The sequence below is a fragment of the Glycine soja genome, chromosome 9 (genome assembly GCF_004193775.1).
Source record: "Glycine soja cultivar W05 chromosome 9, ASM419377v2, whole genome shotgun sequence".
Lineage (NCBI taxonomy): Eukaryota > Viridiplantae > Streptophyta > Magnoliopsida > Fabales > Fabaceae > Glycine > Glycine soja.
The window spans coordinates 20121186-20193274 of record NC_041010.1 but is presented as its reverse complement, the minus strand read 5'-3'; the positions used below and the strand labels follow the sequence as shown (position 1 = coordinate 20193274).

Sequence of the window (72089 nt, the reverse complement as noted above, 5' to 3'; positions counted from 1 at the left end):
TAAAAGGAAAAAGATATCATAATAAAATTATTGCTAGACATAGAATGATTGCATTATACCCATACATCATAGCACACATCTAGAATTAAAGCTTCATGTATTTTATCTGTTGAATCTTTGCAAATGTATTTGGGAGATAGATAGGTAAAATAGGCTTGTCATCGTGAGACATCAGGGACAAGTAATCTAATAGATGTGGGTAGGATAAATTTACCTAATTGATAAAGAAAAATCCAAAAATCATACATCTTAGGCAAACAAGGCATGCTAGGTGCTAGCATTCTCATTTTATTGGATTCTCTACTTGATTATTTTGCTTCCTATTATTTTCTTTTCTATAATTATCTGTTATTATTTACTGTTCTCTTTATCTTCTACCTCTCTCTATTTCTTCCCTTATAAATTGAAAATCATACAATACAAGTAGAAAACAAAATTCCTGTGAAAATCGACACTCAAACTTTCAAATTTTTACTACTTGAATATTTGGTACACTTAACAAACCGTTAATAGGATAGGAAATAATTATCATGTTTACTCATATGTAATAAGTTTTGTTTCACTTAATAATACTCATTAGTATATTAACAATTTATATCTTTATAATCATCAAAATCATAGACAAGGATGTATCCAGTTGTGATAATGGACCATCAAGACTTAACACTTTAATTTGTAGATGTCTAGTCTAGGTGTTATGTCTTATGTTATGTTTCCTTGTCATTTACTTCTTTATGAATTTGGTATGGAGTTTGTTTAGTTATTGACTTACTTTACTTATCCAGTTATGCAACTTATGGTTATGAATTTGATTATGGAATTAAGCTTATTTAAGTATTTGATGTATGGTATACGCAATTTTTTTTTATCATAGTTTTACTATGTTAGATGCAAATATAAAAATATATTTAACTTTGTACGGTAGAATCTGCATGTCGAGTTACTATTTTACGTTTTACGATTCTATGACTCCTTTTTGAGTTAGGATAGAATCTCGAATTTGACTACAATGTTTACATTTTTAGCCCTGTCAAATTTTAAGTGAGTAAATTTAAGTCAATTGCATTTAATGGCAATAGATTTGAATGGATAAAATTAGATATTTTGGACGCGCGAAAAAATAGATTTTCAAAACTGGTTGTAACAATGTTTTTTTTTTTTTTTTACAGATAAATCTTCTCAACGCTTAAGCATTTTCTTATTTGATATACATATGATTAAATATATCTATTTTGAAATTAAATGAAGTTTTTTAGTTTAAAATGGTATATTGACATTAACATAAACACATGTTAGTCATAGGTGAGGGAGATAAAAAAATACACAATAACCAAAGATGGATACACGAGGACAGCTAAGGGTTTTAGCCCCCAAATTGCTTTTAATTAGTTTTATATATATATATATATATATAATGATTAATAATATACACTAATTAATAATAAGAAATATAAATAATATATTACTAGTTAGTATATAATAATATGTACCAATTTAATAATATATATACTACTTTCAATAAAAATATAATAAATCTGATATATGTTACCACTGATTATATACTAATTTTTTTAATAATATATAATTCTACTAACTATAATCTATATCAAATATAATAATAATAATAATAATAATAATAATAATAATAATAATAATAATAATAATAATGGCATTTTTATATGACTTTTCATCAATTGTTATTATTTAGGCTAATTATGTTTTGCGTATTATTATAAGTCTTATTTATCTATTTATATATTTAACTATTAATATTTATTATTGATAATTGTGAAATTTAAGTTAAATTGATAATCAATTTTGTCTAATAATGATTGCAATTTTTTCACTTTACTGTTGTTTTTAATGAAATAATGAAGAAATTAACATTTTTATAATTTTTTGATAAGCAGAAGTCAAAAGAAGAAGATTTCAAGTCCTTTAGAGGAAAATTGATGTAAAAACTGGAAGAAAAAACCTTGAAGAAAAGTTGAAAGAATTAGATAGTTCGCTTAGCGCCCAATCCAGGCTTTGCGCGAAGAAAGCCTATGAAGAAGTCCAAAGGTGCACTTAACGCGAAAGCTCACACTAAGTGTGAAAGTCAGTGTGAAAAGTAAGCTACATTGGGCCTATATAAGGAGGAGGAAGCAGAAGGAAAGGACATACCAAGTCTCAGAGCTCTCTATTGAAGATATCCAAAGCCTGAGCCTATTCCTTAGGGGAAACCCTCTTTCTCTAGCCATTCCCCCCTTATTTTCTTCTAGTCATCCAACCCCTTCTTTCATCCACATTAGCCCCTGAAGTATAAAGCCTCTTATGGCTATGAGAGGCTAAACCCCCTTCTGTTGGGAGCCTAGTAGTCAACACCCTTGTAATGTAATTGCTCTTATTATCTATTAAATGCAATTTCTATTTCTATTGTTTCTTTTCTGCTCTTCTTCTTTATTGTATGGTCTGATAATCCATGCATTAGTTTTAAGGGTTATACATTGGGAAATGGTAATTTCTAAAGAAGTGGGAAAGAGCATCTAAACAATTCATTGCTAGGGATAGAGTGACTTTGTTTTGCCTTTGCATACATCTCCATGCTTCATGCAATTTACTATTCAATCTTTGCAAAGAGATTTGGGAGAGAGAATAGATAAATTATGTTCTTCATCATGAGGGATCATGGTTGAGTGTCTTAGTAGATATGGGTGGAAATTGAGAAAACATATAATAGTGAAAAACATTAATATTACACAAGGGTAGTTAGGCATGCTAGGCCCCAACTTATTTAAATACTGAAATTATCTTTTGCATTAACTCTTTGTTATTATTCTTGTCTTTTTAATTTCAATTTTCTCTATTTCTTCTCATCTCTATTACAATTCCTTATTTCTTGTTTGCAAATTGGGTATACATCAACTCCAGTACAAACAAAGACCCCGTGGACTCGACACTTGGACTTCCATTTTAACTTTACTACTTGCCAACGAGTTAACAAGTTTTTGACACCGTTGCCGAGGACTTTGTCCTTCGTACTTGGTTGTTCACATATCTTAATCTATAAGCAATTTTCTTTATTCTTTTATTCTTTATTTAATTTTTGTTTTAATTCTTTTACCTTGATAACCTACATAGTAGTGTTTCTCTTTCTTGTATGCGAGGTACATCTGCAGGTGGAAATCTCCTGCAGTTCCTCCTCCATCCCTCCCAAAGAAGTCGAGTAGCTCACTCAACAAATCAGGGATCAGTTGGAGGAGTCGATCACCGAAAAAGTGACTCGGCAGCTGATGGCATCCTTCAGCCAGATGCAGTCCCAGCTTCAATCACAGATGCAATCACAGGAACTTGCACTGCCTCCAGAGCCTGAGGTTGGTCCCTCAGCTGCTCGTGTTAGCACAAAGAGGAGTTGTGTTGATCCCTCACCGGCCGATCCAGAGATGGGTGACTCAGACAAATGCAGGTTGTACATCAAAGAAAATCCTTCCCACTTGGTTGCCCTAGGAAGATTTTATGAGGGATCCACAGTTGTTCACAACATCCCTTTGTTGCATGGCCAGGTAAAGGTTGGTGTTGAGGAGGTTAGAGATGCAGAGGCTCCCGTTCCTGTACCCACTAACGAGGTTCAACTAGTGGGGCAGGCACTGAACACCTTCCTTGCTTGGCAGACACATCTCGTGAAGCGTGTATCAGAACATGTATTTTACTCTGATTATATGCTTCTGTTTTTCAATTGATTTGTTCACTGTAATTAAATCATGTTATTTCACTATGTTTGATTATTGTTAATTACCTAAGTTTTTGTTTTAAATTCATACATAATTAACTTTGTCTTAACAACAACAGGCATCTGATTGAGAGAAGTATGCGAGCGGGGAATTTCGATGTGTATGGATTCCTCGAGCCACAGTCCATTCAGAGATCTGGGCAATCGCAGTTTGAATCGGAAAGTTACATCAAGAGTTGGATGCAGAGTTCAAAACACGATGTCTACCTTGGAGCCTACCTGAATGGGTAAGTCAAACAAAACAACTAAATTTAAATAATGTATAATACTACAATAATCCATATTCATCTCCACTGCAGCGGCCATTGGAAAATGGTCGTCATTCTGCCTAAGGAAAACCTTGTTGTCTAGTTTTGTTCCTTGCATAACAGGCCAAACAACTACCTTAAGGGAATAATTAACAGGTCAATGTTGTTTTCAATACATTTGCATTAGCATAACTGAACAACATCAATATTTTAATGTTCCTTATATTCAACAGTGCTTTGAAAGGACTTGATGATACTCCACTGCCTAAATCCAAGGCTGGTGCTAGGTGGATTGTTGTTAAGGTACATGATTTAAATAAAACATCCACTTATATATACTGCTTATATGTGTGTACACTAATTGTAGTTAACGTTTAATTAATATTCAAATTTCATTATGTATTTAGTGTAATAGACAAAAAGGAAGCACTGAGTGTGGCTATTACGTCATACACTGGATGTCCACGATAATCTTAGGAACTTTTAAGAATAATTGAGAAACAGTAATTGTTTATTTCAAACAAAGTTTATTTTCTTTTCATTGGTATTACATTATTAACTTATGTTTTATTTGATCATGCAGTATTTTAATGATGTTAGACCATTGAAACCAGAGAGATTGAAGGCGCTTCATATTCAGTGGGCATAATTTTATCCTAAAGTTAGAAATCAAAGTTAGGATGTTAGGGAACTATTTCATTTTAGGTTACTAGCTTAATTAGTTTACTACCTTGTTTTACATTTTTTCCAATTGCTATGTCATTTGAACATTGAATATTCTTTATTGATTAATAAATCATTTATTCATAGTTATCAATTGATACTTTAATATAGCTTTTTGCTAAAAACTGTTTGAAAGTAGAATACAAATGATATATATGTTGTGATCTGTGGTTTGATTTCAATTTTACAGGTTAAATTTTGGGTTTTTTGTAAAAATAGAAAGTTTATTTAAAAAAAACTAAAAACATCGGTTTTTTATGAAAACCATTGTTAAATTACATAAACAACATCGGTTTTTCACAAAAACCAATGTTAACATACAACTTAACATCGACTCCTAAAAAAACCAATGTTGTTTATGTAACTTAACATTGGTTTTTGTAGAAAATCGATGTTAATATTCAAAACATTAACATCGGTTTTTTTATAAAAACCAATGTTAACGGAAGCCTTTCGATTCACTCCCCATTCTCTCTTAAATAAAGCTCGCCCTCGAGCCCTGGGCAGGTCGGCCGGGTCTTTCCCTGTTGTTTTGTTCCCGCCATGAGAAAGACGCACAAAAGAGGTATGTGATGCAATCCTACCCTCCAAGGGCATTGGATAGAAGACTCCAAGAAGATTGGACCAAAGATGCAAGAGAAGGCCTTAGGATTCTCATGAGCCTTAGGGTAGATTTCGGGCCCATGGGCTAAGTATGAGCCCACTTATCTTTGTACATATTAGATTAAGGTTTCATTAATTTTGGGACTTGTATTTAGGGCTCCATAATGTAGGTAGGGTACCCTAGAAATGTAGGATTTTCCAGTCCTTGTATTTTAGGGCACATAGACTAGTTTTTGTATTAGGGGTAGTTTTGTAATTTCACATGTATTAAGTGAATATTTGATGTGTGAGTTGAGAAATAAATTTAATTGGATTAGGCTTCTCCCAATTCAATTAAGTGGGCTCATACTTAGCCCATGGGCCCGAAATCTACCATAAGGCTTATGAGAACCCTAGGACCTTCTCTTGCATCTTTGGCCCAATCTTCTTGTAGTCTTCTATCCAATGCCCTTGGGGGGGTAGGATTGCATCATTCCCCCCCCTGAAAAGGATTTGACCTCAAATATAGAGGTTCTTGAAACTCATGGATTCTTTCCTCTACACATGTAAAAAGAATAAAAACATATGTATTAGTGATGTTGGGTATGTTAGAGTACGGTAAGGACTGAACCTTTAGTAAAAGTTTGTTAAGATATTGAAGCCCCAAATTTCCCTTATACTTGGTGGAGTAGGCCACTCAGGAATGACCTTTATTCTCTTAGGGTCCATGGGAAGCCCTTGATCACTATTTAAAAAGTTAAGGAAAGTAATGGAATAAAACATACATTTTTCTTTATTTTCATGTTGATTATTCCTACAAAAAATTACGACAAACCTAAGGTGTCCCACATGAGCACCTAGGTTTGCATTGAAACAAAAAATAAGAACAAACCTACCTAATGAGTCCCTATGTACACAAATCATGAAGATTTTGGGTGCATGAGTGATTTTACAAAAGTGTTGCACCACTCAACACATTCATCATACCACCTATCATAGGGATATGGTGCCTAATAATACATATTTTAGGCACCAACAAAGCACAAGGATTTAAGCTCTTGCGAACCAAATCCTCATCTAACAACTCCTTTACTTGAGGAATAACCTCAAGCTCAAGAGGTATGGCGGTGCTAAGGGATGTTTCCCTTGATAGAAGAAGGTAGAAAGATTGTTTAAGAAGGAGTGCCCTTTTTAATATCACCTTTTGTTGCAAAATGATTTTCCTTCTTAACCATCTTCTTGGAGGAATCCTTTTCCTCCTTTTCCTTCCCCTTGTCCTTTGAAGACAAGGCCTTACTATCCTTCTTTTTCTTTTGTTTTTCTAGTTTTTCTTCCTCATCCCTCATATCTTTCATAGTTAGTTGATCTTTGCCCACCTGTGAAGGTGTTTGAGGATGCAAGAAAAATTTAGTGCCTTCCTAAAAGAATATGTCCTGCCTCCATGGGAACTATATCACAATTAACTTCATCCTTATATGTCCCAATGGAGAAAGGTACCTTCACTTGTTGGTTAACTATCATTTCCCTTTGCTCATTGAGCCATTGAAGTTTATAAGGTTTTGGGAGGGGAATGATAGTGAGGTTCAACTTGGAAACTGATCTTGTGCTACAACAATTGCAACAAGATCCACTATCCACAATGAGAGAACAAGTTTTATCTAAAATTTTGCATCTTGTATGAAAGATATTCTCTCTTTGGGATTGAGATAGATCACAAGATTGACCTACAAGGAGCCTTCTAACCATTAAGAGGCCACTTTCTTCATGGGGGTAGACTTCCTCACTAGAATCTTCACCCCTTAATTCATCTTCGCTTCCACTAGAGGAAGGGCAAGAAGTAGTCTGCTCTTGACTACTATAAATGTCTTGACCCCTCATGATCATGGTTTTCTTTGTGGGGCATTGAGAGGCAATGTGACCTCTCCCAAGACATTTGAAGCATTTAATGTTGCTAGTCCTTTCTTGGGAACTAGTCTTAGGGGTGTATTTCTCTATGGTCTTATCCTTATCTTCCTTGGGTTTTGACGGTGCAACACCCAAAATTCCATAGGCTTGGTTCTTCCTTGGATAAGAATGAGAGCCATAAGATTTTGAAGAAGGCTTTCTTTTAAGTTGTTGCTCCACTCTTATACAAAGTTGGACTAGCTCATCTAGGTCTATATAGAAGGAGTTCAACCTTGTCCCTCACTTCCATATTAAGCCCACTAAGGAACCTAGCTATGCTTGTTCTTTCCTCCTCCCTAAGTCCTGCTCTTAAAAGGAGTAGTTCCATTTGTTGTCTATATTATTTAACACTCATACTCCCTTGTCTAAGCCTTTGGAGCTTGTCCATAAGCTCCCTTTCATAGTAGGAGGGAATGTGCCTCTTCCTAAGGGCACTCTTAAGATCATTCCAATACTCTACTGGAGGATCCCCATGAATCATTTGTTCCCTAACAAGCGAAGTCCACTAATAGAGGGCGTACCCTTGAAAGCTAAGAGTAGCCAATGGAACTTTTCTCTCTTCGCTAATATGATGGAAAGCAAAGAGTTGTTCAACCTTCATTTCTCAATCTAAGTAGGCCTCAACATTATCTTTTCCATGGAAATATGAGAGGTTAATGTTAACCTCTTGAGGCCTTCTATCCTTTTCTCTTCTTTGGGAATGATGTTTAGTATGTGAACTATGGCACCCTCTATAATAGTCGCTAAGTTCTTCACTTAAACATAGTATGGGAACTATGTTTAGGAGGCATGTTTTTCTCTTTTCATTTCTTTCATTATTTTTCTTCTTTCTTCCTCTCTTATTTTCTCTCTTTCATCTTGACTTATTTCTTCCACTCTTTTTTTTCCTTTTTCTTTTCTCTCTTGTTTTTCTTTCCATAACATTAGGGATCTCAACTCATCTAATATCTTATACAAGGGGTCCTTAGGAGTAGAACCCTCACCATTAACACTAGATGAAGAATGAAGACTCATGTTGGTTCCTAAGTTATGGTTCTTTCTTGTTGGGGGTTTGAAAACAAAAGGTAAAAGAAACTATGGTTGAAACTAACCAAAATAAAGACTAAAAGAGGTGTGAAAGATAAGATAAAAACTAATTGGTAAAAGGCAAGCTATCTAGGCGGTTTAACAATGGAAGGTAAAGGAAATAAGTTATGAAAGTAAGCAAGAAATGCAAATTAGGTGGATCCTAAGAGTGTTTGGATGACCTTATTTAAGGTTCCCAACAAAACACTCACTATCCTAATGGAAAATTGCCTAAAATTATTACACACAAATAGAAGTAGGGTGACCTATTGGAGGCTCCCAACTTACTTCGAATGAAACGCTTTTTTGTTGCAAAATTTGAAAGCAAAACAAATTGCCAATTACAAAATTACAAAAAAATAAAAGTCCTCAATTGTGGTGGCCATTCTCTCTTTGGTGTTTCACTCAATTTGGAGTGCTTCTTAGTCCAATAACTCTTAAGGTGGTTGGCTCCTTGCTTCTTGACTCAAATTCTTCAAGGTATGACACCAATCCTCCTTTCCAATTTCCTATATGACAACTCACAAGTAAGGAAACAAAGAGACAAGCAATAACCAAAGACAAAAAAAAATGAAATGAAAGCTAAACCAATAGATTTTTAACAAGACAAATTTTGAAGGATTATTCAACAATTAAAGCAATGAAAAACATACAAAAGCAAGCTAGGACTCAAAGAGAAATCTAGAATTGCTCTAGAGTAGAGTAGAAAAAACTAAAAAAAAAAGACTCAAGAGACCTCTAGTTTTGGCACTTGTTTTCACAATAATTTTCAATTTAAATTTCAGAACTAGGATTGGTATAAAAAAGGCACCAATCATAGAACAAATTTTGAGCCAAAACAACAAGCACACTTCCCTTTCACTTTTTTTTTCCTGGACAATGATTATTCATCCAAATTGTGTAATTTTTCTTATTTTTTCCTTTAATCCAAATCATTTGGTTCCTTTTTGATAATTTTGTTCCAGATGTCTAGAAAATTCAGTAAAAATTTCAGCTCAAAAAACGTAGTGACCAATTCCCAGTAATTTATACAAGTTCGTATGTTTAAGCTGCCAGCACCAGCGATTTCAACCTAGAAATCAAGAGTAGTGTTTATATTGCTTAAGGCTTGGATAGTTACAATTTGTGTTTGATTATGCTCAATTACCTTGAATAACACAATTCAAGAGAGCTTAAGACTTATTTTGATTCACAAATCCAGCCACAACTCAACTTCATCGTAGGCATCATGTAGGAAACTTAGAAAACAAAAAAAAGAGTTCAACAAGACTACTTCTAGGAATTGATTTAGAATATGTTATGAACTAAATAACATGCATGAATTAGACTCAAAATTCAAAAGATAGGCTAATAATGACAAGAATACATGAACAAATGTATCTAGAATTCAATAAACAAAATAAAAATTCAACACAAACTTAGAACATAATGTGACAATTACTATGACTAAACATGACTCTAAGACAACATGGATTAAGTGATTTACACTTAGATTTTTGTGTTTTTTTTTCTAACCAATATTTTGGAAGAAAATTTAGATAAAGTTTGAGCACAATAATATTATGAATGAAAAATGAGAGAACCTGAAATCAACACAAAAACATGATTCAAGAGTAGATCTACAAAATTTGAACCATAGAAATGCAAGAACAAGTGTAGATATAAGATTTAATCGGTTTATTTTTTTGAATCTACTCTAAACAGAACCAAACCAAAAGACAATGGAGGATATACATGGAGAATAAGATGAAGAACAAGGAATTAAAGAGAATTCACCGAACAAAAAGATAGAGGAAGCAAAAGAACATCACCTAGATGAAGATGCTCTTGATACCACATGATGTAAGCTCTATTGGAGCTTGTAGGCCTAAGATCTTCTTCATCAATGGATTCCTTTACTTATTGGAAGATGAATGGCAGCATAATGGAGAAGGAAGAGTGAGAGGAGACGCCACTTCAAGGAGAAGATGAGTCTAGAAGAAGCTCACCACCATAGGAGGCCATGGATAAGAGCTTGGAGGAAGAAGGAGATGAGTGAAGGGAGAGGAACAAGAGAACACGTAATTTTGTGCTCTAAAAGAGCTCTGAAATTTGAAGTTTAATTTTCAAATGTTCAAAGTTGGAAAAATAAACACACATAGCCTCTATTTATAGCCTAAGTGTCACACAAAATTGGATGGAAATTTGAATTTCTATTCAAATTTCACTTGAATTTGAAATTGAATTTGTGGAGCCAAATTTTGGAGCCAAAATTTCATTAATTATGATTAGTGAATTTCAGATATGGTTCAACCCACTAATCCAAGATCAAGTCCAAGATTCTTCACTAAGTGTGCTTAGGTGCCATGAGGCATGTAAAGCATGAAGGACATGCACAAAGTGTGACTATATGATGTGGCAATGGGATGTAGCAAGCAAATGCTCACCTCCCCCTCTAAAATTTAATTGGATTGGACTTCTCCCAATTCAATTAAATTTATTTCTCAACACACACATCAAATATTCACTTAATGCCTGTAAAATTACAAAACTACCCCTAATACAAAAACTAGTCTATGTGCCCTAAAATACAAGGGCTGGAAAATCCTACATTTCTAGGGTACCCTACCTACATTATGGAGCCCTAAATACAAGGCCCAAAATTAATGAAACCTTAATCTAATATGTACAAAGATAAGTGGGCTCATACTTAGCCCATGGGCCCGAAATCTACCCTAAGGCTCATGAGAACCCTAGGGTCTTCTCTTGCATCTTTGGCCAAATCTTCTTGGAGTCTTCTATCTAATGCCCTTGGGGGGTAAGATTGCATCAGTATGCCTAGTGCGCGGAGGATTCGTTGAGAGTGTCTGTTGTCTCGATAGGGAACTTTACGATCTTTTCCCCTATTGTATTGAATCAATAAAAAAAAAACTGATGTTAACCTATAAATATTTAACATCGGTTTTTTATATAAAAACCGATGTTAACGTATAGATTAACATCGGTTTTGTGGAAAAACCGATGTCAACTATCAACATTCATACACTTTTTTTTGGTGTAATTCTTATTATATAACATCGGTTATTTAAATAATCGATGTTGTCAATTTTACTTTAACATCGGTTTTGTAAAACCGATGTTAACGATAATACTTTCAACATCGGTTTTTAACCGATGTAGAAAGTCCTAAATAACTGATGTAGAAGGTGTATTTTCTAATAGTGGTGGCTAGATGAAACAACCTTGTGTGACATGGAATGTTTGGACAATGATTTGATTTACCTTTTTATTTTGAGCCCTTGTCTACTAAAAATTGCTTGTACGTGTTGAACTAATCTATTCTTATTCAAGCATTTCAATTGAAAGTGGTCATTACAAAATGAGTTCTTATCTTTATTTGACAAAGCAAAATCTAAACTTCTGATTTGCGAACTTCTTCTATACTTGATGGATCAATGAGAGTATATAATAATATTTGCTAGCTGATGTACATGTACAAGTGGAGAAAAGCATTTACATATGTTACTCCATGCTACTATATAAAGATGCATGCTCTTGCTACTATTTTCACGTTAGGTCACTATTAGAAAATACACTTTCAACATCGGTTATTTAGAACATTATACATCGGTATCGGTTCTAAAACCGATGTTGAAAGTGCCGATGTTGAATGTATGAATGTATATGACAACATCGGTTCTCTAAATACCCGATGTTAAACACAATGAACAATAACAAAAAAAGTGTACGCATGATGAACGCTGACATCGGTTTTCCAGTAAAACCGATGTTAATATGTTAGTTTAACATCGGTTTTTTTAGAAAAACCGATGTTAATATATGCCCTTAACATCGATTTTGCTAGAAAACCGATGTCAACGTTGATGATGCATACACTTATTTGGTGTAGTTCTTTGTGTATAACATCGGTTATGTGTAAATAACTGATGTTAATATTCAAATGTTCACATCGGTTATTTATAATTAACCGATGTTAATGTACAAGAGTTGATATCAGTTATATACAGATAACCGATGTTAAAATACAAACGCTGACATCGGTTATACACAAATAACCGATGTTAATATACAAACGTTAACATCGGTTTTCTATTACAACCGATGTTAAGGTTCATATCGATATCAGTTTTTGTAAATAACAGATGTTGGTTATGATATTAACATCAGTTTTTGTTAATAACCGATGTTGTTTTCAAGTATTTTATATATATATATATACTTTCTGTTTTTACAGTAAACCCAAAATTGTACCTGTCAAATGCAATTTCAGGAGGCCCAATTCACAACAAATAAACATTTTATTCTACTTTCAAGTAGTTTTAATGATAATAAACATCAAATAATTGATTTATTATAAAGAACAATCATCAAATGAATTCAATGTTCATGTTACATAGAAAATGTAAAAAATGTTAAACCAAAGTAAAAACTAAAGCTAAAGATAATGTCCCTAAATCCTAGGCCTGATCTCTTACTCGGAGATAAAACTGTGCCCACTGGATCCGCAATACTTTTAATCTCTCTGGCTCCAATGGTCTAGGATCGTTAAAATACTGCATGATGAAATAAATCATAATAAGTTAATAATATAATACAAATTATAAATAAATCGATTTTGTTTGAAATAAACTTACCGCTTCCCAATTATTTCTAAAAGTTCCTAAAATGATGGTGGACATCCAGTGCATCACATAGTAGCCGCACTCAGTACTTCCTTTTTGTCTATTACACTAAATACATAATGAAATTTGGATATTAATTAAACAACTAGTGTACAAACACATAAAGAAATATATATAAGTGGAAGTTTTATGTAAATGATGTACCTTGACGACAATCCACCTAGCAGAAGCCTTTGATTTAGGCTGTGGAGCATCATCAAGACCCTTGATAGCACTGTTCCATATGAGTAACAATTAAAAACTGGTGTTGTACATTGAGGTATTACAATGCAAATGTATTGAAAAGAACACTAACCTATTAATAATCCCCTTAAGGTAGTTGTCTGGCCTGTTATGCAATAACAAAACCAGACAAGTAGGTGTTCCTTGGGTAGGATGACCACCATCTGCCAGTGTCCACTGCAGTGGAACCTAAAATGGGTTAGTACATTAGTAAATATTAATTAAATTTAGTTATTTTGTGACTTATCGATTTAGGTAGGCTCCAAGATAGACATTGCGTTGTGAACTCTGCATCCAACTCTTTATGTAACTTTCAGATTCAAACTGTGATTGCCTAGACCTCTGAATGGACTGTGGCTCGAGGAATCCATAGATATCAGAGTTCCCCACTCGCATACATGTTTCAGTGAGATGCCTGTTTATGTTAAGTCAAAGTTAAATATTTATGAATTGAAAGCCATAACTTAGGTAATTAAAAGCTTTTTATATAAAGACTTACAGAATCCACAATTGTAACAATGATATGCTGAGACATTGACCACCGTGTGCGATTTCGGAGAGGTCTTCGTGCTTTATGTACAGGGGGAAATCTGGATTAACGACCCCGAACACGGTGGCATCCCATCTAACCTGATAAGGCCTCAAGAAAAGCTCTGGGATGGTCAATGTCATCAGATAAAGCGGATCATCGACCTCCGGATCGGGCTTTGGAGGTGGTTTTGGCGGAGACACAACTACCTGTTCATGAAACAAAGTTAAAAAGCTCTGGGGCAGTATTCTGCTTCTGGATGGCCTGTGCCTTCATGCGCACATCCTGAAAAAATTAAACAATAATGTTTGAAATGGGTAGAATGAAGTATAACAACATCATGTTTAATATGAAAAACAACTTAAATGGCAAGGAACATACCTCCAAAGAAGGGTCTCTGCGAGTCTGGCAAAACTGGGCCCACTTTTCCTTGCTGATGCCGTATTTGTCACAGACAGTGTCCTCGACCCCGTCCTGATCGGCTGCGAGGGCCCATTTCCTCGTGAGGTTTGATTTAAACTGCCTCCATCTCTCCCCCACGGTCTGTAGTAACTTCCTTTTCGTCTTACTGTCAGAAGCCTCTGGGATATCAAATTCCGCCTGACAGCATCAAACAAAGTTTATTTGTTACAATAATGTATTTTTTGGCTATTAATTAAACAAAATCAAATAAGTAAAGAGAAATACCTGAATATCCTCCCAAATCAGGTCCTTCTGAGCAGTAGGGACCTCCTTCCAGTTCTCGTAGGTGATGTCCACCTAATCACGTGCCACAGTCCCCAAATATGTTCTTAATTTCTTCCTGTGGGGACCGTCGGCCTTCCCGGTAGCAGGATCAACATGCACCACTGGTCTCTCAACACCAGGTGGTCTAGTTGACAACGATCGTAGACGTGAGGCTTTGCGTGTCCGCTTCACGGCAGACGGCGAAGCCGATGCGTCCGAAGTAGGAGGAGGAGGAGGAGGAGGAGGAGAAGGAGTGGAGGCAGATGGAGAACCCATGATCTTTTATACAATAATATACAAAATAGGATTAATGAAAAGAGGATCAGTCATAAGTTTTTTTTGGAAGGCAAAAGTATAATATTATTAAAGAAAACCCCACCACATAAGGAGACAAGACAAATTAACCAAAGGACTCTGAAAGATTGGTAGTTGTGCTTTTTAATTGTGATTTGGGGCAACCATGTTATAAAAAGTCTATTACATGTAATCAACAATCAATGTATGCTTGATGGAATATAAATACTATATCTTCAGAAATACACATGTACATGGCATCCTTAGGACTTCATCCATGTTTTCTTTGATATTGATTTTCTTTTTTGCAGAAAAGAAAGAGGGGAATGAGCAACAATTTGAAGGTTGTACATTCAGGAACTAAAGAATTCAAAATAGCTAGTAATAAGAGGGATTTGTTTTTGAGATTTTCTGAGCACCAAGAGCGGCTACGCAAGAAGCTTGCACTTGAGGAGGGAAGGATATTTGTAGCTAATGAACAACTTTCTTAACTATTTGTCCTTCAGATTTTTTTTTTCTAATATGTAAATATAAATAATATAAGGCTATGGCTTATGGACATGGTCATTTTTACCCTTAACAATCTTAGAAGTAAATATAGACCATGTTTTACGCGATACCCTTATACCATTTATATTTACATATTAGCAAAAAGAAACAGTAAAATCTTAAGGACAAATAGTTAAGAAAGTTGTTCATTAACTGCAAATATCCTTCCCTCCTCAAGTGCAAGTTTTTTGCGTAGCCGCTCTTGCTGCTCAGAAAATCCCAAAAACAAATCCCTCTTATTACTAGCTATTTTGAATTCTTTAGTTCCTGAATGTACAACCTTCAAATTGTTGCTCGTTCCCCTCTTTGAGAATGAGGAGGATCTTCATAGGACTTCATCCAGCTAATGTTTGTCGCCAGTTTGATCATCCACCACCCTTTTCTTCTGTGCCTTCTCACGTTTGTTGTTGTTAAACCCATATTTATGCCTTCTTCCCTTCATGTCTTATTTTATCACAACTTTAGCTGAATCTCCTATCTTCAGCATAGTTGAATCTCCTGTCTTATTCTCCAATGACACACTTTGATGGCCTGCATCTCTTTTCTTCGTATGTTCTAATGGTTTAGCTTCAGAATGCATAGAGCAATCAGAATTTTCCAGTAATCACCAAAGGCTTCTGCATCAGCGTTGACACTCTCTACCTTCTTTGGTTTATGCTTTTGTGTTGCATTTTGTGCTTCCTCCTTATAATTCTCAGATTTATTGGAGGTCTCACTAGAAGGATCAACACCAATCCGTGCCTGTTCCTCCTGTACCAGCTCAATATCTTTCGTTTCACCTTTGCTTTTGTAAACTACACTGTAATTTACAAAACAAAAGTTGAAAGGAAAGATATTGAGCTGGTAGACGAGGAAGAAGCACAAATTGGTGCTGATCGCTCTACTGCAACCTCGAATAAAGCTGAGATTTATAACGAGGAAGCACGAAAGAAAACACAGAAGCATAAACAAAAGAGGGTGGAGAGTGTCAATGCTGATGTAGAAGCCTTTGGTGATCACTGGAAAATTCTGATTGCTTTATGCATTCTGAAGCTGAAGCACTAGAACATACAAAGAAAAGAGATACAGGCCATCAAAGTGTGTCATTGGAGAATAAGACAGGAGATTCAACTATGCTGAAGATAGGAGATTCAGCTAAAGTTGTGATAAAACAAGACATGAAGGGAAGAAAGCATAAATATGGGTTTAACAATAATAAACGTGAGAAGACAGAGAAGAAAAGGGTGGTGGATGATGAAACTGGCGACAAACATCAGCTGGATGAAGTCCTAAGGATACCATTTAAAACAAAAAACCGATGACTCAATCAGAGAAAAATGTAGCTGTCACTTACTTGCTTTGGTGACCTCTGTCTCTGCAGAAAATTACATTAGACGATGTTAATCAATTCTCCTTCATCATGATCATTTCGATTAGCATGAACGTCGTCAGCTTCTTCTTCTCCGACAATGTTACGAGTGATTTGAGCGGTCAAAGGACTAACATAGGTGTCCATGTATGAATCATCATCTTCTACATTAACACCAACTGTTTTGCCCTGCAGAACCACGCACCGCCTTTCATCACAAGGGTCTTGCACGTAAAATACTTGTCTAGCTTGTTTTGCCATGATGAAAGGGTCATTGTGGTAACCAAGTTTCTTTAGATCTACCAGCGTAAATCCTATATCATTGGTGCATACACCGGTGTTGCTGTCAACCCATTTACATTTGAAAACACATACTGTAAATTTCACATAATTAAGCTCCCAAATTTCATCAATGAACCCAAAGTAAGGGATGGAAGCTACACAGGGATTGGGGTCATTGACACTTGCAAAGTGTTGAGATTCGCCCTTAGGGTGACCCCATTGTTCTGCATTGTACTTTTGTCATCTTGTACTTTTGTGTAAAATGAATACCTGTTTATGTCGTATCCTTGCCAGGTTATAACATTTCTTTTAGGCCCATCTACTAGCTTTCTTAATGTTTCTGAAGCATTCTCATCTGCAAAGATTGTATCTTTAAACCAATCACAGAAAGTCTTGTTATGCTTTTTCAACACCCAATTCTTTGACATTTTCGGATTATTCTGTTTGACTAAAGCTTCATGCTTAACTATGTATGGCAAAACTTCATTATTGTTGTTCAAGACATACAAGTGAGCTTGTAACAAATCTCTACACTTGGAGTGATCACATGCAGTCCTCTTGAACCCTTACCACCCACTCTGTCATCATGTCGAGACTTAGGAAGCCCAACAGGTTTAGCCTTCTCTAAGTATTCTGAACAAAATTCAATGGCTTCTTCTGCAATGTACCTCTCAACAATAGATGCTTCTGGACGATATAGATTCTTTGTATACCCTTTTAAGATCTTCATGTATCGCTCAACCGGGTACATCCACCGTAGATAAACAGGACCACAACATTTGATTTCTCTGACCAGATGCACAATCAAGTGAATCATGATGTCAAAGAAAGCAGGGGGAAAATACATCTCCAACTGGCACAATATAATTGCGGCCTCATTTTCCAACTCATCAAACATGATTGGATCAATGACTTTGCTAAATATAGCATGGAAGAAAAAGCACAGGCGAGTTATCGTTAACCTGAATTTGTTTGGCAAGATGTCTCGTATAGCCACGGTTAACAATTTTTGCATGAGCACGTGACAATCGTGAGACTTTAACCCTATAAGCTTAAGCTCCTTCAACTGCACAAGGCTCTTAATATTTGAAGAGTATCCTTGTGGAACCTTCACCCGATGAAGACACTGACAAAAACTTATCTTCTCCTTCTTGGACAAAGTATGGCAGGCTGGGGGCAAGTAAATTTTCTTCCCATCAGACCTTGGATGCAACAGTGATCGTATACCCATATCAGCTAGATCTTGACGGGTATTCAAGCCATCCTTCATCTTGCCTTGAATGTTAAGGAGCGTCCCAATCACACTGTCACAAACATTTTTCTCCACATGCATAACATCAATACAATGTCTAACGTCAAGATCACACCAGTATGGAAGATCAAAGAAAATGGACCTCTTCTTCCATATGCAACTCTGACTTTTATCCTTCTTTTGGGTCTTCCCAAATACAGTATTCAGGTGTTGAACCTGCTGATATACCTGCTCACCAGTCAACGGTATCGGCGTAATATCATGCTCTTGACTTCCATTAAAAGCTTTTCTCAATCGTCTGTAAGGATGATTGGGTGTTAGAAAGCGGCGATGCCTACTATAGACTATTTTTTCCCATGTTTAAGTTGTATGTAACTTGTATTTTCTTCACAGATGGGGCATGCATGATGACCCTTAACACTGTAACCGCTGAGATTCCCATATGCTGGAAAGTCATTAATGGTACCAAAAAGCATTGCATGCATTTCAAAGGTCTCCTTGCGAAACGCATTAAACACTACAACCCCCTCGTCCCATAACTTTCTCAGATCTTCAACCAACGGACTTAGATAAACATCAATGTCATTTCCTGGCTGTCTTGGGCTCGATATCATCATAGACAACATCATGTATTTTCACTTCATACACAACCAAGGAGGCAAATTGTAAATTACTAGCAGAACTGGCCATGAACTGTGTTGAGTGCTTAAGGTGCCATATGGATTCATTCCATCACTGGCTAGTCCAAGTCTAAGATTTCTTGGCTCATTCCCAAAATCCGGATACAAACCATCAATCTTCTTCCACTGGGAGCAATCAGCCGGATGACAGACCATTCCATCATAAATCCTTCCATTTGCATGCCATGTAAGGTCTTTTGCGTCGTCCTGATTAGCAAAAAGACGCTTAAACCTTGGAATGATAGGCAGATACCACAAAACCTATGCTGGCGGGCCCTTCTGTGACTTTTCATCATAATTGCTTTCCTCGTCATCCTTCACTTTGTACCGTGAAGTCCCACACACAGGGCATTTGGACATTTCTTGGAATTCATGCCTATAGAGTATGCAATCATTGGGGCAAGCATGAATCTTCTGATACTCCATACCCATGGGACACAGTATCTTCTTTGCCTTATAGTAACTTTTAGGCAGCGTGTTGTCCTCTGGAAGCAGATTGTGCACTACCTTAAGCAGTGAGGTGAAACTTTTGTCACTCCACCCATACCTGGCCTTCACATTAACCAGACTTAACACCATAGACAATAGGGTTAAGGAATTCTTGCACCCCGTATACAAAGGTTTCTTTGAATCACTCTGCAATCCTTCATACACAGGGGCGTGTGCTTCTTGAAAACACTATTGTCCAAGGTCACGAATCATGTCCTCCAAGCGATCTCCCATTTATACATCAAACGGTTCAGATTGGGACCCACTCTACATGTCAGTCACTTCACCATGCCATATCCACGTCGTGTAATTCTTCTTCATCCCATCACACAATAGATGGTCCCGTATGTCGTCAAGTAGTTGTCGTCTTCCATTCAAACAGTTGATGCAAGGACAATAATATTTTCCTTCTTCATTCGGTCGACCTCTTTCTAAAGCAAATTGCAAAAACTGCTCGACGCCATCCTCATATTCTGGGCTCATGCGACTTTGATTGATCCAACTTCGATCCATCTAAGCAAATCCATGCATGCAAATCTCACTTTTTTATTTATAGGTGTGGCCCTATCCCATTTAGGAAGACTGTCTTTTATGTTAGCCTCAAACGTCATGGTTAGCATTATTTTGAACAATTTGAGTAAATTTCGACAGCATTTCGCATTGGTCTCCAAGTACACGACATGACATCGGTGAAACGAATTTCACGATAATCAAGTATGCACTCAGAGAACAACTTGAAATGCATTCAACAAAAATTTCATCAAATTAATCAAAATAATAATAACCTGACCGAATGAGTCTAACATAAAAATACCAGTCTCCCCAAACTGTCCAAACGGACAATTCAAGACTAAATACAATGACTAATGCAAACTATCCGCAAGAATCATTGCATTCAGTCTCAAACAGGAATCTACGATTCACTCAGCATGAACAACAATTATTTATATAGCAAATTACATTCAGCACGTATAATAACATTCAAGACATACAAGAACATTCATGACGTACAAGAACATACAAGGACATCAACAGTTGTGTGTGTGTGTGTGTGTGTGTGTGTGTGTGTGTGTGTGTGTGTGTGTGTGTGTGTGTGTTTGTCCCTTTATGCGTGTGTGTGTGTGTGTGTCTGTCTATGTGTGTGAGTGTGTTTGTGTATGTGTGTGTCTGTGACTCAGTGTGTGTGTCTTTGTGTGTGTGTCTGTGTGTGTGTCTGTGGGTCAGTGTGTTTGTGTGTTTGTTTGTCTCTTTATGTGTGTGACTCTGTGTGTGTGTGTGTGTGTTTGTGTTTGTCTCTTTATCTGTGTGTGTGTGTGTGTGTCTGTTTGTCTCTCTATGTGTGTGTGTGTGTCTGTCTATGTGTGTGTGTGTATGTGTGTGTGTTTGTCTATGTGTGTGAGTGTGTTTGTGTATGTGTGTGTCTGTGACTCAGTGTGTTTGTCTTATTGTGTGGGTCTCTGTGTGTGTCTATGGCTCAGTGTGTTTGTGTGTTTGTCTGTCTCTTTATGTGTGTGTGTGTGACTCTGTGTGTGTGTGTGTATCTTTATGTGTGTGTGTGTGTTTGTGTTTGTGTTTGTGTCTGCGTGTGTTTGTCTCTATGTGATCTTGGAATCAAAGATCTTAGGACATTTAACGCAGCCCTGTTGGGAAAATGGCGACGGGATCTTTTTCACAAGCACGAGGGGCCTTGGGAAAAAGTGCTAGATTCCAAGTATGGTGGTTGGACGGCTTTGGAGGAGGGCACAACAGCTAATCAAGATTCCATTTGGTGGAAAGACCTCATTTCAATTCTGCACCAGCAGCAAAATTCTGCAATAAGAAAAGAAACTGGTTGGATAGTGGGGGGCGGAGACAAGTTCAGATTTTGGGAGGACCCGTGGTTAGATACTGCCATGCCTTTAAGGGAGAAATACCCAAGGTTATACAACATATCCTCTATAAAACAGACAACCATTTCATGCATGGGAACCAACAACAGCACTGGATGGGAATGGAATCTCACTTGGAGAAGGGATCTTTTTGAATCAGAGTTACTGTTGGCAGATACTTTTATTGGGGATTTAGCTCAACAGCAAGTTCAACCTCATAGGGAAGATAAATGGATATGGAAGCATGACCACAGTGGACATTACTCATCAAAAAGCGGGTATGACCTTATATGAAGAGAGCTAAGGGGGTCAATCCAGAATTCTGATTTTGTGGACCTATGGAAATTAAAAATCTCAGCCAAATCAGCTATCTTTGCTTGGAGATTGATCAAAGACAGGTTACCAACAAAAATGAATCTTATAAGGCGCCAGGTGGTGGTAAATGACAGGTTATGTCCATTCTGTGAACTTAAAGATGAGGAGGCAGAACACTTATTTTTTAACTGCACCTGTACCTTACCCCTGTGGTGGGAGTCTATATCTTGGGCTAATTTAACAACAACACTGCCAATTAATCCAAGAGACCATTTCCTGCAGCACACACTTGGAGCAGCTGGAGTAAGGAACCATACAAGATGGAAATGCTGGTGGGTGGCTTTGACCTGGTCAATTTGGAACCACAGAAATAAAATAGTCTTCCAAAACCACACATTTAATGGGAGTAGATTAATGGATGATGCAGTTTTTGTACTCTGGTCGTGGTTTAAAACTATGGAGAAGGATTTTGCTGTACATCTCAATCAATGGTCCTCAAACCTAAAGGAAGCTTTTACTAGCTAGGTGGGGAGGGGTGGTTTATAACCATGTAACAGCTATAGGGGTAATAGCTTGGGTCTGTGTATTCACAGGATCCAGCTGAATACTTACTATCAATAGTTGTATCTCTAGTACCTCTGGTACTATTTCACATTAATATATATCTATTTTTGCTGAGCAAAAAAAAAGGCAGAAATTCTGCAGCATCTGCAGTATGTGGGTGAAAGACCAATTCTGCAGCCAATTTGGGATCTTTGGCTTGCCAAAATTTATATAAAAAAGAATATAATCCTCATACAAATACAATCATGCAAGCATATTTGAAAACTTAAAATACAAATAACTCAAGTTAAAACCAATTCATTTTTTACAACTGTGAACAAATTAACTAAGGTACAGTAGGCAAATTTGTTTTCACTAATATTAGTAGGTCATCACCACTGCAGTAGAATTTAAGTTAAACTTAGATAAGTACCTTATGAAGAGGCCAACTACCTTGTCAGAACTAACAAGTCACAACTGAACAAATTTTTGCATGTATAATTGAACAAATTTATTATCAAACTTGTGTGTGTGTGTTTGTATGATGAGTGTGTGTGTGTGCGTGTCATCAGTGTGTGTCTGTGTCTTTCTATCATACGTGTGTGTGTGTGTGTCATTAGGGTTTGTGTGTGTGTGTTTCATGACCAATTTTTCTTACTGGCAATTCAGTGGCAGTGTATTGCTTAGGCTTCCGTCGAAATGAAAGGAAAATCAATGAGTCTGACAGAACAACTTCAGTCTTCACTCTTCACTAGTTGAACACAAATAAAAAAAAAATTAAACTACTTCAAGGATAAATAAAAGGTTCAGAAGCAGCAGACCTAGATTGTCTAAGCTATTTTATAATGGGCAGCTATAGTTACAATGATGATGAAATGAACTATAGGAAAAAAAGTATAAAATACAGAAGAATAAAAAAAGAATTAAGGGCAGAACTCAAAAAAGAGAATTAATAATGTTATTTCATACACTACCTAGATTTTGCTGCAGGGGCCACTTCTATATCAGTTGTGGCTTTGTATCTATTGATATTGCCATCAGAATTAATAATGGTGAAGCAAAAAACAGAAATCATGTTATTTCATACACTACATTGGTTAAAAGCAAATGTTGCATAGTGGTTAAAACTTGCTTCTTGTAGCCTAAACCAGTTTAGCATCTTGTTCTCAAATTACTGGTTTCATAACTATGCTACTGGCTTGTGCAGCAGACCTAGATTGTCTAAGCTATTTTATAATGGGCAGCTATAGTTACAATGATGATGAAATGAACTATAGAAAAAAAAAAGTATAAAATACAGAAGAATAAAAAAAGAATTAAGGGCAGAACTCAAAAAAGAGAATTAATAATGTTATTTCATACACTACCTAGATTTTGCTGCAGGGGCCACTTCTATATCAGTTGTGGCTTTGTATCTATTGATGTTGCCATCAAAATTAGTAATGATCAAGCAAAAAAGAGAAAACATGTTATTTCATACACTACATTGGTTAAAAGCAAATGTTGCATAGTGGTTAAAACTTGCTTCTTGTAGCCTAAACTAGTTTAGCATCTTGTCCTCAAATTACTGGTTTCATAACTATGCTGCTGGCTTGTGCAGCAGACCTAGATTGTCTAAGCTATTTTATAATGGGCAGCTATAGTTACAATGATGATGAAATGAACTATAGAAAAAAAAGTATAAAATACAGAAGAATAAAAAAAGAATTAAGGGCAGAACTCAAAAAAGAGAATTAATAATGTTATTTCATACACTACCTAGATTTAGCTGCAGGGGCCACTTCTATATCAGTTGTGGCTTTGTATCTATTGATATTGTCATCATAATTAATAATGATCAAGCAAAAAACAGAAAACATGTTATTTCATACACTACATTGGTTAAAAGCAAATGTTGCATAGTAGTTAAAACTTGCTTCTTGTAGCCTAAACCAGTTTAGCATCTTGTTCTCAAATTACTGGTTTCATAACTATTCAAGGTATCTTCATGGATTGTGTGTGGGAGCTGGCTAATAATCACAATCAACCTATTATAAGGAAGTTTGAAGCCAAACTTGCAAAATGGAAGCAAAGAAGCCTATCTATGGGAGGCAGAATCACTCTCATTAATTCAGTTTTATCAGCCTTACCTATCTATTTACTATCTATGGGGGGCAACATGGAAGCAAAGAAGCCTATCTATTGTGTGGCTGGGGGATAATTTAACTCTACAACCAAAATATCCTACTTTGTATTTAATAAGCAATCAACAGACCTTTCTATTTCTATTTTTTACACATTTAAAACTCAAACATATAAAATAAAAAATATATAACAAACTAACAAAGATAAAGACAAAAAAAGGAAATATAAACTCACCTCACTTGCTGCTGCTGTCCATCATTTCACTCTCACAACAAATAGGAATCATGTACCTGCATGGAAGAAATAATCACACAACACACAATGATCAGAATAAGCAAATGCATATAATTAAGCATGATACAATATCAATATTGATGGAAGTAACAATGACTTGTCAAAAACTTGGATGAAATTCAATATGTAAATCAAAGCTTTGCCCCTGAAACCCTCTGTGTAATATCTCGGGGCCTGATTTTTACCAAATTAAGGCACCAGAGAAGAAGATCCAAATCTAAATGACTGATTCCCAAAAACACAATCAAAACCAATGTAAAAACTAAAAAGCAATGTGATAGATACCAACTGGTAAGGGAATAAGGACTGAATTTTATTCAAATGAAATAGAACAGAAATTACAAATTACACAGGAAACTCAGTAAACCAGTTTATACATAGGTTTCCCCCAAGATGTTTGAGAGCCTGGTCTCTCTCTTCCTGAAAACCCACTAAAAATTGCCTAACCCCCCTGCTATTACTTCATAATTTATTCTGCAATAAGTTCTTAAGGCAGTTACATATGGTCCTAAAAACACACACATAATTTATTCTGCAATAACTGCTTAAGGCAGTTACGTACACACACAGCTAATTTCCCATTCGAGACTGCCCTAGTCTGCCCTTGGGAACCATCTTACTGGTCTCTTTGTATTGGTACCTCTGGTACTCAATTTCATATATAATATTATATTATCTTTGCTGATAAAAAAATGAAGCTAAATCACTACAAATTCAGTTACGATTAACCCTTTGTGCCTAACTAGGGTTTCGAAACATCACAACAGAGACAGACCATTGAACAATGGATTTTCATCATTAACATACAACAGAGACATACCTTCGATGGAAGCGCAGACACGAACTCCACAAATGCGAACTCGACAATGTGGTTGCAGTCATGGAAGCGCAACCCAATTTGTGACAAACACGAACTCAGACAGAAGGAGAAATAACAAGAATGCCCTGGAGTACCCTTTCCGGGACTCTTTCCTTTCCTACTTTTCTTCGACCTGCGAAAGTGAGCAAATGTTAAAACGACCAACGCCTAATGTTAAAACGAAAGGACGTACCTCAATGGATAAGTGGCAAAGACGATCTCCACAAACACGATCTCCACAATGTGGTTGCAGTCACGGAAGCGCAGGCCAGTTTGACACAAAGACGATCTCAGGCAGAAGGAGAAAGAAGAAGAACGATAGGGTTCAAGCGCGCGGGTTGTGCAATTTCATAAGTTTAATATATAATGATAACAACATCGGTTTTTTAAAAATAACCGATGTTAACATCAACTACGTAACATCGGTTTTCTTAAAACCAATGTTAACATCAACTCGATAACATCGGTTTTTACAAAACCGATGTTAACAACGGCATACTAACATCGGTTTTTCCAAAACCGATGTTAACTACTCCATAGTAACATCGGTTATCAAAATAACCGATAAGTCTACTTATTTACAAAAATGCCACCGCGCTTTTGTTAACATCGGTTTTGTGAATAACCGATGTTAAAGGTCCGATGTTATATGTAAAAATTGTAGTAGTGGGTGTTCATACAAAGGGAGAAAATCATAAAGACTACACATGTATTTAGATTTTAGGCACCTAAGAAAAATTTATTTAATGTCATTGTTTTATGGGAAAGAAAACCCCATATATATCTGGCTTATGCTTGCATAGTGAACCACATTTAATGTCATTATTTCATTTTAATAGTGTAGACATTATCTGAGCTGTCTTGTTTCTCTTTTTATTTTCATCTTTCTTATACAATATTTCTCAATTATCATTGTTTTATTTTTCATATACGGCGTCCTTTTGTGATAGTGTATATCTTACCTGACATTTGTATATAAAATTTTCTTGTTTGATATTTTTATGTCATCCTTTAGTAATTTGTTTGTAAATATTTTAGTAATTCCAATATAAATATATATTGTATCACTAAAATTTCTTGGGTCTGGTTATATTTTGAAGGATAAACTATCTTCTTAATCCCTAAAGTACTTAAATTTTTTGTTTTTATTCCTTAAACTTCTCAAGTCTATTATTAGTCCCTTAACTTTATTTCTATCCTTACTTTTAATCCTTTAACTTTTTCCCATCGTTACTTGTAATCCTTTTAAGGGACTAAAAGTCAAGACTAAATAAAAGTTAAAGGACTACAAATTCGATTGAAAAAGTCTAAAAACAAAATTTTTAAAAAGTTGAAGGACTAAAAAGATAGTAAACCGTACATTGAATTATAGATTGAGCTTATTCTAAGAACAATTTTTTTTAATAAAAAAGGACAATTTGCATCAATTTTGTGAAAACTGATGTTGAAATATGCTATACAAGATCCGTATGTGCTATATACCATCGGTTTTAACCAAAATCAATGTGGTATAACACATTTCAACATCGTTTTCGGCAAATCCAATGTCGTATAGCACATTCAACATTTGATTTACTAAAATTGATGTTGTATACAATTTTCAACACTAGTTTTGCTAGAACCAATGTAGAAACATAATTTTGACCACAAATTAGTAGGGGTGGTCATGGTTTGGTAATTTAAATAACCATAGCTATAACTAATAAATACTTAGATTATAAGTATTTATAATAACTATAACTAGTTATAATTTGCTATAACTTGTTATTGATTTTAAAAACTGGTCACATAAGTGTTTATAAATATACTCTCTTTGGTATGAAATATAAGAAAAAAACATTTTTCATGGTCTCAAATATAAGAAAATTTCAACTAACTATTATTTAATGATACTATCTTTAAAATATTTTTCATTTAATTGAGGTGTTAGCTTCAATGACTATTCCTTATCATTGATATCAAGTTCCAATGAAAGGTAAATTGGAAAAAAATTAATTTAAATTTGTGCAATTAAATGTGGTTAACTAACTTTCTTATTAGTGTATCATGCTTTTTTTTTTCTTATATTTGAGACCAGAGAGGGTAATTAGTTATATGAAATAAAAATAAGTTTTATCTATATCAATTATATAATTGGTTATGGATAAAAATAAGTTATTTGAAATAATCATTTCCATAAAATTAGAGTTTTATAACTACTTTTATATAATTGGTTATTACGTAATAAGTTGTTGTGGAATTATAAGATTGGCTTTGGTGCTAAAAGGAGAAGGAAGGGAGGAAAATGTAGTGGATTCGCTTCTCTTCGTTAACAAAAAATTAACAACTAAAGCACATATCATTGTATTTTAGTATGAGTGCATTAACAAACTACACTATGATGTGTGTGTACAGAAGAGCATTTTATATTATCTTTGATGGGTTATAGTTTTCGGCTTTTTATAATACATAAGTTTGTCTTTAAAAAAAATTAATGTATGTATGTATTATTCACACAATTTTATTCTGTTTAATTATTTACATTTTATGAATTAAAATTAATTAAATCAAAGACTAGACTTAATTTTATTAATAATAATTTTTTTATTGGTTAATTTTAGTTTTAAGGTGTTAGTTTTTTAAATATTATTATTATTATTATTATTATAAAAGCAGTAAAAAGTAGATCATATAAGGGCATTTGAGGGGAACAATTAATCCCCCTTATTTGGTATCACTAATTTTATTAACATTGTCTCACTTTTTTTTAAATAGGAAAAGAATTTTATATGAAAACATTCTAATCAGATCACATGATGTGCTACGATTTACAATAGAGAGCAAAATTATAAGATTTACAAATGTCCCACCCCAAAAATAAGATACAAAGCCTTCCCACCTGTGAATACAATTGGCTTGCCAAGTTACATTAATTTATCCTCTAATACTTCTTAATTAATAACTTATATGTCAAGCAAAAGTAGTAATATATATGACAGTAAAAGGTTGTTTTGAGTGACGAGAACCCCACACACATTCACTGCTCTTTAGCCAAGTTTGCACTCCCAACACATTAAGTTTCTAGCATTTGTAGTGTGAGAATCCATCACAACCAAATGAGTGACGACAACTCAACCATGCTGAGTGAAACCGTAAAGTTAACACTTTCAAAAGACCAGAGCGTCACTTCAGTGTTGTCATCACCACCATCACCATCACCACTAATGTGGTAACACGAACTACCTCGAATGACCTTGGACCTCCTCTTCGTCATGGACAGGCCTGTCGCATGCAATATTCCAGATCAAGGCGTTGAGCCTCAATATGGCATGTTGCATGTTGATGGATGGGCTACTGGACAAGAGGGAGAAGCCCCACTGCCTAGGTCATTGTTGGCACTCGGCTTACATGTATCTAATGTTGAAATAGAAGCCACAACTCTTATAGTTGGATCACTGGGTTCGGAAAAGGAAGTGTAACGAGTAATTTAGTGGGTGACACGTGTGCTGGGAATTCTGTTAGGAATGATGGACACGTGGAAGGCGATCCACAAAGCATGGCCACGAGAAGGAGCACAAGGGCCACTCGTCATCTACGCTCGTCAAAGACATTTATTTGGGATTTCCCCATTTTGATGGCCATACACCTGTTCTGGAATGGATTTTCAAAGCTGAAAAGTTCTTCAATTATCATCATACTCCTGACTCTGATAGAGTGGAGATTGCTGCGATTCATTTTGAGAAGGATGTCATACCGTGGTTTCAAATGCCTCAGCGCATGGAGTCGGTGAATTCTTGGTCCGATCTAACTCTTGCTTTGGAGTCTCAGTTTAGACCATCTCCTTTTGATTGCCCTATGAGTGAATTATTCAAACTTCAACAAACTGGTATAGTTTCTGACTACTATTTGAAATTCATGGCTCTAGCTAATAGATCTGAAGGGTTCTCTAATGAAGTTGTTTTGAATTGTTTTTTGAGTGGGTTGAATGTTGATATTCATAGAGATGTGATTGCTCAGACGCCTATGACATTAATTCAAGTTGTGTCCTTAGCCAAATTATATGAGGAAAAGTATCAACTAGAAACTATAATCGGACCCTCAATTATTCTCATAGATATTCCCCTATTTCTGCTCACACTTTTAATTTCAATTCTGCTCCTTCTAATGCTGTTAAAAATACTACCAAAGCATCTTTGCCCCCATTGTTGCCTACGCCTAATACTCCTCCTCTTAGAAATAATTTTGTTAAGAAAATTTCTCCTGCTGAGATGCAATTAAGGCGTGAAAAAGGGTTGTGCTACTTCTGTGATGATAAGTTCACATTTAATCATAAGTGCCCCAACAGGCAGATGTTAATGTTACAACTTGAGGATGATGAAGGTGAAGCTCAGAAGAGTTTTGATGTTAGGTCTGAAGATAATAATAGTACTGCTGAAACTGTGATTGACAATCCTCAACATCTTTCCTTGAATGGCTTGAAAGGAGGTCTTGGTGTTGGCACTATTAGATTTGTAGCTCATATTAATACCTTACCTACGAGGGTACTTGTTGATGGTGGTAGCTCTGACAATTTTCTCCAGCCAAGAGTTGCCAAATTCTTGAAACTACCTATAGAACCAGCACCCTTGTTTAAAGTTATGGTTGGTAATGGTAACTACATGACTATTGTAGGCATGATCAGAGAACTTAGCATTCAAGCTCAAGGTAACAGGTTTAAATTACCTATATTTTTGCTGCCAATATCTGGTGCTTACTTGATATTAGGAGCTAACTGGTTGAAAACACTTGGTTCTCACATTGCATATTATGATTCCTTGCTACTTAAGTTCTTACATTATGGGAAATTTATAACCCTATAGGGCGATGATGATGGTACTCCTACTCAGGCTCAATTACATAATATTAGGAGAATGATTTCTACTGATTCTATTGCTGAAGTTTTCAGTATGCAGCTTATTGAACCCTCCAATTTTCAATTTCCTTTATCTGAATTACTTGTTGATTTAGAACCGGAGTTGGCACTTCTTTTGCATACATATGAATTTGTATTTGAGAATCCCACATCCTTACCACCTCCAAGGTCTCATGATCATGCTATACCCTTGTTGGAGGGATCAAAACCAGTTAAAGTCAAGCCTTACCTATATTTACTTAGTCAAAAAGATGAAATTGAGAAATTGGTGCAAGGAATGCTTGAGGAAGGCATCATCCAGCCGAGTATGAGCCCATTTTCTTCTCCAATTATTTTGGTCAAGAAGAAGGATGGTTCTTGGAGAGTGTGCACTGACTATAGAGCATTGAATGCTATTACGGTTAAAGACACATTTCCTATTCCAACAATAGATGAATTGATTGATGAGCTGTTTGGAGCTAAATTTTTCTCCAAGTTGGACTTAAGGTCTGGTTATCACCAGATTTTGTTGAAACATGAGGATAGGTATAAAACAGCTTTCAGGACTCACCATGGACATTATGAATGGCTAGTTATGCCATTTGGGCTCACTAATGCCCCTGCTACATTCCAAAGTCTTATGAATGACATATTTAGGGGAGTCTTGAGGAAGTTTGTATTGGTTTTTTTTATGACATTATGATATATAGTTCTACATGGAATGATCACCTCTCTCATTCGGAATTTGTTGTAGCTCCATTGGAGCTTGCAGGCCTTGGATCTTCTTCATCAATGGAGTCCTTTGAGAAGAAGAAGAGTTGAGAGGAGACGCCACTTCAAGGAGAAGATGAGTCAAGAAGAAACTCACCACCATAGGAAGCCATGGATAAGAGCTTGAAGGTAAGAGAAGATGAATGGAGGGAGAATGAGAGAAGGCACAAAATTTTGTGCCTCAAAAGAGGTCTGAACTTTGAAGTGTAATTCTCAAATGATCAAAGTTGAAAAAAATGCACACACATGGCCTCTATTTATAGCCTAAGTGTCACACAAAATTAGAGGGAAATTTGAATTTCTATTCAAATTTCACTTGAATTTGTGGAGCCAAAATTTCACTAATTATGATCAGTGAATTTTAGCTATGGTTCAGCCCACTAATCCAAGATCAAGTCCAAGATTCTCCACTAAGTGTGCTTAGGTGTCATGAGGCATGTAAAGCATGAAGGACATGCACAAAGTGTGACTATATGATATGGCAATGGGGTGTAGCAAGTAAATGCTCACCTCCCCCTCTAAAATTTAATTGGATTGGGCTTCTCCCAATTCAATTAAATTTATTTCCCAACACACACATCAAATATTCACTTAATGCATACAAAATTACAAAACTACCCCTAATACAAAAGCTAGTCTAGGTGTCCTAAAATACAAGGACTGAAAAATCCTACATTTTTAGGGTACCCTACCTACATTATGGGGCCCTAAATAGAAGGCTAAAAAAATAATGAAATCCTAATCTAATATGTACAAAGATAAGTGGGCTCATACTTAGCCCATGAGCTCGAAATCTACCCTAAGGCTCATGAGAACCCTAGGGCCTGCTCTTGCGTCTTTGGCCCAATCTTTTTAGAGTCTTCTTTCCAATGCCCTTGGGGGGTAGGATTGATTCATTCCCTCCCCCTTGAAAAGGATTTGACCTCAAATCCAGAGGTTCTTGAAACTCTGGGCTTCTTCCCTCAAAACATATATATTAGTGGTGTTTGGTATGTTGGTGTAAGGTAAGGTCCGAAAACCCATTTCCTGGGTATTTTCCCATGAGAGAACATGGTTCCTCACGAACTCAATGAGTGGTGCTACAAGTATAGAAAAATATGGGACAAACCTTTTGTAAAAGTTTGTTAAGTCATGGAAGCCCCAAATTTTCCTTATACTTGATGGAGTGGGCCACTCAGGAATGACCTTTATTCTCTTAGGGTTTATGGGAACCCCTTGATGACTATTTAAAAAATTAAGAAAAGAAATGCAATGAAACATACCTTTTTCTATATTTTTATGTTGATTATTCCTACCAAAAAGTATGACAAACCTAAGGTATCCCATATGAGCACCTAAGTTTGTATTGAAACTAAAAATAAAAACAAACCTACCTAATGAATCCCTATGTATGTGAGTCATGAAGATGTTGGATGGATGGGTGATTTTACAAAAGAGGGTTGCACCACTCAACACATTCATCATACCACCTATCATAGGGATTCGGTGCCTTATAATACCTATTTTGGGCACCAACAAAGCACAAGGAGTTAAGCTCTTACGAACCAAACCCTCATCGAAAAACTTCTTTACTTGAGGAATAACCTCAAGATCAAGAGGTATGGTAGTGCCAAGGGATGTTTCCCTTGATAGGAGAAGGTAAAAATATTTTTTAAGAAGGAGTGCTCTTTTGATATTACCTTTTGTTGCAAAATGATTTTCCTTCTTAACAATCTTCTTTGAAGACAAGGCCTTACAATCCTTCTTTTTATTTTGTTTTTCTAGTTTTTCTTCCTCATCCCTCTTATCTTTCAGAGTTAGTTGATCTTTGGCCACCTGTGAAGGTGTTTGAGGATGCAACACAAATTTAGTGCCAAGATGGGTGAGGGTAATCTCATTAGTTAGGCCATTATAAATGATCTTCCTATCAAATTGCCATGGCCTTCCTAAAAGAATATGCCCTGCCTCCATGGGAACTATATCACAATTAACTTCATCCTTATATGTTCCAATGGAGAAAGGTACCTTCACTTGTTGGTTAACTATCATTTCCCCTTGCTCATTGAGCCAGTGAAGTTTATATGGTTTTGGGTGGGCAATGATAGTGAGGTTCAACTTGGAAACTAATCTTGTGCTACAACAATTGCAACAAGATCCACTATCCACAATAAGAGAACAAGTTTTATCTAAAATTTTGCATCTTGTATGAAAGATGTTCTCTATTTGGGATTGAGATAGATCACAAGATTGACCTCCAAGGAGCCTTCTAACCATTAGGAGGTTACCTTCTTGATGGGGGTAGACTTCCTCACTAGACTCTTCACCCCTTACTTCATCTTCACTTCCACTAGAGGAAGGGGAAGAAGTAGTCTCCTCTTGACTACTATAAATGTCTTGACCCCTCATAATCATGGTTTTCTTTGTGGGGCATTGAGAGGCAATGTGACCTCTCCTAAGACATTTGAAGCATTTAATGTTGCTTATCCTTTCTTGGGAACTAGTCTTAGGGGTGGATTTCTCTATGGTCTTACCCTTACCTTCCTTGGGTTTTGAAGGTGCATCCCCCAAAATTCCGTGGGCTTGGTCCTTCCTTGGATAAGAGTGAAAGCCATAAGATTTTGATGGCTTTCTATTAAGTTGTTGCTCCACTCTTATACAAAATTGGACTAGCTCATCTAGGTCCCTATATGGAAAGAGTTCAACCTTGTCCCTCACTTCTATATTAAGCCCACTAAGGAACCTAGCTATGCTTGTTCTTTCCTCCTCTCTAAGTCTAGCTCTTAAAATGAGTAGTTCCATTTGTTGTCTATATTCTTCAACACTCATACTCCCTTGTGATGCAATCCTCCCTAGTAATGGGAGGCTAATGTTAACCTCTTGAGGCCTTCTATCCTTTTCTCTTCTATGGGAATGATGTTTAGTATGTGAACTATGACACCCTCTATAATAGTCGCTAAGTTCATCACTTAAACATAGTATGTGAACTATGGTTAGGAGGAATGTTTTTCTTTTTCCATTTCTTTCATTATTTTTCTTCTTTCTTCCTCTCTTATTTTCTCTCTTTCATCTTGACTTATTTCTTCCACTCTCTTTTTTTCTTTTTCTTTTCTCTCTTGTTTTTATTTTCACAACTTAAGGGATCTCAACTCATCTAATATCTTATACAAGGGGTCCTTAGGAGTAGAACCCTCACCATTAACACTAGATGAAGAATGAAGACTCATGTTGGTTCCTAAGTTGTGATTCTTTCTTGTTGGGGGTTTGAAAACAAAAGGTAAAAGAAACTATTGTTGAAACTAGCCAAAATAAACACTAAAAGAGGTGTGAAAGATAAGGTAAAAACTAATTGGTAAAAGGCAAGCTATCTAGGCGGTTTGACAATGGAAGGTAAATGAAATAAGCTATGAAAGTAAGCAAGAAATTAAAGTGCAAGAAATGTAAACTAGGAGGATCCTAAGAGTGTTTGGATGACCTCATTTAAGATTCCCAACAAAACACTCACTATCCTAAGGAAAAATTGCCTAAAATTATTACACACAAATGGAAGTAGGGTGACCTATTGGAGGCTCCCAACTTACTTCGAATGGAAGACCTTTTTGTTAGAAAATTTGAAAGCAAAGCAAATTGCCAATTTCAAAAACAAAAAAAAAAGTCTTCAATTTTGGTGGCTATTCTCCCTGTGGTGTTTCACTCAATTTGGAGTGCTTCTTAGTCCGATTTAAGGTGGTTGGCCCCTTGCTTCTTGACTCAAATTCTTCAAGGGATGACACCAATCCTCCTTTCCATTTCCCTATATGGCAACTCACAAACAAGGAAACAAAGAGACAACCAATAACCAAAGACCAAAAAATGAAATGAAAGCTAAACCAATAGATTTTTAACAAGACAAATTTTCAAGGATTATTCAACAATTAAAGCAATGAAAAGCACATAAAAGCAAGCTAGGACTCAAAGAGAAACCTAGAATGGCTCTAGAGTAGAGTAAAAAATAAATTAAGACTCAAGAAATCTCAAGTTTTGGCACTTGTTTTCACAATAATTTTCAATTGAAATTTCAGAACTAAGATTGGTATAAAATAGGCACCAATTATAGAAAAAATTTCGAGCCAAAACAACAAACACACTTCCCTTTCACTTATTTTTTCTTGGGCATTGATTTTTCTTATTTTTTCCTTTTATCCAAATTGCTTGGTTCTTTTTTTTATAATTTTGGGCTAGATGTCTAGAAAATTCAGTAAATATTTCAGCTCAAAATTCATAGTGACCAATTCCCAGTAATTTATACAAGTTTATATGTTCAAGCTGCCAACACCAACGATTTCAAGCTAGAAATCAAGAGTAGTGTTTATGTTGCTTAAGGCTTGGATAGTTACAATTTGTGTTTGCTTATGCTCAATTATCTTGAATAACACAATTCAAGAGAGCTTAAGACTTACTTTGATTCACAAATCCAGCCACAACTCAACTTCATCATAGGCATCATGTAGGAAACTTAGAAAAAAAATAGTTCAACAACAAGACTACTTCTAGGAATTGATTTAGAACATGTTATGAACTAAATAACATGCATGAATTAAAATAAAAATTCAAAAGATAAGCTAAGAATGACTAGAATACATGAACAAATGTATCTAGAATTCAATCAACAAAATAAAAATTTAACACAAACTTAGAACATAATGTGACAATTATTATGACTAAACATGACTCTAAGACAACATTGATTAAGTGATTTACACTTAGATTTTTGTGTTTTTTTTCTAATCAATATTTTGGAAGAAAATTTAGATCTAAAGGTTCAGAACAAGAATATTATGAATGAAAATTGATAGAACCTAAAATCAACACAAAAACAAGATTCAAGAGTAGATCTACAAAATTAGAACCATAGAAATGCAAGAACAAGTGTAGATCTAAGATTTAATCGGTTTATTTTTTTGAATCTACTCTAAAAAGCACCAAAACACAAGACAATGGAGTATATACATGTAGAATAAGATGAATAAAAAGGAATTAAAGTGAATTGACCGAACAAAAAGATAGAGGAAGCAAAAGAACATCACCTAGATGAAGATGCTCTTGATACCACATGATGTAGCTCCATTGGAGCTTGTAGGCCTTGGATCTTCTTCATCAATGGAGTCCTTTGCTTCTTGAATTTTAATGGCAGCGGAATGGAGAAGAAGAAGAGTTGAGAGGAGACGCCACTTCAAGGAGAAGATGAGTCAAGAAGAAGCTCACCACCATAGGAAGCCATGGATAAGAGCTTGAAGGTAAGAGAAGATGAATGGAGGGAGAAGGAAAGAAGGAGCACGAAATTTTGTGCCTCAAAATTTGAAGTGTAATTCTCAAATGATCAAAGTTGAAAAAATGTACCCACATGGCCTCTATTTATAATCTAAGTGTCACACAAAATTGGAGGGAAATTTGAATTTCTATTCAAATTTCACTTGAATTTGTGGAGCCAAATTTTAGAGCCAAAATTTCACTAATTATGATTAGTGAATTTTAGCTGTGGTTCAACCCGCTAATCCAAGATCAGGTCCAAGATTCTCCACTAACTGTGCTTAGGTGTCATGAGGCATGTAAAGCATGAAGGACATGCACAAAGTGTGACTATATGATGTGACAATGGGGTGTAGTAAGCAAATGCTCACCCCCCCTCTAAAATTTAATTGGATTGGGCTTATCCAAATTCAATTAAATTTATTTCCCAACACACACATCAAATATTCACTTAATGCATGAAAAATTACAAAACTACCCCTAATACAAAAACTAGTCTAGGTGCCCTAAAATACAAGGGCTGAAAAATCCTACATTTTTAGGGTACCCTACCTACATTATGGAGCCCTAAATAGAAGGCCCAAAAACAATGAAATCCTAATCAAATATGTACAAAGATAAGTAGGCTCATACTTAGCCTATGGGCTCGAAATCTACCCTAAGGCTCATAAGAACCCTAGGGCCTGCTCTTGCGTCTCTAGCCCAATCTTCTTAGAGTCTTTTATCCAATTCCCTTGGGGGGTAGGGTTGCATCAAAATTTCTGCTAAAAACCTTACAACAACATAAGCTTTATGCTAGATTTTCTAAGTTTTCTTTTGGGGTTAGACAAATCGATTACTTGGGCCATGTTTTGTCAGGTGCAGGAGTGTCTATGGAAACCACTAAGCTAGAAGCCATTACTAGTTGGTTGTGGCCACAACCAAATATTATAAAACAATTGAGAGGATTTATAGGACTCACTGGTTGTTATAGAAGATTTGTCAAAAGTTATGCTTCTATTGCTGGACCACTCATTGAATTATTGAAGAAGAACTCCTTTCAGTGGTCTGATTTTACTTCTCAAGCATTTGTGCAGCTCAAGAAAGTTATGACTTCAACTCCAGTGTTAGCAATTCCTAATTTTAGAGAACCATTTGTACTTGAGACTGATGCTTCTGGTTCGGGTATTAGAGCAATACTGAGTCAATCTCAACATCCTATTGCTTATTTCTCTAAGAAGTTGTCCCCTAGAATGCAGAAGCAATCTACTTATACTAGGGAATTCTATGCTATCATTGAAGCCATGGCCAAATTCAGGCATTATTTGTTAGGCCATAAGTTCATTATTAGAAAGTGATCAGAAAAGCCTTAAAGAATTGTTGGAGCAAACATTGCAGACTCCAGAACAACAACAATGGTTACCAAAATTCCTTGGTTATGATTTTACCATACAGTATAAACCAGGTAGGGAAAATATCTCTGTTGATGCATTGTCTAGAAGCTTGTTCATAGCTTGGTCAAAGCCTACTAATCATTGGTTAGCAAAAGTTGCAGCAGTTACTAAGGAGGATAAGTTACTAAGTGAACTTATCAATCGTTATGCTCATGAGGGAACCATTGATCCTAAGTATGATGTAAAGAATGGATTAATATTTAGAAAAAGGAAATTGATGATTCCTGAAAATTCAGCTTTGAGAAACCAGATTTTACAAAAATTTCATGACACTAAAATAGGGGGCCATGCTAGAAGAACTAAAACCATGGCTAGAATTTGCAGTCAATTTTATTGGCCTAAAATGCAAGAAGATATTAAGTCTTATATCAGATGTTGCAGTATCTGTCAATAGGCTAAGATGGATCAAGCAGTGCCTATAGGATTGCTGTAGCCATTACCCATTCCTCAACAAATCTGGGAGGAAATTGCTATGGACTTCATCACTAATTTACCATCTTCTCATGGCTATTCGACTATCATGGTCATAGTTGACAGGCTTTCTAAATTTGGCCATTTTATTGCTTTAAAAGCTAAGTTTAATAGCAAGTTGGTGGCAAATGTATTTATCAATAATGCGGCAAAGATACATGGATTTCCTAAGTCTATTATGTCTGATCATGATAGAGTGTTCATTAATTCTTTTTGGCAGCAGTTGTTTAAAGCTCAAGGAACCACTTTAGCTATGAGTTCATCTTACCATCCTCAAAGTGATGGCCAGACGAAGATCCTTAATAAGACTCTTGAAATGTACTTAAGGTGCTTTGTGTTTGATAATCCTAAGTTGTGGTACCCTATGCTAGCTTGGGCACAATATTGGTACAACTCTTCTTATCATCACAGCTTGGGTATGAGTCCATTTAAAGTTGTATTTGGCAGAGAACCACCTACAATTGTTCCTTATCAAGTCCATCCTAAGGATCCTGTATCTCTACATGAAACCCTTATTAATAGAGACAACCTTTTATAGAAGCTCAAGGGGAACTTGGCTAGAGCACATAATTACATGAAAATGCAAGAGAACAAGAAGAGACATGACTTTCAGTTGGAGGTGGGAGATTTGGTTTTGCTAAAATTACAACCATATAGGCAACACTCTGTTTCTCTTAGAAAGAATCAGAAGCTGGGAATGCATTTTTTTGGACCCTTTGAAGTGGTGGAACGTGTGGGACAAGTTGCTTATAAGTTGGAATTACCTGAGGTTGCACACATATATCCAGTTTTTCACATTTCATTACTTGAGAAGTTTCAAGGAAGTTAGTCATAGCAGTACTTACCAATGCCACTTTCAACAACAGAATTTGGCCCAATCAATCAACCAGAACATGTTTTGGATACAAGAATTATTAAGAGGAATGGTATTGAAATTCAGCAGATCCTAATTCAATGGGAGTCATTTGATGCCAGTGAGGCTTTGTGGGAGTCATTGGATCAAATGGCCTTAGAATAATTAAGAGGGGGGGGGGTTGAATTAATTATTAATGAACCTTTACTAATTAAAAAACTATCCTTAATGTTACTAGATTCAATTAGGCTTTTACTATAATGTTAAGAAAGTAAAGAATAGAAATAAAAATTTAACCAAAAGTAAAAGCGATAATTAAAGTGCACAGCGGAAATTAAAGAGTGTAGGGAAGAAGAAGACAAACACAAGAATTTTATACTGGTTCGGTGTTAGCTCTTTGGAAAGTGTACCAAATCGCTCGTAGTAATAATTTCTCGGTAAGCCGAGTGTCGTACCACAGGGATTTTGTTGCACTTATATGAAGTACTTTTCAGTTTGCAAATTGTAAATTTAGTGTATAAAATTAAATCTAATTTAAATCTAACAAAGGATAAGAAATTCAAAATAAAAGATAAAGATAATAGATAAGATAAGATAAAAGATTTAGAGATAAGATTAAAAGATAAAATTAGAAGATAAAATATTTAAATTGCGATATGATAAAGATAACTACTTCTACGAAATTCAAATAAAGGAAGACTAAAGTCTAAACCTACTAAGCCTAAATACTTACTCCTAAATAGAGGATAGCTACTCCTAAGAAAAGCCAACAGTAAAATAAGGAATAACTACTTCTAAGGAAACAAATAGGAAAAATAAGGAATAACTACTTCTAAGAAAAGCCAACAATAAAATAGGGAATACAATCTATATATTAAAATCGCTAAAACCTAACAAGTCTAATCAGCCTAGATATATGGATTCAGGATTTGTTTGTTATCAATACCAGTGAACTAATTATGCCCCACATCTATCCATCTACTTGCCCCTGATGCCTCATGATGACAAGCCTACCTTAATTACCTATCTTCCAAATGCCCTTTGCGAAGACTCAATAACTAAGATGCATTAAGATTACATTCTAGATGTTTGCTAAAGCATGGGCATTGGGGCATTAGGTCATGCGAACCCTATGATTTCTTTCTTTTATTGTTCTATTAAGCGTTACCCTCTCCCGAGTGGCCTAACCCTTAAAATCGATTCACCCATTCATTCCTTATCCCTAATTAGGCTTTACCCTTTCCCGAGTGGCCTAAAGGCTAACAGAAAATAAAGTCTGAGATGCAGAATAAATAAGAAAGAAAAGCAGATAAAAGAACCTGGAAGGAAAACCCTCTAAAAGATAACCCGATAATTTCTTCCATTTAGTGTTCCATTAAGCGTTACCCTCTCCCGAGTGGCCTAACCCTTAAAACAGATTAAAGTATTCATTCCTTACCCCTAATTAGGCTTTACCCTCTCCCGAGTGGACTAAACCCTAACAGAAAATAAGGTCTGAGATACAGGATGAAAAAGAAAGAACGGTAAAATAAAAGAACCTGGAAGGAATTCCTCTTTTTATTGATAACTCTTGAAATGCTTCATACATCATTGGCTTTTTAGGCCTGCCAGGCCCTAGCTAGGGGGTTTAGCCTCTCATAGTCATGAGGGCTTTACAATGAGAAGGGGGGGGGGGCTGAAAGAAAGGTAACAAGAATATAAGAAAAGGGAAGGAAAAGGAGAGAACTGAGTGCCAGAAGTCTGAAAACTGAGCTCTCTAGAAGTGTGTTCGTTTTCCTAGGCTGACCTTCTTATTTATAGGTGCAAACTTGGGCTTGGGCTTTTCGTAGTCTCGCTAAGTGCAAAGCCTCGCGCTCAGCGCATTTTGTGCGCTTAGCGCCTTGACTTCTTGCGCGCTGGGCGCGTCCTGCGCTGAGCGCCTTGCTGGACTTGGGCTTCCTCTGATTTCCTTCTTTTTTTTCTTCATTTCTGCTCCTTTTTGCTTGTTGTACCTCCCTTTTTCACATCTGCAATCAAAATTCAAAATTAATTAAATCTTTCCAAATTAAAGCATAAATAACTGCTAAATAATTAATTCTAAGTTAATTTTAGACCAATTTTCCACTATTAATTCACTATTAATTAGCAGTTATCATTCGGCAACAACCCGTGCCTACATCCAGTCCCCAAGCAACCTACGATCCTTGAGATTTCTTTTCAACCTTGTAAAAACCTTTACAAGCAAAGATCCACAAGGGATGTGCCCTCCCTTGTTCTCTTTGAACAACCAAGTGGATGTACCCTCCACTTGAACTGATCCACAAGAAATGTACCCTCTCTTGTTCTCAGTTACAACAACCCAAGTAGATGTACCCTCTACTTGTACCACAAAGGATGTACCCTCCAATGTGTTAAGACAAAGTTCTCAGGCGGTTAGTCCTTTGAATCATTGTGAAGGGGAAACAAAAGATATCTCAGGCGGTTAGTCCTTTGAAATCTTTTGTTTAAGGGAAAGGGAAGAATCAAAAGAATTCTCAGACTGTGTCTTTTTGAATTCTTTGAAAAGGGAGAAGAGAGACACAAAAGAATTCAGGCAGTTAGTCCTTCGTTCTTTTGGAAAAGGGAGAAGAGAGACAAAAAGAATTCAGGCGATTAGTCCTTGTTGAATTCATTTTGGCAAAGGGAGAAGAGAATGAAAAAGATGAATAGCACAAGTTTTTTTATCAAAGAACTTTTCTTTAAAGAAAAAGTTTTGAACAAAAACTTTTAGAAAGATGAAGAGAAGATGAATCAGCAAAAATCTGTTGAAAGAGTTGAATGATGTTGAGAGAGAAGATTGAAAGATAGATTTCTTGATTGTTATCAAAATTCATGCCATGGTCACGTATTTGTAATTTCTTGATGACTCAAGTCAAAGTTTGTGACTCTTGGCAATTTCTTTTAAAACTAGTCACTTAGAAAAGTTGTGACTTTTGAAAGAATCTTCATAAACAAGTCACTTAAAGAATTGTGACTTTTGGAAATGTATTTTTCGAAAACAGTAACAGATGTGACTCTTCATTTTGAATTTTGAAAATCTTAACGTTTTAAAACACTGGTAATCGATTACATGTTTATGGTAATCAATTACAGCTTTGTAAATCAGTTTGAAAAACAATGCTGGTTACTGGTAATCGATTACTACCTTCTGGTAATCGATTACCAGAGAGTAAAACTCTTTGGTAAAAGATTTTGTGAAAACTTCTTGTGCTACTCAATGTTTTGAAAAACTTTTTAATACTTATCTTGACTAAGTCTTCTTCTTGATTCTTGAATCTTAAGTCTTGAATCTGGATCTTGATTATTCTTGAATCTTGATTCTTGAAACTTGATTCTTGAGTCTTGAATCTTGAAACTTGATTCTTGAATCTTTGCTTGAAACTTTGCTTAACTCTTGATTCTTTGGCATCATCAAAATAACCTTGGAAGACATTGCTTCCACATTAAACAATCTTATCCTCGATTCAACCTTGAGGACAAGGTTGATTTCAAAGGGAAGGGTATTGTAATGAGTAATTTAGTGGGTGACACGTGTGCTGGGAATTCTGTTAGGAATGATGGACACGTGGAAGGCGATCCACAAAACTTGGCCACGAGAAGGACCACAAGGGCCCGCAAGGAGAATGTGCATTAAAAGGGTTATGATCATTAAGGAAAAGCATGTTGTTGGTATGATTCTCTCTCTTCTGCACCCATCTTCTTCTTGAGCTCATCTCTTTCTCCGACCCCCTCTACTAATTCTGATTATTCATTGTCTCCTTGAACCATGTGACTCGAGTAGCTATCAATGACGTTGCTACAAAATTCTAGCTTCCATTTTCTTTCTATTTTTGTCTCAATATCATAAAACAATCCCAACACACAAATGCTACATTGTTCTGTTCCTTAGTTCATATAATACATATTATATCGTATTGCTTGTTACAGGAAGCAATTTAGAAGGCAAAGCTGGATTTGCATTTGGAGATCTAGAGCATCTTCTTGTGGCTGGTCTGGTCTGGTCAAGTTGTGATGTGTTTTACAATGAAATTTAATCAATTAGTCGATCTAGCTTCTAGTTTCTTGTTGGTAAATTGAAAGAAAGGTGATATCAAATTCCATTTCTCAAAAGGATATGTTTAATTGCAAATGGTACATATCCTAGTTGAAATTAAAGTGACATGAGAATTATATGACCATGGTTTGGATTGAACTGCACCCATATATGAAAAGGTGGGTGCTGATGGACATATAAGAATATTTCATTTCGTACTACATGAAATCACAATCTCCAACATTTTCCTTTTTCATTATACTTCAGGCCTAGAGAGAGAGAGAAACAAACATATATTCATTTTTCATTCCATGAACATGAATTATGTAGACTAAGATTTGCGCAAAGCTGCAAATATATGAAAAAAGGTCTAAATTGTTTTTCTTTAACAATAGAAAAATGTTAGCTTTATGTTATGATTCCCATGAATAGTAATGTTGCTCACTGAATCTTTACACAAACAGAAAATCCCTTGTATCAATTCAAATGGTTGACTGATAAAATATTCCGAAAACTACGAAAAAAAAGAGAGTAATATTGGCACAGTTTTATACTATTGTAACTGCCATCAATATTTAATGAAATACAATAAATTATATCAAAGACTTAACCATATAATATTAATTTGAAAGAAATTAATTAATGACGTTTAAATAGGGGCATTTGAGGGAAGCAATTAATCCCATTATTTGAAATCATTTTTCTTTTATTGCAATTTGTTTGAAAAAAAAACTTCCCTTCCCTTTATTACAATTCTAACACATGTTTTGAAACTCTCATTGATTAGTACAAGCTAGGTTGCAATGTCACCATGTCATCATGATCAACCTCACTTGTTTGGTAACCCTTGTTTAGTAACACTGGTTAGTTCAAGGAGGTATTGCCATGATCAATCTCACAACCATCTTTCATGATCACTACCACTGAGAATATTTCCATCACCCCCATATTGAATGAAGCAATAATGTAAGTGGAGAGTCTTAATGCCACCAATTAACTTCCTTTTGGAATATAGCTCCAATATAACATTTATTACTTTTTCACACATTACAGAGGAGGATGCCAAAACATCTTTTATTATTTTTTTTATCAACGATGCCAAAGGAGTGACGTAACCCTCTGAAGCTTGGTGCCAAAATGTTGAAATGAAGTCACTCGTGAAGTAGGTTTCATAAGAGATTGTGTTGGCAGTACCTTAAACCTGATTGTTAATTTTACATTGAAGAATATGTGGGGATTTAAAAATAATAACACTTGTTTAAAGCTTATTGAGAACGTGAATTCAATATCAAAATATTAGCACATTTAATCTTGCTAAAACACCTATAGACTAGAGATTAGAGATTAATTCTCATTTCACAATCATTGTTGCCAACTCTTGGACTGCTTGCGGATTGATAGAACCAATGTAATGTAAAGGCAGAAAGAACTTGCACTACTAAAAAATTACTTTTTTACAACGTGCATTTTAAGATGGTTATACATAACCATCTTAGAATGTCATGCGGTGACAGTTTTGTAGTTAAGAATAATAATTTTTTTATGACACACATTCTAAGACGGTTTTATGTAACCGCCTTAGAATGTACTAGGCGGAACGATAACAATGACGGGTTTATATGTAAAAACGTCGTTGTTTTAGAATAAAGGGACCTGGCTTATAATAAAACGGCAGGTGTTGTTGGCGTTTTAAAATACAGAAACCCTAGCCTAGTTCTTATCACCATCGCTAGGGGAGAAAGGGAGAGGCGTGAAAATGAGCGGAGTGAAGGGGAAGAAGAAGGGAGCGAGCTTCGTGATCGATTGCGCGAAGCCGGTGGAGGATAAGATTATGGACATTGCTTCTCTGGAGAAGTTCCTTCGGGATAGGATTAAGGTCGGTGACAAGGCTAGTGCACTTGGCGATTCCATTACCATCACCAGGGACAAGAGCAAGATCACCGTCACCTCTGACAACAACTTCTCTAAACGGTGCTCTCTTCGCCATGCTCCTCTTGTATGCTGCCATTTTTTTTCTCACAGGAGGGGATTTATTATTATTATTATTATTATTATCGATTATAACATTTCTCAAAATCAGGGTGATTTACTTTTTCCGTCAGAGAATAGATCTAGGACTCTATTACTAACATTGAGATCAACATGATAGAAAGATGTTTGAAAACTTAAGCTAAAGCTCTTTTAGTCTTTTAGGGTTTTCTACAAAGTTATCTAACATATTCGTGAATATACTTATGGGCTAGCTGCGCTTGGATGTCAGCTACAAGCTTTAGGATTTATTGAAACCCCGTATATCGATCTTGATAATCCTTTGGCCAAGGAATTAATGGAAGTCTATGACTCCATGGGCGACACATTAGCCTTTCAATATGGGGGTTCTGCAGGACACCATAAGGTAATCTCTCTACCTTCTGGAGTTTGGACTTTATGGATTATGAAATGTAATTTGGGATCAAAATTTCTACACATAATTATTTTATTTAGGATTTGCATGAGTTTATCTTAAGCTTAACATTGAATACAGAATGACATAAGTTAATCTAATTCTGAAAGCTTATTGCTTTTATTAGGATGTCTCGAAATCCAATAAAAATATGCCTTTTTATTTTATTCCCAATCTTCTGCAGTAGGGTTTAATTTGTTGTAGGTTTGGTTAATTATATGGATGCAGTTATTACATCACATGATTCTTGTTTAACTAGGTCCTATACTTTTAAAATTCATAACTGAGATTAGGATATGCCTTTCAAGTTTAGCATGTGTAATTTCTTTTCTTCTTAGTGAATTTTTTGCTTTTTCTGGGACTAAGATTCGAATACACGAGATACCTGTTCTTGATAAGTTACAGTATCTCCACGTGCTGCTGTCCCCAGTGCTTCCGGTGGTAAAGTAGATCCACCGTGAACAATGTTTTGAAGTTGAACTTGAAAAGAAGTTGCGTGATAAGGTTTATTTGGGTTTGCTGGTAGTTTTGTGGTTGGGTATGTTGGTTTTCTTTTTGTGTGGTGAATAAGTAGTTGATGTTGTAAAAATGGTTTCTCTCTCAGGTGTTGAAATAGATCTTTCGAGGATAAAATTGAACACAGATGAGTAGGTGTGCTGGTACATTTGTAACAAATTTTGTTGAATGGTTGGTTTTAGTGGGTGCTGAAGTATCATGCACCTGTTCCTTATTCTTAGACAATATAAGGTTCATTATTTATTTTTATTTGTTTCTTGCAGTAATTTCTGTAGGATACCTATTACTGATTATCATCGATGCTGTCCAAGTTGCTCATATGATTTGTGCCTTAATTGCTGTCGAGATCTTCGAGAAGCCACTGCAGATCACAATAAAGAACCTCAAACAGAACAAGCAAAAATTTCTGATCGAAATATATTAAGTAAATTTCTGCATTGGAGATCCAATGACAATGGAAGTATTCCATGTCCCCCTAAGGAGTATGGTGGCTGTGGTTATTCTTCATTAAATTTAAGCCCAATTTTCAAGATGAACTGGGTTGCAAAGTTGGTAAAAAATGTAGAGGAAATGGTTAGTGGCTGCAGAATTAGTAATGTTGATGGTCCACTGGAAACTGGGCTGAATGATCTCAGACTTTGCCAATACTCTCATAGAGAAGCCAGTAATGATAATTATCTTTATTGTCCAGCATTTGACGATATCAAAACTGATGGGATTGGCAGTTTTAGAAAGCATTGGAAAACTAGTGAGCCCATTATTGTTAAGCAAGTATTTGATGGGTCATCCATTTTAAGCTGGGATCCAATGGTCATATGGAGAGACATTCTAGAGACAACATATGGGAAAGCAAAAGATGAAAACGGGATGGTTAAGGCCATAGATTGCTTAGATGGGTCTGAGGTACAAATATATATTTACCTCTTCTCTTTTTGGTGATTGAATTTGTATTGGTTTTATCTATCGCACTATTTTTGGTTCATCATTTATGCTAAATTACTCTGCATTATGGCTGCATTTTGTTATTTTAATATTGACAGGTTGATATTGAGCTTGCTCAGTTCATGAAAGGATACTTCAAAGGGCATATTCTTGAAAATGGTTGGCCACAGTTATTGAAATTGAAAGATTGGCCTTCACCTAGCGCTTCTGAAGAATTTCTACTGTACCAAAGACCCGAGTTTATCAGCAAACTACCTTTACTTCAGTATATTCACTCCAAGTGGGGCCTTTTCAATGTTGTAGCTAAATTTCCTCATTACTCCTTGCAGAATGACGTAGGACCCAAGATATATATATCTTATGGGATTAGTGATGAACTTGGTAGAGGTGATTCAGTGACAAATCTTCACTTCAATATGCGTGACATGGTATATTACATTAGCCTTATTAACCTGTGAGATGATAAATGGTCATGTTTTTGTCTTTTATAGTATGAACAGATACAAGTTATTATTTACAACCACTTTATGGTTATCTGGGTTCCTAGATAGACTGCAACTTCTTTATAATCTTTGTTCAAATTTCAAGTGTCTTAACTATATCAATTTGATGCTTCATTGTTAATTTATGTTTGGTTATGTATTTATCATCATCTTCCCATATTAATATATGCAGGTTGATATTTGTACCTAATTAATTGTCCATACTAAGTGCTTAATGACAATTTATTAAGTGCTATGCATATTCAAATGTCAGATGTTTACCTAAACTCTGCTACATACTGTGCATTTGTGTTTAATATTTTAAAGTTCTCTCTCTTTCTTCTCCCTGTTATCTTGTCTAGAGTGAAATAATGGAATTTTGATTTTATTTGAAGAAAATGAAAGAAGGGGGCTATGAGTAAAGTGACATATGATTAATTTATTGAGTTTCATCAGGTGTACCTTTTGGTTCATACAAATGAAGTAAAGCTGAAGAACTGGCAGATAACTAAAATTGAAATGATGCACAAAGATAAAGCTAATAAGGAATCAGAGGCAAAAGAATCAGGGATCCTCAAATATCTTCAAGGGGGAGTTCACCTTATTCCTTACTTGGTACAAAAAAAATTAGAATGGAGATATTTTTCTAACACAACACAAATTCTTCTTGTTTAATTATATGGATGCAGTTATAACATCACATGATTCTTGTTTAACTAGGTCCCTATACTTTTAAAATTCATAACTGAGATCAGGAATATTTTCTATAAATTGACGGAACTGTATTCGAGATACTGAATTACAAATGATTTATTTGTTAAGGACCTAACTATAAATTTTAATAGTATAGGGATGCATTTAAAAATTCCGAAATAGGTCAAGCATCTATGGATTAATTGGTTATAAACAGGCCATCAGAATTTCCCCAAAGCTTTAAAGGAAATCTAAATTTGCCTCTTGTCGGATTGCTGTTCACTCTTTTGAGTATTTTGCAATTGGTATCACTATTTAGATATTTTCTGAGAGAAGAGGTCAATGGAAGGCAGCAGCCCAATCCCAAGAATTTATTCGAATACTACAGTGTTATTATAACAACACATATTTAGATGGTGATAAGCAAAAAGCAATTAACTTGTAAGTCAATAAGCCAATTTTTTAGTTGTATTTACAACTGTTTTCATATGTAATATGGTTTAAAGCAAACACAAGTTATGTATATATGTGATTGTATTATAATGATTTAGTAATTGTTGTGTTTGATTTTGTTTGGATCAGACTCTTGGGGCATTTTCAACCCCAACAAGGAAATCCAGCACTATGGGAGGTAGACTCGGATCAGCATTACACTGTCAAGAAACATGGTCTGTATGTAGTAGATGACAGCGTTAGGTAAAGAGTGGATTATTGAGTTGCACCAGTTTTAGTCATTTTCATTAAATATTTAATTTTCAAGAATTTAATTGGTGTATATGAACTTTTGATATTTTGTCAAAAAAATATGAAGATATTGTTCATCAAACAGAATTTAGATGGTCAAAATTAAGAGGGATAAACGGTGCAGATACTGTTCATCGAACAGAATTTAGATGGTGAAAATTTTTAAAACAATATCTATACATAACTAGATTCTATACACCGATCAGTGAGATACTCTACACATGTGTAAAATCTTAAAACAACAATTATTTTTAATCGATGAATGATTTCGTGATCTGATATCATGTTTCTAGCAAGTAATAAGTAATTCATTTAATCTCATGAATTCATTATTCAAAGTTATCAATTTAGGTATGGAACTCTGATCATGGAATTCCAGTTGCTATATCTCCCTTTTGTTTTTTAAATTAATTTTATTGCTTGCATAAATTGATTACAGGTTTTAAGCATGAGCAGATTGGGCGGTGCAGCGGCGGTGGCACCCCTTGTTGCCGAGGTAAATTACACTATTTTTCCACTTCAATACCATGATCATTTCCACAGCTAGCTATAGCAAAAGAAAAAATGATAACGATGCTTAAATTGTGTGTTTTTTAAAATTTTTGTTACTTGAAATTTTAATCAATTGAACTAATGAATACTCTAAATTTTACATGTAATCACTTATATTGTCTTTCAATTTAAAGTTAAATAGAGAGAAAATAAATAAATAAAAAAAGTAAGAATGAGAGAAAGAAAACAAAAATAGTAGAAAAATATGTTTCTATGAATAAATCTCAGGAAAACAAGTTGGGGAAATCTTCTCTTATCTATTAAAATTAAATTAAACTCAATTCAACGAAATTTATTTTTTATAATATTTTTTAAAAGTGGAACTTAAAAATTGTTTAATTTTAAGAAAAAAAATAATAGTAATGAAAGTCCAAAAAAATCATCTCTTCTATTTTCTCTCTTATTTTTTACTTATTTAAGTTTTTTAATTTTTTTTACCTATTCTATTCTATTAGGACATTTGGTTGTAGGTGAAAATTTGAAATATTCTCACAAATTTTAGTCTATTGGATTTGCATGAAATTAATTTTGGATCCAAAACTTAATCATAACTTTTCATTCTTTTCTAGAGTATATTTTACAAGAATGGAACCTTTATTCCCCACAAATTCAATGTGCTTGCCATTGAACTACACTCACTGGGTAGTTAGTATATTTTTTCATCCCACACAACTAAACAATCTTAAATATCATTGCCTTTGTCCCATAAATAAATGTTGGCACAAGTAAGGCCCACGACAACTCAACAAGTGTGAAGGAAGTGTGTGGGGAGCTGACACTACCACATTTGTTGTTTTTACTACCAGCCTGGGAGAAAATACCTTATCTGAAAATATTATGATTTATCAAATTTTTAAAAAAAGTTATAATGAATTTGGATTTTAACATATTATATGGTAAGAGGATTTTATGAATTTATTAGATTTAAAGGATTTTAATATTTATAGAAAATGTAATAAAGACCTTGGGAATGTATACAAGGTATGGTGTTTAGCATGATTGGTTGGATAGGATTAGTACTTTAATTGTTTTTGTTGGAAACCTGAAAGTTTTCTTTATTCTCCCTATACCAGGCTTTAGGGATGCCTCAAGAAGCTATTGCATGTTATCAGCGTGCTTTTTAGACGCGGCCAATTGCAAAGACTTTGAATATTAATGAAGATCTAAAACTCTTTTTATAATCAGTAGTTGTGTAACTATTGCACAATTGATATTTGCGTAATTGGTGGACTATCTATCTAGTTCTAAAATCACTATCAATGACATGTCATGAATGGCCATTGATATATTGTAGCATAATTGGTTTATATATCTTGTTTTTGGTATGCACAACAGGAAGAATGTTGAGGTATTTAATGTGGTTTCATTAAACCTATCTGTCTTTCAAATTTTATTTCTTATGTTCTCATTGTATTATTATCAATCTATTTATGTAGGTGTTCTGCTATGCCTTGAGTGTTAATGATGGTACTGAATGGAGGCAACGTATTCAGTCTGAAGCAGAGCACTTTGTGGATGTATCTGCCATGTCATTGGATGCAATAGCAAAAATGATTAATGAGGATAAGATACATATCCTTGTCAACCTAAATGGTTATACAAAGGTAGGGGGTAATTCTTTTATGTTCTTTCTAGTATTTAAGCTTCACAATTAATTCAATTTTGTTATATCAAAGTTGGTTTTATACTTCTATTTTACTTGTTTACTATAGTCTTGCGAGTAACTTTTCCCCCTCTATTGTTTGAAACCGTAATTGTATCATGGCTTGGTAAATTTTATGCTTGGATTTCACCTCATTATTTTTCAGGGTGATTAATGGCATGACCCTTGTTAGTTCCTTTTTTCTTTTTGAATAATGAAACCTTATCATCTTTTGATTAATGGTTTTTGATATTTATGCTTAGGTTTTGAGACAACTTGCACCCAACTTGTCAAAATATCTGGGGAAAAAAAATTTAAGACGAAAAAAAAGAAAATCTAAGACGGATATTGGCATAACCGTCTTAGAATCCTATACATACTAAGACGGTTGTACCAGAAAACCGTCTTAGTTTGTATGATATACTAAGACGGTTATTGAAGTAACGATTATTGAAGTAACCATCTTAGAATGTCACACATACTAAGACTGTTTTTTGGTACAATCATCTTAGTTTCTATAACCGTCTTAGTATGTCATACAAACTAAGACAGTTTTTAATCAAAAATCGTCTTAGTTGGAATGACATTCTAAGACGGTTGCATATCATTATCGTCTTAGATTGGTTGATATACTAAGACGGTTAGGGAACCGTCGTTGTAAAATAATAACTCATTTACGATGCTTGTTTCAATGACGGTTTAAAACCGTCGTAAAAAGTTCTAATAAACCAACTTAGAAGAGTGTTTTCCTAGTAGTGTTGACTAGAAACATATGTGATGAACTCTATGTTCATATTTGCAAAAATGTTACTGTTGTTTTTTTAAAATAATGTTTTTATAACAATTCTAAAAAGCTGTTCGAGATAATGTATTTTTGTACTACTAATAAAAATTTACTATCTTTTTGCCAATTTTTATTTTTTTTGTAAAACTTCGTTGCAAAAATTTCAGGGATAGAGATTGCATGGATTAGTACAATCCTATTACCAATATAAAGTGTCATCACTTAGAGGATTGAACAATAAAGGAAAGAACAAATTAATTACATTAACACCTTAGATTTTTTTAATTACAAATAATACCCCCTTAGATTTTTTTAATTACAAATAAAACTCCCTTATTCGGAATGTTAGTATAATGTTTCTTAAATAATTATGAGAAGTTAGTGTAATATAAAAGTGAGTGTCAATTTAATATTTCAAATAGTAATGGAAGTTAGTGTAGATATAAAAACAATGATATTGTCAGTATTTCAAAAGAAAACTCAAGACATGTTGTTTAATTTAATAACATGTATTTACATAGCATTTAGTTTAATAAAGAAAAATTATGAAGATGAATTATGTGACTTAAAAGAATCATTTTTTTAAAGAAATAAATCTCATGGCGAACGGTAACTTTTTAAGCATTCATATAGAGCTAGGCAAACGGGCTTGGGCCTGTGGGCCACTCGTGAAACATGTAACCTGCACGGTATACATGTCTTAATATTTTGAGCCCATTTAAATTATTGGCTTTTTAGCTCATCCCGCTTAACCCACGAGTTAAACAAGTTTTACCAGTGAACTTCGCGTGCCATTGCAGACTTTTTATATTTTAATATAAAATTAAAATACTAATAAATAAGGGGTGTAAACAAAGTATAAAATTGAAGTATTTTCTATATGGTTTAATGATTGGTGAATGATGATATAATATTTTGATTTGGTATAGAATTATACATTTAGTAAGCATGATGTAAAAAAAAAGGTTTTTATGTAGCTTAAGATGCAAATTATATGCTATCATTCGGGGCAAATAAATTTTTTTTATTAGACGACTTATAGTTAATTTTAAAAATTATTTAAAATGGTCAAATTTTACATTTTAACATTTAATTTTCAATTTCTTTTTAATTTTTTGTCAAACGCGGGCTGACTCACAAAGCCTCTGGACTTTGCTAGGGGTATGGGCTCGAAAAAATGTACCCATTTAGAACGCGGGCTTCATGTGTTACGGATTTTGCGGCATGGGTTCACGAGACAGACTTACCCGCATGCAGCTTTATATACATGCATAGCAATTTATGAGTGGATCTTCTACTGTGAAAAAAAAAACATAGTGTTACAATGTCACCATAAATTTCTTAGAACTTCTGTTATAATAAAAAATTAAAGTTAATTACATGACCCCCATTGAGGTTTCAAAATCACACTTGATACCCCTATCCTTTTTACTCCTACAATAAATCCCCTAATTTTATACATTGCATTACACTTGGGCCCCCCAAACAATTCAAACGTTGATAGGTCATTTGATCTACATGCGCTCTTTAATGAATTTTTATTGGGCAAAAATACCCTCATATATATTCTTCCTTTAAACTTTGCAACTAGTAACGTGAGAAAAAAACAGATGCACGATTGGACGTAGCAAGGGAATGCACAGGATCTTAAAGAGGACTTCATTTGTGAAAAAAATAGTTGTGTTTCAGTTTTTAATTCAAATTAATTTACATATTGAAATGTTATAAGCATGTTTGTGTTCATATAATTGTGTTCTCTATCTCCCCATTCTTTGTTTTTTGCATTTTGGAATTATTGGTGTAGGTGGATGTTGGGTTTGGTGTTAGAATGCAGTCTTGTGTTTATGTAGCCTTATGTTATACATAAGCAGCAAAAAAATACAGAGATTTTATACTGGTTTGTCCCAAATCTTGGGCTACGTCTAGTTTTCCTTAGAAACTTGAAAGGTTTTGCTAATCAATTCTTTCATTACAACCAAGTATTCTCTATGTCACTTGTGGATACAATGAGTACTCTTTAGGTCACTCCTTACATTACTTTTAATCTCTCCCTGAGATTAAGACCCATGTACTTTTTGTCACTAAGTCACCCCTGGCTTTCACAAACAATAAATGTTTGATAGAAAGTGTATTCTAATCACTCAAAGAGTGTTTACACAATAAGCTTGAATACAATGAAACTTTCTAACTTAACAAAGCTAAGATTTACTCATTTCTTGCAAGTTTCCTTTATCTATTAAAGCTGATAGTGTTACACTCTGCCGTTAATGTGAAAAGTGAGATAGTGGGAACTCTAAACACTTTTTGCAGCATATCTTCATAGAACTACAACTTGCCAGTGTCACCTTGTGTACAAAGCTGACATTTAGTGTACAAATCAAATATAGCATTAACAACATAAGACAAGAGGAATTAAGAATATCAAGTCAAGACAATTTAAATCTTCCCTTTTGTTTATTATGGCACAAGTTGCTTACTGAACCTATGGACACTACTTTCTGATGATTTCTTTTTGTACTTAAGGAAAGAGTAATTGTTTCATTTCCTTTGTACTATGAGCGAAGTGTCAAAGCACTTTTCTTTTGAGGATTGGATGTTGAGATAGTATCTGTCGCAACCTACCCTTCGGCGGGAGGGCGACGCGTGACTCGCGGGATGCGTGTTCCACGAAAGGAATACGCGCGGAGTCGCCACCAACGTTTATTTGAGGAAAACGTCGGAAAAACCGGAAAAGACGCGATCTACGAACTTTTTAGTGAAAGGTTCGGGAGTTGTATTTACGCACGGGGAAGGTATTAGCACCCCACACGTCCGCCCCAAGGGACGACAGCCTTTAATCAAATGTGCAAACATGACTTTTATTTTTTATGTTCCCTTTTTATGTCTCTATATCCTTTATACCCTTTTTATATTTTTTCTTTTTTGTGGTCGACAAGGGTGTTTCCCTTTGCTCCTACGTATTCCTCAATTTGGGATGAGAAAATCAGACCTACGTAGTTCTTTTTTATCAAGTGATTCTTTTTTACTTTAAGAGGTGATCATTTTAAGGCGTTGGACCTTAAAAATGATCCATTTTACTTAGTGAGAAAATGAAATGACAAACTTCAAAAGCCTATTTTTATGGACGAGCTTGACTAGGCGAATTGATTTTAGCCTTTAGTTTCACTTTAGTTATTAATCGATTCGATTAAGAATGAGAAATCCCAAAGAGAAAATGTCCACTTGATTTTCCGCTTTATTTTACTAAAAGATGTCTTTTTGATTATTATATTATTTTTTACCTCTTTTTGATTTCCAACGTGGTTACGGCACGACCGAACGGTCGGAATCTATTTTAACCGAAGTTAATGGATAATACAATTCAAACGTTCGGTGGAAATTTATTTTATTTTTAAGTTAAGCGAGAAATGACTTAAGTAAAATGGCTTAAGCACGTCAACAGGGGGTATAAAAAGTAAACAAAACGAGAATAAAAATGCACGAAACACAATGTGGACCACTACGGGTACATAGAATGAATCGAAAAGCTTGGTTCGAGGTACTTATCCGTTGAAGATCGAAGAACGGTGAAGAACGGATGAAGAACGTCGAAGAACGGTTGAAACCTTTGCGAAATTCTTCACGGAAAACGTTACGGAAACGTTTCGGAAGCGCCTCGGCTTAGATTTTCTTCACGGAAACGATTTTTCCAAGCAAATTCGAAAGAGAGAGAAGTGCCTAAGGGGCTGAACCCCTTCCTTCTTCACTTCCTCCCCTATTTATAGCAAAATAGGGGAGGTGGTTGCCGCCCAGCTCGCCCAGGCGAGCTCAGCTCGCCCAGGCGAGCAGGGTTGCTTCCTCCAGAAGCAACCGCCTTCTGGAGGAATATTCCAGAGGGCCCAAGTGGGCCTGGGTGCTATTTGCACCCCCATTTTTACTAAGTACACCCCCCTCTGCTGTTTTTTGGTGATTCTTTTTTCGTAAAGTTACGGAAACTTACGAATTTCGTAACGATACTTGTTTTCTTTCCGTAATGCTACGGAACCTTGCGGATTACATAATCATCCCCTTTTTGACCTACGGAATGTTACGGAACCTCACTTAATTATGCAACGATGCTTCCATTTGATTTCCGGTGTGTCACGGAAACTTACGGATTGTGCATCAACACTTTTTTTGGTTTTTCGGCATGTCCTGGAATTTCACAAATTGCCTAATGATGGGTGCCAAGCACCTCACGAGGACCAAAGAATGGTCGCACGTCATCGAGCAAAGGTCCCCGGACGAAATTAGGGTATGACAGTTGCCCCTCTTTACTTGTCTTTTATTGGAGATAAAAGGAAAGTAAAGATAAGACACTAATTTCGTTCCTCTCGATTTGACGAGAGTCGCAGGTGACCATAAAATCTCCACATGCAAATGACTTGTTGTTCCCAAAATATCACAAATTGCCTAATGATGGGTGCCAAGCACCTTACAAGGACCAAAGAATGGTCGCATGTCATCAAGCAAAGGTCCCCGAAAATCAGTGTATGACACTAATTTCGTTCTTCTCGGTTAACGAGAATCGCGGGTGACCATGACTTGTCGCTCCTAGAATTTCACAAATTGCCTAATGATGGATGCCAAGCACCTCACAAGGACCAAAGAATGGTCGCATGTCATCAAGCAAAGGTCCCCGGACGAAAATCAGTGTATGACACTAATTTCGCTCCTCTCGGTTGACGAGAGTCGCGGGTGACCATGAAATTTCCGCATGTAAATGACTTGTTGTTCCCGGAGGAACAAAAGGTGCAGAAGACTATGTCAGTCTCTGCATGCTATCAAGCGTTCTGTCTTACAGATAGCAAAAGAATGTTTATACGGATAACCACTCGGGTATTTCCGCGTATCATCGGGCCCGCCGCCTCTGGATGATACAAGGGTGCAGAATGACCAAATTTGGTCTCTGCTTGTCATCGGGCCCGCCGCCTCTGGATGACAAAAGGGTGCGGATAACCGTAAGGTATCTCCGCGTATCATCGGGCCCGCCGCCTCTGGATGATACAAGGGTGCAGAATGACCAACCTTGGTCTCTGCTTGTCATCGGGCCCGCCGCCTCTGGATGACAAAAGGGTGCGAATAACCGTAAGGTATCTCCGCGTATCATCGGGCCCGCCGCCTCTGGATGATACAAGGGTGCAGAATGACCAAACTTGGTCTCTGCTTGTCATCGGGCCCGCCGCCTCTGGATGACAAAAGGGTGCGAATAACCATAAGGTATCTCCGCGTATCATCGGGCCCGCCGCCTCTGGATGATACAAGGGTGCAGAATGACCAAACTTGGTCTCTGCTTGTCATCGGGCCCGCCGCCTCTGGATGACAAAAGGGTGCGAATAACCGCAAGGTATCTCCGCGTATCATCGGGCCCGCCGCCTCTGGATGATACAAGGGTGCAGAATGACCAAACTTGGTCTCTGCTTGTCATCGGGCCCGCCGCCTCTGGATGACAAAAGGGTGCGGATAACCATAAGGTATCTCCGCGTATCATCGGGCCTGCCGCCTCTGGATGATACAAGGGTGCAGAATGACCAAACTTGGTCTCTGCTTGTCATCGGGCCCGCCGCCTCTGGATGACAAAAGGGTGCGAATAACCGTAAGGTATCTCCGCGTATCATCGGGCCCGCCGCCTCTGGATGATACAAGGGTGCATGTCACGTGACCTCAGGGTCAGTATGACAAAGATTATGGGGCGGCCGACAAAAGCAAGGCTCTTGCTCCTACGTATCCTCCAATGAGGAACTCAGACCTACGTAGTTCTGGATAACTTGTGAGACTTGAAAAGTCTCCATCGGAAAATGCTGACATCTCCGGAAAGGACGCAGATGAACATATTGGTCTCTGCTCGTCAATCACACTTGGGGTCACTGAATGACGAGGTGCGGATAACCGTAAGGTGTCTCCGCGGGCTACCGGCTCTTGAGTCATGGCGACAAAAGGCGGTGTGGTCGACAAAAGCGAGGCTCTTGCTCCTACGTATCCTCCAATGAGGAACTCAGACCTACGTAGTTCTGGATAACTTGTGAGACTTGAAAAAGTCTCGTTGTTTTCTCCACTAAAATGCAAACATGCTTTAGCAAAGAGACAAATATTCCAACTGATTTAGAGCAGCATATGCTTTTTTTGAGTGAAAAACAATGCGTCTACCGGGGAAGGAGAGTCTGCTGATGGGATCCCCCATAACCATAAATGAGATTTTGGATGTTAGCATTTCGTTTCTAAATGAACATTTAGAGGAAACACTGGGTTCGACAAAAATAGAAGAAAATCACTCAAAGTGTATCAATCTCGCACAGGTAAGTGTTTTATCCTAATTCCGAACCATAGATATGTCATGACTTGACTTTGCAAATTATTTCCTATCAAATCGAAAATTACATGCGTGATCATGGATCAATAGGGCTTCCCTTAGGAACGGGTTCTTTTGGGGAGTTTTTCGGCTTTTGTGTGTTTTTGGCTTTTGATTTTCCTGGCTTTTTCTTTTTCTGTTTTTTTTGTTTAGTGCGGGGCGAGGAAAAAAGGTCGCTAGCGCACGGGATTTTGGTTGGTAATTAAAGGGAGAAGACCATTTTAGGTCGTGGTTTCCTTTCCTTCTTTTTTGTTCATTTGGCGACAATTCTGTATTGTTCAGATATTGTCTGGTCAAAAGACCTTTCTGCACATTTCTTCTAGTTTCTTTGATCAAGAACTTTCTTTCCTTCCTTTTTTACTTTCTCCCATTCTTTGGTTGGGAATTTTCTTTCTTTTCTTTTTGCTTTCCCCCACTCTTTGATTGGGAATTTCCTTTCTTTTCTTTTTGCTTTCTCCCACTCTTTGATTGGGAATTTCCTTTCTTTTCTTTTTGCTTTCTCTTTGATTTGAAAATTTCCTTCTTTCCTTTTTTTGCTTCCGAGGGTAAGGATTATAGTGAGTCATGATTTTGGATCAAGGTTTGTAGAATGGCTAGACATGATACATGTCAGGGTTTGGTTTGGTTCAAGGATAAAAGGGATGCCCCACATTATTTCCATGACACAAATGCAAAAATGATGATTTGGAAACTTTTATGCAAAACTGGTCATGCATGCACCTATGTGGACACTCAAGTGTCAAACTTTTATGGTCATGTGATGCTAGGGCTCAGGATTCATTTCCTCTATTTTAAATCAACCCAATGTTTCCAAAATATGTTCTTTTATCAATTTGTGCATTCATTCGAGTCCATTTCGGGCGTCTGGGAAAATCTTCACAGCATTCACCCTTCAGGTGTATACACATTTTTTCAAAAACTAGTTATGATCAGTGAATTTTTCCAAAGAAAAGTTGGAAGTCATCTCTTTTCAAAAGCATGTTGGTTTTTCAGCTTGACAACTTATTTTTCTTTTCCTTTTTTATCATTTGTTTATTTCTTTTTCTTGTTTTTTTTTTTTTTTTTTTTTGTGAGGTATTTTGCTACCTAAACATGTGTATATTTTTGTGAGGTATTTTTGCTATATACATGCATATCCAAGGTATCTTGCCACCTAAACATACATATATATGTTTTGTGAGGTATTTTTTTGCTACATACATGCATATCCAAGGTATCTTTCTACCTAAACATACATATATATATTTTGTGAAGTATTTTTTGTTTACATACACGCACATCTAAGGTATCTCTCTACCTAAACATACATATATATTTTGTGAAGTATTTTTTTGTTTACATACATGCATATCTAGGGTATTTTCACTACCTAAACATACATATATATATTTTGTGAGGTATGACTACCTTCCGAGCTTGCGCTTGTTTTATTTAAATCCCCAGGATCATGAGCAACTAGGTGCGTCCTACTATAAAAAGTGATCAAATAACAAGCATAGATTCAAAAGGTACTAGGTTGCCTCCTAGTAGCGCTTCTTTAACGTCTTTAGCTGGACGCCTCATGACTTGTCGGTCACTGACCTAGTACTTTGCTTACCTTTGGCTTTGGACTTGGTTGCCTATTGGTCGGCCATGTGTCGTAGGCAACGCTCTAACCTTTTTATGGATGAGCTGAGGTGAACTTTAGAGGTGGTGGCGGTGTGTCTATTGCCTGCTACCGGCCATCCCAATGCTGCTATGGTGCTTCGCCCTGCGCCTGCCTGGGGCGCAGTACTTCTTGATGAAAGCTCGATTAGTAGGGGCCTGATGAACTTGCTGGGGTCGATGGGCACTCCGTAGAAATGACAGAGGCCCGTAATTAGAGCTGGAAACCCTAGGACCCTGTTGGACTTCTTCAGGTCCACTGGATGTCTTGCAGGCGCGATCCCTGCAAACAATAGATGACATCAGAAATTAGTTTGAACCATATGCATACTCACCTATGTCGGGATGGCATGACCTTACTAGGGGGGGTACGGGCACCCTGTAGGACTGATAGAGGCCCGTAACCAGAGCTGGAAACCCCAGGGCCCTGTTGGACTTTTCCGGGTCCACTGGGCGTCTTGTGGGTGCGATCCCTGCAAACAATAGATGGTATCAGAAATCAGTTGAACCATATGCATACTTACCCATGTCGGGACGACACAGACCAACTGATACTTTTGCAGGGGGAGATTGGCATTGCGGTCGCTGGGCAGAATGTTGCTAAGTAGCAATGTCATCTATATCTGTGTAAGAGTGGTCATGTTGGTGCGCATGGTCCGCACTCTTCTCTTTGCAGCGGCACGGGTGAAATCTTGCCCCAGTATGCATAGTAGCTGTGTGATAGCCTCCCTCTCTGGATGTGCTCGCACAGTTGGCCCTCCTCCAATATCAGGGGGTGGCCCAGGAACCGTTGAAAGGAAACTACTGGTCCCTTAACCGGGAGTGCAAGTCTCGGTTAAGAATTTAAGGACAGAGGACCTTAAATTATCTTAAGGTGTGGATATGGAGCCCACTGAAAGTGAGGACGCGTAGCCCTCTAAAGGCGAGGGCGTGTAGCCTTCTGAAGGTGAGGACGTGCAATCCTCTGAAGGCGAGGACGTGTAGTCCTCTGGAGGTGAGGGCGTGTAGCCCTCTGATGGTGAGGACGTGTAGTCCTCTCAAGGCGAGGGCGTGTAACCCTCTGATGGTGAGGACGTGTAGTCCTCTCAAGGCGAGGACGTGTAGTCCCCTCAACGGTGAGGGTAACTAGTACCCAAGGTGAGGGCGTGTAGCCCTCTCAAGGCGAGGACATGTAGTCCTCTGGAGGTGAGGGCGTGCAGCCCTCTGATGGCGAGGACATGAAGTCCTCTGATGGCGAGGACATGTAGCCCTCTGAAGGTGAGGACATGTAGTCCTCTCAAGGCGAGGACGTGTAGTCCTCTCAACGGTGAGGGTAACTAGTACCCAAGGTGAGGGCGTGTAGCCCTCTCAAGGCGAGGACGTGTAGTCCTCTGAAGGTGAGGGCGTGTAGCCCTCTGATGGCGAGGACGTGTAGTCCTCTCAACGGTGAGGGTAACTAGTACCCAAGGTGAGGGCGTGTAGCCCTCTCAAGGCGAGGACAGGTAGTCCTCTGGAGGTGAGGGCGTGCAGCCCTCTGGTGGTGAGGACGTGTAGTCCTCTCAAGGCGAGGACATGTAGTCCTCTGACGGTGAGGGTAACTAGTACCCAAGGTGAGGGCGTGTAGCCCTCTCAAGGCGAGGACATGTAGTCCTCTGGAGGTAAGGGCGTGCAGCCCTCTGATGGTGAGGACGTGTAGTCCTCTCAAGGCGAGGACGTGTAGTCCTCTCAACGGTGAGGGTAACTAGTACCCAAGGTGAGGGCGTGTAGCCCTCTCAAGGCGAGGACATGTAGTCCTCTGGAGGTGAGGGAGTGCAGCCCTCTGATGGTGAGGACGTGTAGTCCTCTCAAGGCGAGGACATGTAGTCCTCTCAACGGTTAGGGTAACTAGTACCCAAGGTGAGGGCGTGTAGCCCTCTCAAGGCGAGGACATGTAGTCCTCTGGAGGTGAGGGAGTGCAGCCCTCTGATGGTGAGGACGTGTAGTCCTCTCAAGGCGAGGACGTGTAGTCCTCTCAACGGTTAGGGTAACTAGTACCCAAGGTGAGGGCGTGTAGCCCTCTCAAGGCGAGGACATGTAGTCCTCTGGAGGTGAGGGCGTGCAGCCCTCTGATGGTGAGGATAACTAGTACCCAAGGTGAGGGCGTGTAGCCCTCTCAAGGCGAGGACATGTAGTCCTCTAGAGGTGAGGGCGTGCAGCCCTCTGATGGTGAGGACGTGTAGTCCTCTCAAGGCGAGGACGTGTAGTCCTCTCAACAGCGAGGGTAACTAGTACCCAAGGTGAGGGCGTGTAGCCCTCTCAAGGCGAGGACGTGTAGTCCTCTGATGGTGAGGGCGTGCAGCCCTCTGATGGTGAGGACGTGTAGTCCTCTCAAGGCGAGGACGTATAGTCCTCTCAACGGTGAGGGTAACTAGTACCCAAGGTGAGGGCGTATAGCCCTCTCAAGGCGAGGACATGTAGTCCTCTAGAGGTGAGGGCGTGCAGCCCTCTGATGGTGAGGACGTGTAGTCCTCTCAAGGCGAGGACGTGTAGTCCTCTCAACGGTGAGGGTAACTAGTACCCAAGGGTCCACCCTTATGAGAAAGCAAGAGATCGACTCATCGAGAGGGCCGGTCATCCCAAATCCACAAGATTTGGACATTAGATGTAGGAAATCTATGCAGTTAACATGATTTTTAGGGATGCAGATGCATGCAACCTTTGTCGTGAAATTTGGTAAATGCGGACTTCATATGAAACAATGCAATGTAATGGAAAGTTGTACAATGTTCATGACATTCTTTCCCTATTTTTTGATTTTGATTTAATTTTTTTTTTGGAAAACACAGATTGACTGTCCTTTTGAAAGAGGTGATAATTCATGCAACCTCATCCTATCTTTTTGCAAATCTCTCTGGGAACTCCCTCAGAGTGTATGTTCTGTTTGACTTAGTCACTTGACCGTTTTGGGGTGACGGGAATGGATTCGTTTGATAATTAATCAATCTATTGAAATTCCAGGGCTTGTCTCCCCTTTTTTTCTTGTTTAAAAACATCGACGGGTGTGAACTTTTGATCGGCCCCTATGTTCACTTGAGGCTCATGCACGGTGCCCCTCATTGCCCCAGTGTAAGGCTTTGAGGTACCAATCGTTGCCTTTCGTCATGACCTTGTAGGAGGGAACCTATTGGGTGAGAACTTCTAATCTGCCCCTAGGTTCGCTTGAGGTTTTTGCATGGTGCCTTTCGTTGCCCCAGTGTAGGGCTTAGAGGTACCAAGTGTTGTCTTGTTTTCACGACCTCGTAGTGAGGAAGAATGAAAGAAGCAGTTGATTCTTGCAAAAAGAATTTTCCAAGGACGAGAAATAGTTGAAGGATTTTTTTAGTTGATGGATTAAGTCAAATGACTCCTATGTAGAAGCAAGATGTTTTGATGTTTTGATGATGCCAAAGGATCAAGTGCTTCCAAGTTTTATTCAAGACAAGAATCCAAGAAAATCAAGATATATGATCAAGTTGATCTCTAGAATCTTAGGAAGAAGTTTCCAAATTGAAGAAGCAAAAGGTTTGACCAAGGAATTCTATCCTTTCAAATTGAGATTTGCTCTCTGGTAATCGATTACTAGCAGTTTGAAAATGTTTTAATTCAAATTTTTTAAAACCTGTAATCGATTACATAAGTCTTGTAATTGATTACCAGAGGGGATTTTCAGAAAATAATTTCCAAGAGACATATCTATTCAAATGTTTTATGAACGGCCATTCAAATGTTTTAAAGAGAGTTTTCATTGCCCAAACAGTTTTATCCTCTCGAAAGATCAAGAGTTTTTCTGAACTGAAATGTCTTATCCTCTCAAAAAGATTCCTTGGTCAACCACCTGCTTATTCAATAAGGAATTTTTGATTGATCTTCATTTTACAATCTACCTCTTTTACGAGAGACCTCTTCTTCTCTTCTTCTTATTTCTGAAAAGGGATTAAGAGACCGTGGGTCTCTTGTTGTAGAGGATTCCTTGAACACAAGGGAAGGGTTATCCCTGTGTGCATTGTTAATCCGAAAAGAGAGATTGATAGTTCAATTGGGGAATAGTCTTTGCATCTTAATTCAACCCCCCTTTTTCTTAAGGTAACTGAGGCCATTTGTCCAACATCCTATTCTTGATAACTCACTTCTCTCTAAAAAGACAAACTTTCCAGGATGATAAAATGAGGTCACATGAACGTCTTGAAAGCACAGTCAATCAAATGTTTTTTTTTTTTTTTTTTTTTGAACACTTTTATTTTATTTTATTTTGAAACTTGTTTGTTTTGAACTTTACTCGTTGTTTTACGGCACCCCCACCAACGTGCAAGATGAGTAATCTCTGATTGAACGGTCTTGGAAGTCAACACTCAGGAGCGCAGGTTGCTTGAGCAAACAGACCAATGGCTTACACTCACATTCCGGTGGAAGTTGAATAAGCAAAGATGTGTTCGTGAGAGGATGTCCATTTTATCCATATCATTTAACATTGTAACTGTGGTTAATGGCATAAACTTGAAAATCCTGATGAGTCATAACAACAGCTTCCAGAATTGCCCCATGTATGGTGTTGCTTGTTAATGTTAGGTTTCAACAAGCGATTCTCCTCAAATTTCAGCCAGCCTGTATCAATTAGGCCTTGCACCTTACGCTTCAGAGCCCTACAATGCTCAATGGAACGCCCCGGGGCTTCTCCGTGACAAGCACACGTTGCGTTCGAGTCGTATTCTCGGAGAAACGGAGGTTGATGAACCTTGGCTAGGGTTATGGCTACCATTGAATTATCAAGTAGATATGGGATCAAGTTTAGCATATGACAACGGAATTTGGGGTGAACCCTACAGGCTTTTTGCTGCAAAATTCCTTTTTGTTGGTGTTTTTTTTTGTTTGTGCTAAAAGTGGTCTTCGTCATTGGAAGTGCGGTAGACAGACTTTGTGGTTGATTTAGGGATGGCCTTTGTGGATAACTGGGTGGTGGGTAAGGAGGAGGTTTGTTATTGGCTGAGTAATGACATTGTTGGGTTGGTGGGAAACTTGGCCGTATAGGAATGGCAGTCACAGCATGGGTTTCTCCCTCTTTCTCACCCTCTTTATTTGCCCCAGTTTTCTCAGTCGTCCTAGTAGGATGATCAAATTTGCCTCTTTTCGGACCCACATTGATCCTTTCACTGGCGAAGACCAAATCTGCAAAGCTTTGAGGGTGCGCAGCCCACCATCTTTTCATAGTAGAGTACCGATAATGTGTCTACCATCACGATTATCGTCTCCCTTTCCATTATTGGGGGTACCACCTGGGCCGCCAGATCCCTCCACCTTTTGGGCGTGTTCTTTGAATGATCCATCCCCCTTTTTGCACATGTTCTGTAGTTGCATCCTATCTGGAACCATATCAAAATTGTACTGATACTGCCTAACAAAGGCAACCATTAGGTCCTTCCAAGAATGGACTCGGGAAGGTTCCAAGTTAGTGTACCAGGTAACAGCTACCCCAGTAAGACTTTCTTGGAAGGAATGTATCAGCAATTCCTCATCTTTTGCGTATTCCCCCATCTTCTGACAATACATCTTTAGATGGTTCTTGAGACAAGTAGTCCCCTTGTACTTGTCAAAGTCCAGCACCTTGAACTTGGGAATGACCATGTTTGGGTATTAGGAACAACTTTTCTAGGTTAGCAAAGGCATAATCTTCACCTCCTTCAATGGCCCTGAGCCTTTCCTTTAGATGATCCGTCTTTCCCTTTTCGGCCATAGCAGGAGGGGCTCTTCCCACCGCAAAAATGCAATGGTTGTGGTTGTGGGCGAAACTGAGGGCTCTCCAAAGTGTTTTCAAAGGGTATACCACCAACTGCTTGCCCTTCAGTGGCATATCCGAGCCAAGCCTCGAAGTCAGCTAGATTGTGGTGGGGAATTTCATGTGTCTTTCCCATGGTTTGAGAGATATGTGCCTGATGAGGTTATTGGTTCTCAATGAGTATCGGAGTGGAGTTATTGAGATTTTCATTGAGAGTGTATGCCACATTGGGTGGTGTATAGTTGGGAGGCAAGCCATATGATGGGAAGGCGTGCTCGTTTTGAATTTGCACATCATGGGGTCATCCGTACTTCCCAAATCTTTGCCTACCATATTTGAGGTTGGACGATTAATTTGCTTGAGGCCAGATGGGAGCATTGGGTTCACCTTAGCGACAGCGCTTAATAGCGGCAACTATAACCGCATTGGCTTCCATTATCTTCTTCATGCTCATCATGGCCTTTATCATTGTGGCCATTTGCTCTTTTATGGCCTCCATTTTCGGCCTTCATCTTCTCTTGCACCTTCTCTGCTTCACCCATTACTCTAGCTCTAGTACGAGTTCGGTAAGGGCGCCGTAAAGCGTGTCCTTTTCTTTTTGATAAGTTCATTTTATTTTATTTTATTTTATTTTTCAAGGAAAGAATGCAATGAGCAATGCAACCAATGAAAAGCATGGATGCATGCGAATGATGTACAGTCGAAGTATTGCGAATTTTTACGCAGGATATGGGGTTGAATCAATTTAGATTTTCAACATGGTCCATGACATCTTTGTCAAGGTGAAACTGGAAGTAACAAGGACATCAACAATCCTAAATATGTTTGGCAGTAGACGAAGCAGTGATGTGACTCGATTCATCTTTTGCCCCAATTTTGCAGGACGGTTACTTCCATATTTCAACTTGACTTGATGAACCTTTTTGTAAAAGGTTGAGCTTGGTTCAACCCCGTAATCCAAGGAATGGAAATTCTGATTGCCAATACTTCAACAACATCTCATAGGGATGAATGACTCGGGCATACTTTAAGCTTATGCACGGAAAATGTAATTATGAAATTGAGATGCCCGAAGAAACACCATTTCCTAGTTAACCATGCATTAGGTACCATGTTCAATTATTTTGTTTTGTTGTTGTGTGTTTTTTTTTTAGAAATGGGTTTATGATCCCAACATGGTTGGCTCATGGTGCCTAACACATGCAACTAAGAATGTAGTGTGAAGTTTCACGCTTCCCCTTTTTTGTTTTGTTTTGTAGAGGAAAATGCAAGGATGAGCAAACATGAAAACAAATGGTATCCAATTTTGCAGATCAAAAAGTTTGTTGAACGCATATGCATGATGATGCCATGACTCATGCAAAATGTGAGGCTGTAATATGATAACGGACAAATGCAGGATATGTCCTATTATGATGTTATGAAGAGATGCTTATGCGATGCATGATATGAATGCATTTTACGGACACGAGAGCCCGGAAAATTATCTCTTCTTACTTGCGCATTTGGGGGCGCAGTGCCCCATGTGTACAATTAAGAAGGTGATATGGACCTTCCGGCTTCCCGTGACACAGGATGAGACCAACATACAATGCATGCTAGAGATAAAATGCGGGAGTGACTTGATTCGCACTGATTTTTGGAGTAAAAACGTGGGATAAACTCATTTTATTCAAAAAGTTATAACTAGTCAAGATCTGAGCGACAATACAAACTTCCTAGCGGTTTCTAATCATATGGTCCATTAAGTCTATCATATGTTGACAATAGCTGAGAAGTCCGTGGATCTTCTTGGGGGGCGGAGTAGGTGTCCGCCATTGCTTTGGCCTTGGCTAGCAATCGGGGAAGTTCTTGACTCCTGTTCAAAGTAAGCGCAAATCGGTCCGTCCACATTGTTGCCTCTTGGTGCCATGAATCAATTACCCTCTCCCTTGCTTCGCTTTCTGCTGATATCTTGGCGTACTCATCCTCTAGCCTTTGCTCGTGAGTCGCCGCTAGATTTAGCTTCTCTTTGCACTCATCGATGACGGCCCACATATTCCCTTCAGTCTCGCTTAACTGTTGGGACAAATTTCTTTTCGACCTAAGGTAAGCCTTTAGCTCGTCCTTCAAGATCATGCCTTTGACCCGTGATGATTCCTTTCACCTCTTCAGAGCTTGAGCTTACTATTGCTGCCCTATAAAGCCCCTCAAAACTTTGCTGGCATGTGTTCTTCCTTTTGGGCCTTCTTGGTTTCTCGTTCCAAGGCATCAGCGGTGGCCATATTGACGTCCCTTAGTTCATCATACTCTTTTCAGACTTTGATGGCTATGGACTTGAACTTCTCTTCGACTACTCGGGCTCTTTCAAGCTCTGCCTTTAGGGCTTGTACCTTATCACTTTCTTCCGAAGCTTTAACCTCATCGTCTCTCACAGTCTTTAGATTTGGGAGCCAATCCAGTCCTTGTGTTCAGACTCTCAGCCACTTATGATAGCCGCCGATGATCCCATTACTGCTTCCCCTAAGCTCTCTGTCCTTTCTTCACGCCGCATCCCATGCCTTGCGAACTCCTTGGAGTACCCTAGCGTTGTGGTCACTGAAACCTCGTGCGATGAAAGGCGTGATGCTTTCGTCTGATGGCACTCCTCTCATGGGGTAGCCAAGCTGTCTTATGGCGAGAACGGGATTATAATTAATACAACCCCTTGTCCCCATCAAGGGAACATTTGGACATCCTTCGCATGAAGATAGAATCTTGATTCTTCCTTCCTTCTAGCGAGGGAACCAATTAACAGACGCCCCCCCATGCTAGCCAAGAGTTGGTCCCAATTCGCCTTTCCTTTTTCGACGCACGAGCGGTAACCTTGTAGCGGATAGACGGGCCTACCTTCTTGGAGAAAAAGGTGTGAAACCAGCCCCACATAGAGAGCTGGAGTACAGCAAACAATCCTTGCATTGCTTTCTTCACATCTTCGGTCGAAGGTGTCATATAGGTCGGCTAGCATAGCGACAACCGGACTTTCCTTGTGGTTATGATAGGCGAGAAAAACGTCGATCGCTGCCAGGTCCACCAACCCATCCACATTTGGAAAGAGGACTCCCTCGAAAATCAACAGTGTGAGAATATCTATGAATGGGGTCCACTCGCCTTTATCTGCCAAGATTCTTGCTTTTACCTCCAAATATTTTCTCGGTATTCCGACCACCCCATTTTCGACTTGCCTTTGGCGGTCTAATTCCTGCGCCGAGATTTGGACTTTTTTAGAAATACTGGCCAATGAGGGGTAGAACCCTGAGAAGAGGTATGGTTCCCTTCCCCTTAGAGGACATCCTAGGATCTCTTCAAATTCTTCCACCATTGGTGATAGCTGGAAGTCCCCAAAGATGAAGCACCTCAACGGCTGATCATAATACTGGGCGAGGGAGGCAATTGGTTCCATGGAGACTTCTACCCTAGCTAGGTCCCAAATGCTTACCATAGGCTTTGCGGAAGGCTTGCCGTTGAAGTTGACCCATTAATTGCCCCAACTTTCGTAAACTGGTGACCTCTAAGCTCTTGATTTTGACTTGATAAAACCTCTTTTTAAGCGAAGGCTTTTGACTTGATCCCATGTTTTACTAAAGTGAAATAAAATCTAGTGCGAAACAAAACTCCTACATCTATCATGGGTGGAATGGATGAATGCATGAAGAAATGCATATGACACAGATGCAATTTACGAATACGGGAGCCCGAGAAATTGTTTCCTTCTTGGATACAACGTTTGGGCAGCATGGCACCCAACGTATGTTTTTTAAGAAGGCGACACGGACCCTCCGTCGGTTTGCTAAAGTGAGGGGATCAAAGACGAAACCCACGCATGATGCATATGCGAAAGGCACAACACGGGGATGTACATAGTACGACAATATTCACAAACAAATATAAGCAAAAGGGTATATGATAATTATGCATGGCAGTGTGAAAAATGGCACGCAGCGTGTTTGCTCCGTGCCCCTATTTAAAGGACCTATAAGGGAGAGAGCTAACTAGGCTTTTAGTGATAACCCCCAAGGTAGTCATATCTCTCTTGATGGTTTCTAGAGGTATCATCCCCTTCGAAGAACATACTGCAGCAGTAGGGACTACTAGCAACAATACGTTTTCAAAGAGAAAAACTCTAGATGAGGGTTCACTGTAATCAAGCAAGTCGGAGACCTAGCATGATCACAGATTCACCTCCACTCCTTATGTTCCCATGAACCCGGGTATAGGGCCCTTTTTCACTCACAGTGTGTGCAAATAGTGTTAGTGTTTGTGTGCATCAAATGAATAAATATTTACCTCATGCATACATTCTAAAACTCACTAAAAGCAACAAATAGTTTATATACACAAGAACATAAAACAAATAAAGGGAAACCAACAAAGGAGAAAGTCATGATAAAACATTGCACAAGATTAAATGGCCTAACTCTCTAAAAAACAGTCCCCAGTGGAGTCGCCAACTGTCGCAACCTACCCTTCGGCGGGAGGGCGATGCGTGACTCGCGGGATTCGTGTTCCACGAAAGGAATACGCGCGGAGTCGCCACCAACGTTTATTTGAGGAAAACGTCGGAAAAACCGGAAAAGACGCGATCTACGAACTTTTTAGTGAAAGGTTCGGGAGTTGTATTTACGCACGGGGAAGGTATTAGCACCCCACACGTCCGCCCCAAGGGACGGTAGCCTTTAATCAAATGTGCAAACATGACTTTTATTTTTTATGTTCCCTTTTTATGTCTCTATATCCTTTATACCCTTTTTATATTTTTTCTTTTTTGTGGTCGACAAGGGTGTTTCCCTTTGCTCCTACGTATTCCTCAATTTGGGATGAGAAAATCAGACCTACGTAGTTCTTTTTTATCAAGTGATTCTTTTTTACTTTAAGAGGTGATCATTTTAAGGCGTTGGACCTTAAAAATGATCCATTTTACTTAGTGAGAAAATGAAATGACAAACTTCAAAAGCCTATTTTTATGGACGAGCTTGACTAGGCGAATTGATTTTAGCCTTTAGTTTCACTTTAGTTATTAATCGATTCGATTAAGAATGAGAAATCCCAAAGAGAAAATGTCCACTTGATTTTCCGCTTTATTTTACTAAAAGATGTCTTTTTGATTATTATATTATTTTTTACCTCTTTTTGATTTCCAACGTGGTTACGGCACGACCGAACGGTCGGAATCTATTTTAACCGAAGTTAATGGATAATACAATTCAAACGTTCGGTGGAAATTTATTTTATTTTTAAGTTAAGCGAGAAATGACTTAAGTAAAATGGCTTAAGCACGTCAACAGGGGGTATAAAAAGTAAACAAAACGAGAATAAAAATGCACGAAACACAATGTGGACCACTACGGGTACATAGAATGAATCGAAAAGCTTGGTTCGAGGTACTTACCCGTTGAAGATCGAAGAACGGTGAAGAACGGATGAAGAACGTCGAAGAACGGTTGAAACCTTTGCGAAATTCTTCACGGAAAACGTTACGGAAACGTTTCGGAAGCGCCTCGGCTTAGATTTTCTTCACGGAAACGATTTTTCCAAGCAAATTCGAAAGAGAGAGAAGTGCCTAAGGGGCTGAACCCCTTCCTTCTTCACTTCCTCCCCTATTTATAGCAAAATAGGGGAGGTGGTTGCCGCCCAGCTCGCCCAGGCGAGCAGGGTTGCTTCCTCCAGAAGCAACCGCCTTCTGGAGGAATATTCTAGAGGGCCCAAGTGGGCCTGGGTGCTATTTGCACCCCCATTTTTACTAAGTACACCCCCCTCTGCTGTTTTTTGGTGATTCTTTTTTCGTAAAGTTACGGAAACTTACGAATTTCGTAACGATACTTGTTTTCTTTCCGTAATGCTACGGAACCTTGCGGATTACATAATCATCCCCTTTTTGACCTACGGAATGTTACGGAACCTCACTTAATTATGCAACGATGCTTCCATTTGATTTCCGGTGTGTCACGGAAACTTACGGATTGTGCATCAACACTTTTTTTGGTTTTTCGGCATGTCCTGGAATTTCACAAATTGCCTAATGATGGGTGCCAAGCACCTCACGAGGACCAAAGAATGGTCGCACGTCATCGAGCAAAGGTCCCCGGACGAAATTAGGGTATGACAGTATCCCCCAATGACTGATACATTGACTATCATCCAAAACCTTTATTTTCATGCTTTTTGCTTGTATCTCATAGAGATAGATGAACCTGTAACTTAAAAATGAAAGGTTAATATATAAAATTTATACTTTTTTAACATCAAAACCTTAGGAATTTAATTATTTGATACAGTCCAATGTGACTTGGACACAACCAGACTAAACAAATTCCATAGAAATTAATTAACCATACTTTTGTGGATATAAAGGCAAGTACAAATACTTTACTACACAGCTCATTTAAACTGACGT

General features: G+C 37.3%; 1 pseudogene; it reads left to right on the top strand.

Moving 5' to 3' along the window:
• Window positions 1–44857: 44857 nt before the first annotated feature.
• LOC114368249 lies at window positions 44858–48432 on the top strand (annotated as a pseudogene).
• The last annotated feature ends 23657 nt before the right edge of the window (window positions 48433–72089 follow it).